This window comes from Talpa europaea (genome assembly GCF_964194135.1).
Source record: "Talpa europaea genome assembly, chromosome: 10".
In the NCBI taxonomy this organism is placed as follows: domain Eukaryota; kingdom Metazoa; phylum Chordata; class Mammalia; order Eulipotyphla; family Talpidae; genus Talpa; species Talpa europaea.
In genome coordinates, this window is record NC_140077.1 from 69,635,378 (window position 1) to 69,705,934 (window position 70,557).

General features: G+C 52.5%; 2 protein-coding genes across 2 annotated transcripts; one reads left to right on the forward strand and one right to left on the reverse strand.

Annotated features, from left to right (window-relative positions):
• Nucleotides 1–10,134: 10,134 nt before the first annotated feature.
• Nucleotides 10,135–11,249, forward strand: RD3 (RD3 regulator of GUCY2D; the record flags this gene model as incomplete). The annotated part of the gene is made up of 2 exons (XM_084245293.1): nt 10,135–10,430; nt 10,961–11,249. 2 exons carry the CDS (start codon nt 10,135–10,137, stop codon nt 11,247–11,249), a joined length of 585 nt encoding a protein of 194 aa, XP_084101419.1.
• Nucleotides 11,250–22,144: 10,895 nt separating this feature from the next.
• TRAF5 (TNF receptor associated factor 5) lies at nt 22,145–37,436 on the reverse strand (the record flags this gene model as incomplete). The annotated part of the gene is made up of 10 exons (XM_084245986.1): nt 22,145–22,722; nt 23,321–23,489; nt 24,959–25,099; nt 27,114–27,206; nt 29,996–30,070; nt 30,346–30,423; nt 31,077–31,241; nt 33,646–33,747; nt 35,980–36,037; nt 37,219–37,436. The coding sequence occupies 10 exons, from the start codon at nt 37,434–37,436 to the stop codon at nt 22,145–22,147; spliced, it is 1,677 nt and encodes a 558-aa protein (XP_084102112.1).
• Between the last annotated feature and the right edge of the window lie 33,121 nt (nt 37,437–70,557).

Below are 70,557 nucleotides of genomic sequence, written 5' to 3' on the forward strand. Positions count from 1 at the left end.
TATGGCTTCCATGCCAGGCTGGGCTGGAGAGAGTGGGACTCTGCCCCATGCGGGATGTGCCAGGGTGTGAGCTCTTCCTCCAGAAAGCCACCCCAAGTGAGGGGTGCACTGGTTCAGGGCCTGGCTTGGGTGTGGATGGGGCCTTCAGATGCCAGGGCCACCCTGGGGGGGACAGGGCCCCAGGAGGAGCCATGTCAGGCCCCTTAGGAGTCCTTGGTCGCTTTGGGGCATGTCCTACCAGACCTGGAAGCAGCCTTCTCCAAGAAGCCCTTGTTCATTTTAGGGATAAGTGGCATTTCCAGATCACAGCCTGGCTCTCGGCACCCATTTTGCATGTCATTTGATCTTATGTTGCATTTTTAAAATATTTAAGTGTTTTGTCAGCTTCGCCATTGCATGAGTCACACAGGCATCTTCTGGAAGACAGTGGATTATAAACAAGCATAATTTGATGGCATCAAATTTCAGGACCCCGAGATGTGGGGGAGCCATCCTGGGGCACTCGTGTCCCTGTGGCCAGTGGCAGGATGCCGGGTGTCCCGGCTGAGCCCAGAGTGCCCATCTCAGGACCTGTGCAGGGTGAGGAGGCATCTGGGCAGGTGGCTGGTTGTCATGTTTACAGCTCGGTGGCCCTGGGGACAGCGGGCTCTCTGTGTGCCTCCGTGACATCTGGCTTCCAAACAAACAGGCGGGGGTCCCCAGGGCCTGGGAGTGCTGGGTTGACCTGTGTGCCTGCCCATCACACAGGGCACCAAGGGTGACATGAGGGTGAGGGCACCCACAGAGGCAGGTCTGTGGACGGAGCAGTTTGGTCTCAGGGTTGGGGTGCAGGGTGAGGCGTGCCCAATGTGAGTCCATTTCTCAGCAGTCTTGGGGACTGCCGACCCTGCAGCCACGGCCGGGCCAGGTGACAGCTTGGCCTGGCCTTCGGGGCCTGTCACTTGGTGCCACAACTTTTTCCAACTGCTCCCTTGAACTCGGGTTTCTCCCCAGCAGAGTGGCGACCGTGAGCCCCATTGGGAGCCTGCTGGGAGCCAGACAGGCTGCGGCATCCAGGCTGGGGCCGCTTTGTGGTGAGACCAGCCCCTTTTCCTGTCATGGTGTCAAGAAGAGAGACCCTCTGCCCCGAGTCTCTGTGCAGGGTGTGAGCACAGGCACTTCCAGGGGTCCATGTGTGTGTGCATGTGTGTGCATGTGTGAACATGTATGTGCATGTACGTGTATGCATGTGTGCATTGTGTGTGTGCGTGTCTGTGTGTGCATGTACATGTGTGTGTGTGCATGTGTGTGTGTGCTGAGATGCCCCCAGCTCTGAGGTGATGAGCAGGGACAATATGGGGTGCCCAAAGTCCCTGCTGTTTTGCCTCAGCATGTGGAACCTGGACTTTCACAAGCAAACCAGAGCTGGGTGACAGTCACCCCCAAATCCAGGGAGGACCATGAGGGTGAGCCCAGCTTCTCCCTGTGCCCCTCACCAGGCGGGTCTCCAAGTTCATGGCTTCTCCAGACCCGTGCACCTGTCATTATGGCTGTGAGGTGTGTCTGGTGTCTGCGGGCCTTTGGGGTGCATGCCCATGTGCCTGTCTTGTGCGGTTGCCCCTGATATGGCAGTAGGCAGGACCACGGTTTGGGAGAAAGCGCATGGGTGGTCTGGCTAATAACTCCTCGCCTTCGGGCACATGGTCCCCCCATCCATAGCAGGCAGGGACAGGCTTCAGGCCTGCCCTGGCATCTGGGCCCTCAGGTGAGCAGGGTGGGGCGGAGGCAAGGGAGCCCAGCAGGGCTGCTCTGCAGGGTGGCTCTGATCCTGCAGACCCTCATCTCTGCCCACAGCCCGGCCCTCCGCTGGAGCTGGGGTCCTGTGAGCACAGATGGAAACCTCTCCATTTCTGCGCTGGCACCCAGGACACTCTGGGGGAGCCGGAGTGGCGGGCCTTCAGGGAGGGTGGAGGCAGTGCGGGAAAAGCGAGCACTTGGGGTTCCTGGGTGCATGGGAAGTCTGTCAGAGAACATGGGGTGCGGAGCTGCCGAAGGAACTGCGCTCAGCTCCTCAGCTGCAGCAACCACCCACCCCGGTGGGGAGGATGCAGGGACCAGCCGTCCTGTCCCTGAACTTTTCTCCTCACAAACAGCAGGCAATAGGGACGGGGACCCTCCAACCCCATCTTCTCTTTGCCCCCAGCCCTCAGGCAGACGCTGCCAGCTGCAGGCCCCCAGACCCACAGGCTCCCAGACCCCCAGGCCCCCCACCCATAGGTCGCCAGGCCCCCAGACTCAGACCCCAAGACTCACAGGTCCCCAGACCCCCAGGTCCCCAGGCTCCCAGGCCCCCAGGCTCCCAGGCCCCCATGCCCCTAGATCCCAATGCCCCTAAACCCCCATGACCCCAGACCCACAGGCCCCCAGGACCCTAGGGCCCCAGGACCCCAGGCCCTCAGACCATCAGGCCTCCAGGCCCCTAAGCCCCCAGACCCACAGTCCCCAGGCCCTAGACCCCCAGGTCCTTAAACCCGCAGAGCCCCAGAGCCTCAGGCCCCCAGACTCCCAAGCCTCCAGGTCCCCAGGCCCCCACACCCCCAGGCCGGCCGTGGCCATGCCACCTCCCTGTTGCTGGGGACTCTCAGCATCATTGCACTTGACCTCTTGGTGGCATTTGCCACCACAGACCACCCCTTTGTTCTCTGAATCAGAGCGGGGTGCTAACAGCGGAGACATGGATGCCTGGGTTTGGGAGGTGATCCAGCAAGTGGAGAGGAGAAGGGGGGACCAGGCTCAGGTGTAACCAGGGTCACTGCCGATGCCCAGGACACGGCCCCTGGGGAGTCCTGGGACTTGGAGCAGCGTAACTTCAGATGGTCCACAGGATAAACAGAGGTCCTGGGGGCGTGATGGGGTCCTGAGGCCCCGCTTCACCCCACCACCCTTCCTCAGTCTCAGGGAGAGCTGACCCTGCTCAGGGCCCGCTGACCTCCATGTCAGAGCCCTGGGGAGACCATCAGGCCAGGAGACTCCCTTCTCCCCCGATCCCTGAGCTTGGGCCTTGGCAGGAAGCATCGGAGGAGCCCGTGGGCCTTGCCTCTTCCCAGCCTGTGCCGTGCCTGCTCTCCCCTCTTCTGGGCCTGTGGGATCTGGATTTGCCCATCTGGGCTCCAGTTGCCCTCTGTCCAGACCCTGAGCACCCAGATCTGTCTTGAGCCAAACCTGCTCACCCCTTCCAGGAGCTGTGATGGCCCCTCGCCCCCACACAGCCAGCGCCACGCCATCCACCCTGCCCTGATATCCCAACCCCACCCGCCCGGCATCCCAGTTAGACTCCCAGGCAAGCGCCCCCTCTCCATCCCCTCCCCATCCAGGCCTGTCCCTGCCACTGGGGCTGTGGCCAGTTCTCTGGGTGCCTGCCAGCCCCCACGGGAACTGCCCTCATGTCCTATTAAGAGCCACACGCCACGTTCGAGTCCACTGGGGAAACTGGTTTCACCCACATGGTCTGACCTGCCCCTGCCTGTTCCCCCAACACCCTGCTCTAGTCCTCAGACCCGGCACCCTCTCCATGTCCGAGCACTCAGCCACCTCAGCAGCCTCTACCACCAAAGCAGAGGAGACCACCTCCCTCCCTGGGCAGGTGGCCTGGAGTGGGAGTTGGCCCTGCTAATGAAGCAGACAAATGAGCAGTCTCACAAACTCCAGCCTCTTTGAGCTATGGGATCCAGAGAGCAGGGGGGGCAGGAGGGTCCCTCTCCTGACCACAGACATTCTTGGAAAATGCAGGGGCAGCCATGTGCAGGAGCAGCTGTGTGCAGGGAACAGCCGTGTGAGCAAGGGGCAGCTGTGTGTGCAGGGGACAGCTGTGTGTGGGGGGGACAGCCGTGTGTGGGGGCAGCAGTGTGCAATAGGGCAGCCGTGTGCAGGGGGTGCAGCTGTGTGCATGGGGGCAGCCATGTGCAGGGGGCAACCCTATGCAGGGGGCTGACGTGTGCATCGGGGCAGCCATGTGCGGGGGCAGCCGTGTGCAGGGGGCAGCCATGTGTGCAGTAGGACAGCCGTGTGCAGGGGGGACAGCTGTGTGCATGGGGGCAGGCATGTGCAGGTGGCAGCCGTGTGCAGGGACAGGTGTGTACAGGGGCAGCTGTGTGTGCTGGGGGCAGCTGCGTATGCAGGAGACATTCGAGAAGCTGGGTTCTCACCTGAAGGTTGAGGTCTGATGTATAATGTTCTTGCCACTCAGTGCCATTAAGACCTTTGGGTGACTCAGAACATGGGCCTCAGGATGGCACTGACGTGTGTGTGTGTGTGTGTGTTGAGGGTGACTCAAGTATGGCAGTGGGAACGTGGTGAATTTCTTCCTTTGGACAGTGGTCAGCACAAGGCCAGGCTGCACTGCGGGAAGGTAGACACGCCTCTGCAGCCCACCTGTCCTGTTTCCCGCTCTCCTGCAAGGCCCAGCTGCTCCTGCCCCACCCTCAGGGCTCACCAGGAGTCCTGGGAGCCAAGAGAGCAGGGCCCCAGCCCAGCCCTCCTCCCGGCCCGCACAGCTGCTGCCTGGGACACAGTGCTGCTTGACAGGCTGCTGGTTCACTACTTGCGGCGACTTCCTTAGAGGGGGCGACCCCACCCACCGTGGATGCGTTTGGGGTATATGCCCTGGGGGCGTGTCAGGACGGTGATAGAGGTGGGGGCTCTGGCATGAACCCCCACTTCCTTGATCCGGGCGCTCTTGGCCTTGCCTGGCCCTGGATGGAGCCCACGGGGGGTGGCCGGTCAGAGGTCAGCTCCCTAAATGTGGGGGTCTCCATCCCTTTGGGACCAACCACTGCGACTTTCAAGAGAAGCCTCTGACTGCTCTTGAGCCCCCCCCCACCCCCCCGCTTGGAGGGGGACCAACAGCCACAGACGAGCAGGGCAGGCCCAGTAACGGAGCCAGCACGGAATGGGCCAGGTGGGGAACAGGGCTCGGGCATCTGGGCTGGAGAGGGCAAGGCCTGGACGGGCACATGGGGTGCTGGGGGCGGGAAGGGGGCTCTCCTCCAGCCCTCACGACCAGTGACCCCTTCCTGATCTGCTCCCCAGCCCAGCTCCCCCAGAGGCATAACAGAGCACAGGCCAGGAGGACAGGCCCCCCCCTCAGCCCTCTGGGCCTTCCTCCCCTGCTGAGTTTGTGGGGGACAGCCCAGAGGGGCATCTGGCCAAGGGCTGGTGAGGGAAACAGGCCCTGCGCCCCAGCCAGCGTTGCCCCATAGGGCGGGGAGCGCCATCTGGACCAGATCAGCTCAGGTGGAAGAGGCTTAGGTGAGTCTCCAGGGCAACAGAGCACAGCTCCCTTCCAGCCTCTGGGGGACTCGGGGCCCCGGGGAGCCCTGCCCTGGCCAGCGCTGAGCTGTTTGCTCTAGGCACACTTCTCAGAGACAGACAAACAGACGCCAGGACAGCTGAGGCAGCTGCGCCAGAGGAGGAACAGAAGTGGTCCTCTGGGCGAGATGGTCCCTCAGTCCTGCTGCCGACACGTTACTTGGCCCTGAAAAGATTCAAGCACCTGCTCCCGGCCTGGAGACAGAAGCAGGACCTCATGTGCACCCCTCTTACCTCAGGTGGCCAGGTAAGAGGGTCATCTTCCCAGGAAACAGTGGCTCCCCACCTGCACCCTGAGAGCAGGGTGCCTAGTGTGAGGCCACAGCTAGGGGCGGCAGGCAGGGACAGTGGAGGCAGTGGGCGAGTGATGGCTGGGGAGCCTGAGGTCACCTGCCCCAGGGCTGGGGACTCTGCAGAGTGCCGGGCCACCTGGGCCTGCTTTGTGACTCGGGGCCAGGGCCTTGGTCCCTGAGGAGCATCGAGCCTCTCTGGGCGGCCCAACCCAGTTTGTCTCTCCTTTCATGGGAACACATAGCAGGGGGAGCAGGACCCCAGGTCAGAGAGGGGAAGGCACAGGGCCACCACTGGGACACATGTGCAGAGCCCAGGACAGGCAGGGGATGCGGGTCTGGGCCCAGGCCTTGGAGGTGTCTGGGTCCCCGCTCGCCCCAGGCCTCTGGTCTGGATGAGCAGCAGGGGTGGGGGAAGGGTGGAGCTGGGGAGGGACATAGGAACCGCCTGGGGGGCCAGGGGGCCTTCTGGGGAACCAGCCCCTCTCACTGTGGTCAGTCCGACCCCCATACCTACCCCTCCTGGTCTCTCTTCTACCTGGGAATGAAGCCTGGCATTCATTCATCCATCCATTTGTTCATTCACTCATTCAGGAAGCACTTCTCTGGCACCTACTTCATGCCAGCAGCTTCTGCCAAAAGCTCTCGCCTCCCTGTGCTCACAGCCAGGTGAGGGGAGAGAAAAAGCCGAAGCAGAAAACCGGTTTGTTGCAAAGGCTGGGACGGAGCGGCCAGGGGGCTGGATGTGGGCAGGCCTGTGGCCACCCCCTCAGCGGGGCACAGGCTGCAGAGGTGACCGTGAGTTCTGGAGAGCTGAGCTGGTGTTGGTCAGGTGGATGGGGATCCCCAGGTGAGGCCAAGTCACACCAGGTTCGATGAATTTTTTTCCATGATGACAAAGACAAAGAAGGCCCATCTAGGGGCTGCGGTGCTGGCTGGGCTGGAGGGGGCACTGCTCTCTGTACCCCTATGAGGCATCTCCCCCATGCCAGGTGCCTCCCTGCCTGCCCTGAAGCTGCAGGTGCTCTGGGACAGGGATGCATAGACCCGCCCCGGGGCATCAGCCTTCCCTGCCCTGCCAGTCACCCCAGTTCTGCTGTTAGAGCCTCAACAGAGAGGGGACTGGGAGGGGGTCCCCAAGACAGCTCCTGGCTGGGACTGAGATGTCCCTTCCTTCCTGGGAGGCTGGGTGCTAGCAGGAACAGATGGACCCTCCCCCTATCTGCAGGATCAGGGCCCTGCCCCCCAGTGCCCCCTGGCTCTCCTGCTGCTGGGACAGCCCCCCCCCCCATCCCTGACCTCCTGCAGCCGGACTCCGCGGTGCGGTTGTTCTAGCTTCTCTAACGAGTCACAGTGGGGGGTGGTGTCCACCGGGATCCCCAGCTTGGTGCTGACCCTGGGGATGCTCACAAATAGGCTGCAGGGAGGCCCTGAGAGGTGGGTGAGAGGAGGGCAGAGGGAGCACAGGGGATGGGTGAGGACAGACCAGTGGTGACATGAGGGCACAGGGGGGCCCGGCTGGGTGTTTCCATGGAGACTGGCAGTGGGGACTCCTTCCCCTGATCTCCCCACTCCTCCCCAAAGCTTTCTTGCCCGGGGCCCTCAGCTGTCCCAAAAGCCAGGCTGCGGCAAAGTCAGGAGCAGACTTGGGGTCCAGGCAGCATCAAACCAGGGGCTGCTTCACTTTGGGGGCCGCAGGCTGCTCAGGGGCCTGTGAGGCCCCTGGGTCTGTTCTCAGCAAAACGTCTCCAAATGCAGTGAGTCCCTCTCGTGGGAGCAGGAGCCTGCGTCTGTGTGGCCGCCACTGGGTCTTGTTCACAGGACGGTCTGCCGCGGGCCTCCATGTGCCTCCCCTGGCACGAAAATCATAAAGCCGAGTGCAGCCCTCTGGAACCCCGGGTCCACAGTGGACACAAGTGTCCAAGGATGATTTGAGAACAGCACTTGTGTGGGAAGCTGCCTGGAGCTCACCAGAGTTGCAGGGGCGGGATCGAGGGGTTGGGGGCGGGATCCGGGGTTGGTCTGCCTGCACAGCCGATGGAGACAGGACCTTCCAGGTCAAGTTCATGGAAATATAGACTCGCTAGAGCTGGCCCAGCTCTGGGTCGCCCCCTGGGCTCCAGGGAAGAAACCCGGCACCGCAAGCAGCGGCAGGCCCAGACCCAGACAAAGCCACTTTCTCCTTAGCTTGTGGGGTGCACAAGCATCTCACCCCATCTTACACTTGGGGACACTGAGGCTTGAAGGATACAGCTTCTCTGGTGCCTGGGGCAGAAGGGGAGGACCCATAGCTGCTTCCTCTGTCAGACGGAGCAAGGGGACAGGGGCACAGCCTGGAGTCCCTGCATTGGCAGTACAGGGGTGCCCTCCACGCAGGGCTGGCCCAGGGCTGCCCAGACTGTGTCCCTTTCCTGCACGTGGTGTGGGGAGGCCTCCAGGGCTCTGGTCCTGGCTCCCAGGCCCCCAGCCTCGGTCCGTCTGGGAGCGCAGGAAGACTAATACAGGTGTGGCGGAGAGGGAGAAAGACGTCCGTGGTGGGTGGGGTGACAGGAAGGCGAGCTTTGACTTGGGGTCCCCGCTTTCAAGTGATGACTGTGACCGAACAGGCAGACAGTGCAGCCAAGCAAGGCGGTAAAGAAAGTGACCTTGAAGGCTTCCCTGGATTTGTGTCTATGGGGGTCTATAGGCCCCCACCTGTCTTGCCCCCCCTATACCTGGGGCCTCGGCTGTGTTGGCGCCCAGGTCTGTGGAGGTGTTTATAGTCCAGGTGACTATCACGGGGACACCCGCCATTTGTTGTCATGACTTGCTTTGCTGGTGGTGACCATTTTGCAGGCTTTGCCGTGTGTGTGTGTGTGTGTGTGCACGCGCACATGTGTGTGTGACATTTCTGAACAGCTCGTGTGACGTGGTGGCAGGAATACTCCGTGCCACCCCCTCTGGGCCACTTGTCCATGACCCGTGACGGTAACACTGTCTCCACCCTCAGCTCGTGGGCAGGATCCCCAGGTGTCCTACTTTTTCGCAGATGAGAATTCAGTCATGATCACACACTGCAGGTCGAGGCAGGTGTTATTGACTAACTGGGGAGCAGAGACACTCGGTGGTAAGCTTCCAGAGTCCCCCCAGCCCTGGTGTGAGCAGGAGGGTAGACCCCAGGGGTTCACCCAGCCACGGGGTCAATCCAAAGCTAAACCTTCCGGCCGTCTTTGTGAGACGGCACCTGTAGGGGCCCCTCCCCAGGCCAGCAGCTCTGGTGCCCTGGGATAAGCCTCTACGGCGCTCTGTGCCACTCTCCTTCACAGTAAGACGTTAATCAGGCCTGCTGCAGGCCCCAAGAGAAGGGCGGGTCAGAGCCTGAAATAGCTGCTGCAGGAGCCAGTTTCTGTCAGAGCCTGTAGTCTGGGGGGGTGATGGGGAGCGGTGGAGAGGGGTGAGAAAACCCAGAGCTCCCTCTTGCCCCTCAGTCACTGCCACTTAGGCCAGAGAGCTCAGACATCCAAGAACTCAGGTGGGAATCCTTCCCGCCCCCGCCCCAAGCCCTGCCCTCTGACTTGGGGGGAACACCTGTCTCGGATGATGACTCAGGCCCAGACTACATGCATCAGGCCTACTCTGCTTGCTTCTGTCTCGCCCACCTTAGCAAGGAGGCTGGCATCAAGCCTCATCCACCATCCATCCACCCACCAGTCCGTCCATCCGTCCATCCACTCATGAAGCCATCCATTCATCCCCCTAGTCAGTCATCAAACTGTGTAGAGCAGGACCCTTGGTGGAAGTAAGACAATGAGTTGGGGTCCCTGCTCTTGACCCGATGCTCCTTGTACACATCTCTCCATGTACCCTGGCTAAGTCACCCACCCGCGACATCATCCCCATCAGTCCCTGTGCCTGAGCCTGCTCTCGCCATCAGCCACTCTCACCCACACCCCTCTCCTTATCTGGAGGCCTCCCACTCATGCCCCACCAGCGCTGGCTCTGGTGTGGCACACTGTCCTGTCTCTGCTCAATGCACTCTCCCAGCTGTGCTCCTCCGCAGATGTGAGCAAAGTGCTGGCTTAATGCTTCTGAGCGAATGAATGGATGGGGGTGGTGTCTTTTGCAGGATGGTGTCAATCCTGCTTCCCACAGCAAGTGCCCCGCCATTTAGAAACTTGGTGTGCTTTCCTGTTAAGTCAGCATGGGCTTTTAGTGTGACTACAGGTATAGTCACACAGAGTATTTCCTACAATGCTGGCGTCAGAGGATCCAGGAGGCAGTTTCTTGGGGCTCAGGCATTTGAATACATCTCGGCTGCACTGACCAAGAGCACCTCTCATGGGGACCTGGCTCCTGGTGCAACCCAAGTTTGCACACAACTGTTCTCTCTCGTCTTGCAGCACCAGAGATGAGTGCTCAGAGAGGCTGAGTCGCTTCCCGGAGCCACCCAGCAGTGCGGGAGGAACGCCTCTCACCTCCCCTCCTCTCATACGGAGAACCACAGGTCCCCACGCCACCCATGTCCCTCACCCCGTGGTTCCGCTGGAACGAGGCCCTGCCCCGGCTGTCGTCCCGGAGTCCGGCTGAGATGGTGCTGGAGACGCTGATGATGGAGCTGGCGGGGCAGATGCGGGAGGTGGAGCGGCAGCAGCGGGCGCGCACCCACGCGGTCAGGAAGGTCCGCACCGGGGCGGACTATAGCTGGCTGGCCAGCGCGCCCCGGCCCAGCTATGACCTGAGCCCCGGCGAGCGGCTACAACTGGAAGACGTCTGTGCCAAGATCCACCCCTCCTACTGCGGGCCTGCCATCCTCAGGTAACCACCTGCACGAGCCATGTCGGCTGTGGGCCCAGGAGGGGTGGTGATGATGGGGGCCCCAGGCCCCAGGACTCGAGCCAGCAGGCCTGGGTGACCCATGAGCACCAGGAAAGCAGGGCAGGGGATCTGAAAGAGGCCAAGAGCAGGCTAGCCAGGGTTATTGGGGATGGTGGCCGCAGTCGGGGGTCACGGCACAGACATCCTCCAGTTGCAGCCGCTTCCTGGGCTCAGGTGCTCCCAGGGAACTCCGGGGGCCGGCGCAGGCCAGGGGCACCTGAGCTCTGACGGGGAGCATCTGGGAGCTTCCTGCTGACCTTGTGTGGGTGCTATTACCCCAGATGTTAACACGGCAGCTCCTTCTTCAGAAGTGGCGGGTCTGGATTCGAACTGGAGCAGCAGGGAGGGGTGGTTGCTGGCTCCTTGGGGGTGGGGGCTGGGGCTTTCCGGGTGGGGCTGGGAGGCCAGGGCAGCCCCAGGTCTCCCCCCTCCCCTGCGGAGCCCCTGCTGAGCCCAGCCCCTGCGCCCAGGTTCCGGCAGCTGCTGGCTGAGCGGGAGCCTGAGGTGCAGGAGGTGGCGCGGCTCTTCCGCTCCGTGCTGCAGGAGGTGCTGGAGCTCATGCGGCAGGAGGAGGAGGCCCTCAAGCTAACAAGCCAGTGGCCCCGGGCTGGGCCCGCGCTGGCCGCCTTTCGACCCCGCGCCCGCATCGCGCCCTTCGCCAGCGACATCCCCACCATCTCAGAGGATGTGGAGCGGGTGGCGCCGCCGCCCCCGCGCACCTGGAGTATGCCCGAGTTCCGGGCACCCCACCAGGACTGACGGGCAGGGCCAGCACGGGAGAGCATGACAGGCGGGGCCTCCTGCCCATTCTAGGCCCTCCACCCCCCCTCCGCTGGCCACTGTCCAGAACCAAGGCCCAGGCTGCCCTGGCCCCCAGCTGCCACTTGGCTGGAGCAGCCCTGTCCCCGCAGGGACCAGGGTATGAGCACACAAACCAGCCCCAGCTTCCAGTCCCACTCTGTCAGGATGCGGGAGAGCTGACCAGCCTTGCGGCCAAGACCTGCCTTCTCCCCCAACTGCAGGCTGTCCAATCACCCCTCCCTGGATGCAAGAGGGATGGTTGGGGCGTCCACTCTGCTGGGGACTGGCTGGTCTCACCACTGTGAGTAGGTTGCAGCCTCACGAGTGGGCAAATCTGAAGGCGCCTCAGATGAAGGGGCCTCGGAGTGCCTAGTCCTGGAGGAGCAAGTGGGGAAACTGAGGCTCAGGCCACCTCTGTCTTCCTCACAACCAGATCCCGTGGGCTTGCTCCTACACAGTCTCCGACCTGAGTCCTCGAGTCCTGGGCCTTGCAGGGACAAAGGTCATTCTCCTCCTGCCTGCCAGTGATGACCCGCCCCTCCCTGGGCACTGGATGGGGTCTGAGGTGGTCATCTTGGGGAGTGGGCAGTCCCCAGCAGCTCCTTCCTGAGGTGATGCAAGCCCTGGGCTGTGTGCTCTGGAGAGCCCAGGCCATCCCACCCCAGGTTCCTCCCGCATCTTTCAAACCTCCAACTGGCCTGGAGACACCTGAGTGAATTCAAACCTCCAGCTGTGAATTCAAACCTCCAACTGGCCTGGATGCACCTGAGTTTGACCTAGAAGCGCCTCCCCGTAGGCCCACTGTCGCTCCACGCCGGGCAGTGGGCATGGAATATCCGATGTGGGGGTCATGGGACAAGTGGGAAGGCCAGACAGCCCCGCACTGGGAGGCAGTGGTGGGGGTGGGGGCAGGAGGGGAGTGTCTGCCCCCGGAGCACACAGAGCTGCAGTGGGTCCACACGCTTTCCTATAAAACCCTGGGGGGACAGGCCAAGAGGGGACAGCCACGTGGCCCCTGACCAAGCTCGCTGGAAAACAGTTCAATGATCCAGTTATTTTCATTAGAATCCGGTCAGGGACGGTGGCACTGCACCAGGCCCCACTGAAGAGGGACTGGCTATAGTTAGACTCAAATAACAACGTGCCCTTAAACAGCTTCTTTATTTTATTTGAAGTCATAAAAAGCTCATTCAAGGTTTCCAAGCTTGTAATGTAGGCCCAGCCCATCTTCCCTTTATGGTGACATCTGCGGGGCCCACACTTGCATTTTATTGGCTCACGTGGATTTTTGTCAAAGCCATGAGGACCAGCACCGGTGAGCTTGGAAACAGGCAGAAGAGGCGCTTGGTAAGTGCACGCTTGGCCCGGTAGAAGGCGAGGTGAAAGGGCAAAGGGTCCCCAGATGTGAGCTTTCCGAGCACTCTGGCTGGGGGTCTCCAGGGATGGGGCTGTGGGGCTGACCTGGTGGGGGCCTCAGAGAAGCCTGTTTAAGAGTGTCTGCTGTTTACCACACCCCCCCCCCCCCCCCCGCCGCACCTACCTAGTCATCCAAAAGGGAAAGACTCTGAGGACTCAGCCACGTGTTTTTTACTGAGTCTGAGAACCAGCAGCCAGGAAAACCCTCCCTGCCCACCTCCCTCGGGACAGAAAGAGCCCACCCACCTCACACTCCAGAGGTCCTAATATGGGGATCCCAAAGAGGCCAGAAGATGCTCTCCTAGAGTCAGATCCTTCCAGGGAGCAATGACATCTGCCTCAATTTCTAGTTTTAAAACAGCAATAACAGTAAATAAAAGAGCAAAACTGTTGGAGAATCTCCTGGCAACAGTGTGATCTCTGTTGAGGGCCTGGCGGGGGTGGGGGACTTGAGGGGTGAGCAGATCTAGGCCTTAGGGGGACCATCCTTTCTGCACAGAGCCCAGCACCCCTGGGGGCTGGACCTCGCCTTATTCATTCTCTATTTTACTTTGTGGTTGTTTTTGTTTGTCTTTCCTTATTATTGTGAGCATTTCCAAACATGCAGAAAAGTAGAGAAAGAAGTATAAGCAGGCCCATCGCCAAGGTCTAACAGTCATTAACAGTTAGCCGTATCTGCTTTGTCCTACTTTTTGTGTGAAATGTTTGAAGAGAAATCCAGACACTAGGGATACTTTAGGGTATGGGAGCAATGCCTTTTCCTGTGGATTGCACCACCCACAGCTCTCCCAGCAGTGACCTTGCCTATCCCCTCAGGCCTGGCCCCTCTCCAGATTCCTGACTTCTTTCAACGAAGGACTTTTGCAGGTTCTTTCCTTGAGTGAGGATCAACCCAGCCCGGCTCACTGGCAAGGAAGCTGCGCCTTGTTTTATACCTGATCATATTTCCTAAACACACAATGCTTAGGAGCAGTGGTGTCAACATTTAATAAATGACGACATGTAAATAATAATAATTCTGCCAATCAGCCTGAACACACTCATTCCTCAAATCCTGATCATGTACATCTGATTAGATTCTTCCACAGCAACCAATGGTCTCTAACAACTTGAAAAGCGGTGAGAAAAATTGGACTTTTCACTTGATGAAAATCCTCATTCATGTGGAGAAATTTTAGTTTGGGAAATGCTTGCAAGCAGCAAACTAAAACGATCTACCCTCATCTTGCCGTGTGGAAACACAACATTAAAATTTATCAAAATAACTCAGGGACAATTTTGAGAATCCCATTAGTAGGTAATGAAAAAGTTCATCTATTTTTGATGTCACCAAATACCACACAGTGATATTTCAGCCTGTTTTAACATGCATATGGCTTCCCAACAAAACACCATGTTATTTAAAAATTTATTCACTGACAAATCATTTTTGGACAGTTATTTTAAATTAATTTAACACCTTGCATCATTTGTTAAATGGGGAAATTATCATCTGTTGCTTTTTATGAGTATTATTACATATTGAATGAAATTGGCATTATTATGTTACAGGACAGAGAGGGGGCACCCCAGAACCCCCAAACTTGCCCACTCTAAATGGGTTCTGCCATCCACCACATCAAGACAAAACATACTCTAATGCGTAAGACCTATAATGGAAAGGAACTTTAATACAATTAGTGTGTTATACAGAAAAGAGGAAGAATAAAGTTCCCAAATTAAGCACCCAAAGTCACCCCTCCCCTTGTGGGTAAATGTCCAGCCCAACAGGGGTGGCCCAAAGCAGGCCTCTGAGGCCCAAAAACCTGCCGCATGTGTAAAGCACCTCCTGGTGAGGACCCACAGGAAAGGGGCAGAAACAGCCAGACAAGGAGGGAAAAACAAAACCAAAATCAAGATCAATGCTGCCATTGTCACCTCCCCATGGGTCTCACCCATGTCTATTCCAACCTGTCCAGGGCCAGGAAGCAGGTGCAGCTTCATCTCCTGTCTCTGCCCCCTGCACCTCCTCCAGGTCTCCTCCTGCTCCCCATCCTCTCCCTTCCTTCCCCAGGGTCCTCTCCAGCTTCTCCTCTCCCTGCTCTGCTCCATCCTGCCTTGTGTAGGGCAGGGAGCCTGGCACCTCCCATTTTCCTGGGGACCCCCCTGTTATAATTATATTCAGTGAGGGGCTCATCCAAAAATGAAAACATGGACTGCAAATCATGACTACCGTATTCGAGTCAAAAATGGGGCTTCCCTGGTGGCGGAAGGGGTTAAGCACCGCAATGTAAAACTATCCACAGCCTCTGCATCAGGAGTTCAAGCCCCAGCCAGGAAACTGACCCACATGGTACAACAGACCTCTCCTGTCTTGCCCACTGCTCCCCTCTGCTCCCCTTCGTCAGTCTGCATGTTCTGTTCCCTACTCTGTCTCTTGGGAATCCTCTTACCCCTGCACATCTGGCTTGTACCCTAGTTCTTGTATGCATAAATAAATAAATCTTTTAAAAAAAAATAAGAAAATGATTCGTGGAAGTCTGTGAGGCAGGCAAGAGCACCTGCCTACCCGAGACCAGCGTCGAGAGGGTCCAGCCCTGGCAATTCAGCGGCTGAATGCGCTCTCTCACCTGAGCAGGGTCCCTGCCAGAAACAGCCTCCGGGAGAGAAAAGGAGGAGGGGTGTGGAGGGGTGGGGGGGTGGAGTTGGTGGTTGTGGGGATGAGTTACCCCAGGCCTGTGTGGCCGGAGGGCTGTGTCGCGGCCTGGCAGCCTGCCCACCACACTGATCATGAGGCCCCGCGATGGACAGAGCTCCAGGTCCAGCCCAACGACCATCTCAAGGTACCGGAGGGAGAAGGCCCAGAGCACGCGCGCAGGTGACTAGGACGCACTGCGCATGCCCGGGAGCGCCGCCCCAGCTCCAGCTTGGAGGTCGCTCCCTACCCTCGAATATCACTCGGTGCTCCCCTGGAGGAGCCGCGCAGGTCTCCTTTTTCCCGCTGCGCCTTCATGCCCAGGTCTGATAAAGCCTTGCTTGGTTCACTGCACCCCTTGTTCTCTGGTAAATTATTCTCCAGAGGGCAGAGGACCTGCTCTGTGCGGTGGGAGTTTATAGGCCACAGGTTGGGGTTCGGCGGGACTGAAAGTCCCCAAGCTCTAATCAGGATTAGGTCACTGGCAGCAGCTTCTAGAAGTGATTACGTTAAATAACAGAGACCTTTACCTCCCTCCTCAGGCAAGTCCAAGGGTCCTGGGGCACAGCCTTAAAAGTCCCATATTTGTTCTTTGGAAATCGGAAGAGCTGAATATTCAGACGCCTTTCCTCTTACTGCTGTAACCTCATCTTAGTCCTTAAGAACCTCCAACATCACAGCGAGGTCAGTCACTCCCTCTGCTCTTGCTTCAGGGCCATGTCGAAGGCTCTAGCGGGAGGTCTCTGGTGGAGAATGCCAGGAGGTTCAGGGATCCAAGCTCTGCTGCCCCGTTCGCCTCTGGCAGTGACACGGGAGCACAGGGGGGTGCAGGGCAGGTGGGAAGACACAGCCTCGCAGCTGCTCGGGTCTCCGGATGAAGCCGCCCCCCACCCCACCCACTGCTCCACGACAGTCATTTCCTTTGCAGCTCCTCGTTTTCTGAAAAGTCTGCCTGCCTTTTCCCAGGGAGGGACGCTGCTGCCTCGGGCAGATTATACTGTGAGGACTTTGGGGTGCAAGGCTGGAAATTCTGGGTGGTGGGTCTTACACATAGTTCCCCTTCCTGTTCCTCCTGGTCAGACGCACGATTATGTGCCTCCCCCACCTGGGTGTGTGGGGAAGTTAAAATAGGACCAAATGCAGTGCATCCACAGAGGGACACGGCGGCGTCACTGCTGACGGCTAGCTGGGGTGGTCTTCCCTGGGTGCCTAGCATGTGGGTGCACGAGGGGCTCAGCACTCCTCCTCCCAGGGTGCAGCCCGGAGCTTGAATCACTGCACGGTGATTTGGTGAGACAGTGGGTCTCCAGCAGGCTCGTCTGCACATCAGATCATGGGGGAGTTTGCACCCTGAGGTGAGATGGGGCCCAGGGGTGTTGTTTTAAAACCTGCAGTGTCTCCCCTGTGTGGTCAAGTGTGGGTCCACTAGACTTAAGTGGCCCGTTCGGCCACCACTTTTTGTAACCTGCGGTTCTGCGCTCCTGTACAAGGTCAGAACTGCCCAGTCATTCAGTCAGAGCCAAACCTCACAACATGCCTTTCTTTTTTAAAAAAAATTATTTATTTATGCATACAAGAGCTGGGTTGTAGGCCATAGGTGCGGGGGTGAGAGGATTCACCAGAGACAGAGTGGGGAGCAGAACAGGCGGATCTACTGAAATCCACTGCTGAGGGGAGCAGGACCTGCTCTTTGGGGTGGGAGTTTATAGGCCAAGGTTGGGGCTCGGAGAGGTTTGCTGTGACGTGGGGGGTCAGCTCCCTGGCCGGGGATGGAACTCGTGCTGCAGTGGCTGCGGATAGCTTCATAGTGCTGTGTCTTAACCCCTTGCACCACCAAGGAAGCTCCACAAGTTGCCTTTCAAATCAACCAAGAGCAGGAAGCTGGATCACCCAGGGAAGGGCATGACTAGGAATGCCCAAGGGCTGAGGACTGATGCATAAATGTACTCCTGACTCATACATCAAGAGGTATGACCGGGAACACCTGGGGAGACACAGGGGGAGAGCCCCAGAAGCTGATCAGTGGAATGCCTTGTTAAGATTGGATCCATGGCAGGGGTCTGGGGGCTGGTTCCAATGACAATACTTGGTCGTCAAGCAGATAAGGATTATCTGGTCAGCAGACTCATGCCCCCCCGAAGCCCTAGATGACAAAACCACATTCTTTAGTGTCACCCATCTTCTTCTCCTTGTCCTCCTACTCCACGTGACTGATGCTGGATGATTGTCAGTAAAAAGGCCAGGATCTTACTTGTTCAGCAGTGTCCTGCCCTGTGCAGCCAGCTCCACACCATCCATTTAGCTGTGCGGTGTTGCTGACGCAGCAGTCAAGGCCTCTGCCTGTGATGCTCGCTCCGGGTGCTCAGCTCGGGATGTTCCTTGGTGTCCTCTGAGTCTGCCTGACCCAGTCTGGCCCAGACAACCTTATCTCTAAGCAGAATGAAACTGGGAGCTATGACAATGTTGTGCCAGCTTCTGGGGGGTGACATCATCCCAGGGCATTGGTCACAGAGAAGCCTACTATCTCCGCTGGGGGGTTCCTCATGCAGTAGGAAACGAGGAGGGTCTCCAGTAAAGACCAGAAACACCATTCTCAGTAGCTGGGAAAGCAGTGAGCATAGTGGTTCTCAGCTATTTCTCATGAACCTGCAAGAACACGACTGCACAGGATGACAACGACCAGCGTCTAGTGTACAAACGACTCATGAGGCACCATGTGTGTGTTGGGGGGGTGCGCGTGCATGTGTGTGGGGTGTGCATGTGAGGGGCTGAGCATATGTGTGGTTATGTGTGTGCATGTCTGTGGGGTGTGCATATGGGTGGGCACATGTTTGTATGCATGTCTGTGTGGTGTGCATATCTGTGAGCATGCATGTGTGTGGTTATGTGTGCACATGTCTGTGGGTGTGCATGCATGTGGGCATGTGTGTGGTGTATATGTGGGTATGCGTGCATGTGCATGTGTGCACACACATGTGTGGGCATGCATTCGGGGGCGATGGGCCAAGGACACACAACTTGGAAAGGATGGTCTCTTCAATGAACGGTGCTGAGGAAACTGGACCCCCCACATGCCGAAGAACGGAACTGGACTCATCTTCCACAAAACACAAAAATCAGCTCAACATGGATTAAAAACTTTAATGTAAGGCCTGGAACCTTAAAAGTCTTACCAGAAAGCATATGATAAGATCCTTGACATTGTGCTGATGATGACTTTTTGGATTTGACACAAAAAGCTCATGCGCTGTGGGAACATAGATAGGTGTCACCATTATGGAAAAGGGTCTGGGGGGTCCCCAAGAAATCACAAAACTATCATGTGCTCCCATAATCCCACTGCCAGAGAGAGACCTCAGCCAACACAAGAGCATGCATCCATGCTCGTGGCTGCATTATTCGCAATGGCCAAGAAATGGACAACTACACGTGTGCATACACATGCACTCACATACACAGAATATCTGCCTGTCTATTATTTTTTTAAGATTTATTTTATTTATTTATGCATACAAGAGCTGGGGTGCAGGTCTGAGGTATGAGGGGTGAGAGGATTCACCAGAGACAGAGTGGGGAGCAGAACAGATGGATCCACTGAAATCCACGGCTGAGGGGAGCCGCAGGGAGATGGGAGAGGTCTGCTGAGCCATGGGGGTCAGCTCCCTGGCCAGGGATCGAACTCAGGCCACAGCAGTGACAGCCTGAGACTCAACTGCTAGACCCCCAGGGAAGCCCCAAAGGTTTTGTCTCATTGTTCCACATCCAGAACGAATCTGAGGGACATGTGTACAGGCTTTCCTCCCCCCAGTACTTAGGTGCTCCTGGGTGATATTACCACCAAGTCCCTTCCTGTGCACCCATCAAAGCTCCCTGCCCAGCCCCGAATTCTCATGGAGGATTAAGACCGGTGTCTCTGCCCTGTGTCCTGTGTGTTAGGGGGAAAGGATGTCCTGAGCAAGCTCCACACAGGTTTTGTGAACTCCACCCCTAACTCATCAAGACACTGGGAACTACAAATCCCATGATAACCAAAAGGAGGGTTGCGAGGACCTGAGGGTGGAGTTAAGCAGCCATATTTTTGTTTGGATATTTAACCAGCCTTGTGAGCTGGGGTGGCTCTCTTGGCCTCACGGTGCTTGGCTTTTTGCCAGCTCTCAGCGGGTCATTGAGATTCCAAGTCAGCAGAATGGGTAGGATGCATTCATGAATTAATATCCCTCTTTTTCTCCCTGAGTTGTTCATTTCTTCATTTCCCCTTCTCTTGTAAATAAACCTTTTATTAACCTTTTGTGTGTGTCTGCAGTTTAGCATGTGGGTGAGGACCCACAGTCATGCAACCTGTTTCATATTGGGGTTGTCCTGTAACATAACCAGCCAGTTCCTGAGAGAAAAGAGTGGTGGTGTGAAAGGGTCTGGGCCTGCCTGCTCACCTTCCCTGCATGTGCACCTGGCCGCAGCTGGCCCCCGCTTCTCAGAAACCACCAGATTGGAGTTCAGGGGTCAGACTTAAGACCTGTCAATATGCACTAACATGCACTCCGCCTCCCACTGCTCTAATCCTACAAGTACTTGTCTCAGGACTTTAACTCCTCTCCATGCCTAGTACATGGTATTCTTTTCATCGGGGACCAGAATCAGACCAAGATGGAAACAACAATTTAAGTCTTTTTTGACAGAGAATAAAAGTAACCATTCATATCATAAAGAGGAAAAATAGTTTACCTGGACACGCTTCTGTAAAACAAAATTCTCAGCTCTTCCACTGTGAGAAAGGAGTGTCTTTACTCTAGAATATCCTGTTGTGATCAGATCCCAGGATGAACTCTGAACTCAGAAACAAACCAGGATGTGCTTTATACTTTTTAGGCAGAGAAGCCAGTTAAAATACAAAATCAATATTTTGATAAATGTGTTTCACAATAGCCACTTAAAACTAGTTACAAAAGTATTATCTTTGGGGCCTCCCTGATGGTGCAGGGGTTAGTCTCAGTGATATCAAGCTATTATCTGCCACTGTGGCATGAGTTCAATCCCCAGCTGGCCAGGGAGCTGACTGGCAGGGTGCAGCAGACCTCTCCTATCTCCCCACTGCTCCCCTTAGCAGTGGATTTCAGTTGATCCACCTGTTTTGCTCCCCACTCCGTTTCTGGGGAGTCCTCTCATGCCCCACCTCTGTCCTACACCCCAGTTCTTGTATGTAGAAATAAATAAATAAATCTTTTTTTTTTTTTAAAGTATCATCTCCCAGGAGTGCAAGGGGGACTTTGGACTTGATTGAAGATACTCGCAGAACCGTGTGGCTCCAGCTGCGTGTCGGAGGCACTTCCTGAGCACGTTAGGGTGGGCTGGGGTGCACTGCCCGGAACCCACCACCACTGGGATGGGGTTCTCAGTGCTTTTCTACTGGAACTGCTTCCTTCGAATGTTCCCCTTGGGGGAATCCCTGCAGTATGAGACTCTGGCTCCCTGATAATTTTGCAGAAGTGACTAGTGTGAATGGTGCTTTTCCTGTGGGGTTACTGTGTGGGAACTGCAGGACGCAGGGCAGCAACCTGGGGAGCCCACCCAGGCCCTCATCCCTGTGTGCTGAGGGAGCTGTGACCAGGGACCAGAGTGCGGGCGGTGACTCAGGCCCAGGAGCACGGCTGCTGTTTTAAGCTCAGGCTTATCAAGAGGAGGGACTCGTCTCGACTTGTATGAACACCTGCAGCCCAAAGAGACACATGTGTGAACATGGTCATTTCTGGTTTTCAAGAAGTGCCCAAACTCCAACAAGATGTGTCACGAGTTCACAGAAATGGCCATGTTCGCACCAGGAATGGACCGGCCGTCAGGACAGTGAGGCCAGCGACCAGTTTGGGATGGGGGGGCGCTTCTGATGCTAGTGGGCAGCTGTGGGGTAGGGCTGGGCTTTAACTACCTTTTGTGCATTTATGGCACGTTCTCCATCCCATACCAAACCCCACCTCTCCTCACAGCAATCTGCTCTTACCACTGTTCCATTAACCCGCCGACACTTAGGTGCCTGACGCTGGACCTTATGAAGCCGCTACTTCTGACCTCAGAAGAACCTTTCACGTTGTTGCACCTAAAGCCTTGGCTGTGGCTGGGGCCTCCTCCACATCGTCCCAGCAGCCCTTCCTGCTTCACGCAGGAGGGAGGGTGACCATGTCCACCCCGGCCCTATTTCCACGGGCCCTGCCACCCCGAGCTTGCCACTGCTGGTGAACCCTGTCAAAAACAGCTGGAGGTTTAGTCACTTCCATGAATTTAGTATTTAACCAAATAAGTCTGGTCCAAATGCACAGATGGTCTTTGTAACCACTCCCCCCCATCTACCCGCTGGCACAGCTGCCCTCCAAGATGGTTTTGCTGGCGTAGACCCAGGTCTGGAATCAACAGGGCAGAGAATAAAATAGCAAAGTACTCTGAATGGGGAATCCAGCAGGGTGGCCTGGGTCACTCACTCACCTGGCACCATGCCCGAGCCTCAGGCTCAGCGCCCGCCAGGCCCTGCTTCCAAGAATCATACCATCTTCAAAAGGCTCAAAAATATAAATAAGGAGAAGGGAGTTTAAGTGTTTATGGTGTCACACTGGGACCGAGCAGAGTGTGGAAAGCGGCGAGCACTTCAGGTGTATAGTGACTTCAGACACCTGTGGGCAAAGAACCCAAGGCCAGTGATCTGTGGCCAGTCACCCCATGACAGCTGGGCCTCCTCCGCAGCCTGGGTCCCAGTGCCCTGTTACTGCCCAGAAATAGCCTAGAGGTCCTCCAGGTCATTCAAGTCCACAGCCACCTTCAGGAACAGGGTGTCCTCTCTGATGTAGATGTTCTTGGCGCTCTCCAGCGTGGCATGGGCCACAAAGCGGGGACAGCCGGAGGCAATGTTCATCTCCCCGTCCGGTCTTTTGAAGCTGCTGCTGTTGGGGTCAGCCTTGAACATCTCCGTGATGTGGTTCTTCTTGCCGCTCTGGTCCAGAAGCATGAGTGTCACCCGCTGCCGGAAGGGCCACTGCAGCAGTGAGTCGAACTCGCCACGCATCACCACAAAGTAGAGCGACAGGTGCGTACCCTTGCCCGCGCCGTCCCCATTCAGGTAGGCCCGGGCGCACAGCCGGTAGCCGCAGCGGCTGGTGTAGAAGGGCTGGCTGAAGATGGATACCGTGTGCCCGTCCACCGCCTCCCGCTTCTTGGCCGCGTAATCTGTGACCTTCCAGATGAGCTTGCCGCTGTAGCAGGCACCCTCCAGCAGCCGGAACCGCTCCTCATTCTTGTTTAGCTGTGCCTTGTGGATGTTAATGTGGGCATCATGCTTGTGGGTCTCTCCTTCCAAAACCACTGTGGAGGGAAAAAGATGCGTGGCCCCCCACTGCCTGCAGAAGCCACCCGATCGGACTCTGGCTCTCTGGGGGCACCAACAGTGCTCAGACACCCTAGAGGTGAGCTGAGTCAATGCCCCCAGAGGGCCACTTGCATTAAAACTGACTCAGGGAGTCCAGGCTCACGCCTGGGACAGAGGAGCAAACTGCAGTGCCTCTGGCTGGAGCTCACGTGAATCTAGCAGATGGGCCAGCTGGCACGCTCATTTAATTTCTTTTCTAAATTTAACTTAAATGGCAGGATCACCGCCTGATGACATTATGTAAGTTTCAGGGGTGTGTCCTGGAGCAGACCTTTTAAACTGCTCCTGCTTTTATATACTGTTTCTACTTAGAACTGACCACATCTCTCCCTTCGCTTTCTCATTGTTTTCCACTCTCCTGAGAGCCGTCATCCCTGTTCTTGATCTACTTGCCAATTCCCACCTCGCAGCCATTTTTGCCCTCGTTGCCAAAATGTCCTTTCTGACGAACACCAGGCTGAAGCACTGTTTGCCTGCACAGCTCTTCCCTCCCCCTGCCAGGGCCACGGGCCTCCCAGGTCAGCAGGGGAGTACCTAGTTTGTGGCCATTGGTTTCCAGCAGGGCCACTTTGTGCTCCAATGCGTCAACCGCTTCCCTCAGAGACCTCAGGTCGTGTTTAGTTGGCTGCTGGTTGACCGTCTGTGACAGCTGGCGCATTTGAGCCTCCAGCCACACTGACCTGTCCATGTGGTTGGCCAGCACCTGTCAATACAAAGTGATCGTAATGTCAGAAACATTAGTGGAGAGTTCAGTAACATTGACTGTTGACATTAGATTTTTTTTCGACTCATACATTTCACATTTAACCAATCAATGAAAGGAAAGTGGGTCTCCCCAGTGGCGCAGCGGTTGAGCGCTGGGTTGCGCTGGGTTGAGAAGCTGCCCGCGGCCTCTGCAGCACCGGTTCAATCCCCGGCTGCTCCCTGGCCACCGGAGGAGGGTCCCACATGGCGCACAGACCTCTCCTGCCGCCTGCTGCTCCCCTCAGCAGTGTACTTCGGTCCTTCTGCCTGCTCTGCTCCCCGCTCTGGCTCTGGCTCTGGCTCTGGTGAATTCTCTCACCCTCCCGCGCTTCTGACTGTACCCAGTGCTTGTATAAATAAACAAACAAATAAATAAATAACTCTTAAAAAAAAAAGAAAAGAAATTAAAAAAAAAATGAGAGGAAAGTGACACTGTCCAGAAGGAGACTCTGTGGGAGGAGGAGCTGCCTGGGTTCTCCCCACCCTCCAGCTCCTGCTCCAAATCCCTGAGGCCCTTTTCTTGTTCCTACACCCCCTGTTTCTCTGCAGTCAGTTTTCTTTTCTTATTTTTTAAATTTTTTATGAATACAAGAACTGGGGTACAGGCCAGAGGTATGGGGGAGTGAGAGAATTCACCAGAGACAGAGTGGGGAGCAGAACAGGAAGATCCACTGAGATCCACTGCTGAGGGGAGCAGCGGGGACACAGGAGAGGTTTGCTGCATCCTGTGCGTAGCTCCCTGGCAGGGATTGAACTCGTGCTGCAGTGACTGTGGACAGCTTCAGAGGTTGCGTCTTAACCCCTGCGCCACCAGGGAGGCCCCTGCAGCAGGTTCCTACCCCTACCTCTACCTCATGTCATTGCTCCCCTTATACAACCTTCTCTTCTCAGGAGCCTTTCTCCACAAGGAAGTGGGGAACATGCTGGAAACAGGCCCACCTGCTCTGGCCTGAGCAGCACAGCTGCTACAGAGGGGCCCAGAGGGGAGGCCTGGACGCAGCTCGTTCTCCTCAGATGGAAGAGATTAGAGAAGATGACAGCTATATTTCTCCCCCTTCTTGCCCTCAAGTGCCTTTACTCTGGTCACTGTATTAGAAAAAGGCGGGAACGAGATGGTAAGATATGATGGGTCTCCTTTGTATACACACAGAGGCCTGTATACTCACATACACATAGGGTTGCACATGAACACACACATGAACAATGTACATGCACATGTGCGCACACACTACACACACAGAAAATGAAGCACCGGAGACAAATGTTGACAATGAGTGTGTCTGGATGGAGAATACACAGACGTTCTTTGCAATTTCTTATTCCTACAGTTTTTCTGTACATTAAAAATTGCATCCATTTAACAGGTGAAAAGAAAACCTCATGTCAGTTGCAAGCTAAACTTGGCCTTAACAGGAAGGCCACTCTCACCTGTGCGCTGGAGAGGTAGCTTCCGTTTCTGCCAAATAATGATGCAAACTGCTTGAATTCCTTTGCAAATTTCTGTACCGTTTCTTCCAGCTGCTGTATTTTGCTTTCTTTCTGCTCCAGGCTCTTATGTAAATCTGAAATCTAATAACAGGAATGTGGATGAGGTTATTCAGGTACTTACACACAAGTTAAGTAAAACAGTGCAGACACAGTTCTAGGAAAATACTTGCCTGCAAGAAAGTGTTTCTAGGAGATACATGAATATACATTTCTAGAAAAATATTTACAGGATGACTCCTATATCAATATAGGTAATTGGGGCAAAATGAGATCCACAGATTTCTTATCAACCTTCTTCCTCCCTGACCTCTTGGTTCGCGAAACAACTGTGCTTCGCTGGTCTGGACTTACTGAGGCTCTCTGCACTCAGGGGCTCGGACCAATGGCCAAGCAGGAGAGGCTCCATGCAGAGAAGCAGCAGAAATAGCTGACGTGCACCAAATGTCTATCACCCCCTGTATTCATTAGCCCTTTTAATCCTCAGAGAACCCCATGAGTTGCTTCAAATATCAGCTCCATTTCACAGATGAAAAAAAACAGAGGCCAAGAGTTAGCTGTAACAAGTGAGAGACGATGTGTGCTACCTTTAGAATTGTCATCTGCTTGCGAGAGAAAACAAAGAGCCCAAGAGTGATCTCAGACAACTCTTGTCATTCTCACAGCCATTCAACCAGCAATGCTTGGCATCATAGATGCCAACAAACACCTGTTACAGTGTCTTCTCATCTCATCTCACCTCTTCCAGGCTTCCTTATTTCCTACCCAGGCTGCTACAACAGCGTCCTGTGTGTCCTACATAGTGCTCCCACCTAGCCCCCTACATGCACCAGAAAGGGAGCTCCACAGGGTCTGGGGTCCACTGCAAAGCCAGAATTTGACCTGGTGCCTGGTACCAGGAGGAGCTTGATAAATGTTTGTTGAATGAGTGGATGGGTGGACGGAGGGAGGGAAGAAATGAGAGAGGACTTGCTGGCTGGTTGGATGGATGGAGTGATGGGGTGAGGGATGGATGGATGGATGGATGAATGGGTGGGTGGGTAGATGGATGGATGGATGGATGAGTAAGTGGATGTATGTATGGACGGGTGGATGGATAGTTGGGTGGATGGATGGATGGAGGATGGGTGAATGGATAGGTAAGTAGATGTATGTATGGACGGGTGGGTGGATGGATGGGCAGATGGAATGATGGATGGATGGATGGATGGATGGATGGATGGATGGATGGATGGAGAGAGGGATGAATGGATGGGTGGATGAGGCAACTGATACAGAATACTTTCCAGGCAGCATGATCTGTACCAAAAATCCATTTAGTCGTGCTTTCTAAATTTCACCAAGATCTGACCCTGGACCTCACCCACCTACTGTAGCTAGAAATCAGACATAATCAAATAATCTGCAGCGGTAAAATTCAGCTCTCTCTGCACATGAAGAGGCCTTGGTGCGTCCGGCCTCTGAGATAATTTACCAATATAGTTAACTTTTGGTGATGGTTACTCACAGAGTCAGCATTTATTGAGGTCCGCTGACTACCCCAGGGTGTTCACATCATTTTATGCGACAGTCGCAGCTCAGTGAATCAGAATGTAGGTCTGCACTTACCTGGCTGCAAAGCTCCCCAAAGGCAGAAGTAAAAGCTTATTACAAAATATATAATCCCTCAGGTCTAGAGCAGATAGTCCACTATCTGCTGCTGATTTAATTTAAAATGTACCAGGTGCCAGGTAGGAACCCAAAGGCACGGGCAGGCTGCAGAGAGGTTGTAGGGCACACCTCAGAAACACGCTGGACTAGGAATCAGGGGCCATGGTCTTGCGATTGAATTCTGCCACTTATAAGTGAAAATCTGGTGATTTCTTTGAGCCTGGACCCTTCATTTGGTGACTGGACAGGTTGGCCCAAAGACCTCCAGGCACTTTGTAATTTTAATGTTCTATAACCCTGGGTGGGGAGTGGGGGGTGGTCTGGCTGGTTGCTCAGCAGAAAAAAACTACCTCCAGTCGACTTAGAAATAGGAGAATATACAACACCGAGCATGGCAAAGCCTAGCCGTCCTGCCCCACCCTTTGCAACTGAGCCCTTGAATAGTTACCTGCTCTTCTAACTGGAGGTTCTTGTCCAAAACCAGAATCATGTGGTCCCGGAGGGCTGAGTGCTCGTGTTCCCGTAGGTTCCCCCGCTTGTCCTTCCATGTGGAGAGAACAGTAAAGCAAAGGTGTTGGTGGGGCGGGTGGCGGGTGGGGGGGCAGGGGGGAGAGGTGTCTGTGAACTGAACCTTGACTGTGCTGCTGACCTTTCACACAAGCACCTGGCTCGGGGCGGGTGGCAGCAAAGGTGATCCCTCTGCTTCCTCATCCCAGCTTTAGGACTCTCCCACTAGCCAAGGAGACTGCTCCTAAACACAGAGACCAGGAATCGGACCTCGATTCAAAGTCTCAGAGTTGATGACGATTTCCTTCCTTGCCTGAGAGCAGAAGACTGTGGGTCAAGTGCATGATCAGCTTCTCTCAGCTCTTCTCTTCGAGTCCCATCTCCCCCTGGGGCCTCTGCAGGTCAGGCTTCACCCCTGCGAATCCCCCCGCTTCCACACACAATGCTGCCTCCACCACGGTCCTGCTGTCCCCACAGAGCAGGTAACCTCGTTGTCATCTCCACCCACGCAAATGCTCTGCCCTCAGGTGACATATGTGCAAGAACAAAATGGCTACTTCCTCCCTGATTATTAAAGTATTCCATTGCAAACTGCCTCATTCCTGGTAAAAGCAAATGTTGGGTGTTTGGAGTATCTGTGGGCTCTACCTTTGCCATTAGGTCCCCTTGTGTTTAGGGCTGGGCCCTCCTGCAGAAAGCAGCCCCTGCACCCCTGCTCTGGTACTGAGGTAAGTTCCAGAATGCAACCCAATTGCAATTTTGGGCCTAACTGTAAAAAGAATCCCTTTCAGGGCTGAAAGGAGATCTGGATTTGTGCACTAATGAGATAAAGCCAAGAACACTGCTGGTTTGATACGTGGCAAAGGTATGTAGTCCTCCTGGATTTTATTTTAAAGTCTCCTCATAATACACATTTTCCAAATAGTCTTTTAAGTAAGTTGTTTGATTATGCCAAACAACATAGTGAGAAGCAGAAGGAAAGTAAAAATTCCTAGTCTGGTTCATTAGTCAGCAAAGCTACGTGCACATTTTTAACACCATGAGACTAGACTATATTTAATTTAAAAATACACCCTTTTCATTCTTCTGATCAGATGCATAGTATTTCAAAATATGAATACATAATTATATAGTTGGAACTTTAGTGATGGACTTATAGGTTGTTTTTAGTTTGGTGGTTTTAGTTTTAGGGTTTTTTTTTTTTTTGCTAAATAAACATTTAGCAAAATGTGTGTGTGTGTGTGTGTGAAAGAGAGCTGCACACTCATGAGAGGATATCTTTGAGATAAATTCCCAGTGGCAGAATTGCAAGGTCAATGTGTGGGTTCACTTTTAATTTTCATAAATATAACAAAACTATCCTCAAAAAAAAGTTGGGTGTTATAAATTGTTTAAATCTTTGTCAACTTAATGGTAAAATGATTTCTTGTTATAATTTACACTTATTTCAGGTGAGACTGAGCATCTTTTCTTGCATCTACCAGCCAGCCAAATTTCCCTGATGTGGCCATATGCTCATTTACTTATTTTTCCATTAAGTTTCTATTTTTCTATTAAGTACCTTTTTGTCTGATCACTATATTTACCTCCAGTTTTCAGTTTGCCATTTTGACTTTACGTGCAACACTTTTTTAAAAATCCTATCAATTTTTTAGAAGTTTTAAATATTTGTGGTTAAACTTATCAAAATTATGGCTTCTGGCTCGGTGTTAGTCATCTAAGGAAGGCCTTCTTTCTTTCAAGGATAAAAAGAAAATTCCATTGTCTTCTCTTCTAATATCTTTATGTTTTTTTTTTTAAATCAGGTCTTTTGGAGTGATTTTAGATTTATAGAAAATAAACGGTAACACAAAGTAATAATACCAAATAATGAAAATATATAATGAAATATGTAATGCCTAATAATAGCAATACAGAATAACCAGAGTATGATAGATATATTTTGAAGTCTAAAACTTTGATTCATCTGCAATCTATTTGAAAACAGTGTGGGTCAATCTTTCTAGTTTACTTCATACATTAAATTAATACTTTTAAAGATATATAAAGGGTAAAATACATTTCAAACCATGATGTCATACCACTTGAGTTTCAAATACGTGGTGACAGGTGAGAGCACCCGAATCATCAGAGGAGCCACTGGTTTGGGTGCGGCCCAAACCTGGGAGAGGCAGCAGGGCAGTCTGAGATCATTACCTGATGTTCCCTTTGTGTCACCTCAGCCAGGCTGGGGCCCAGGTGCTTGTCTACACCAGATGTTGCTGTGAAGGTCTCTGTGCATGTGACCAACATCTACAGTCTGTTGGCATGAGTAAGCACCCCCCTCCCATCACTTGATGGTCTTAAGAGCAAAGCCTAAGGTCTCCTGAAGAAGCAGTACTTTTCAAGACTGCAGCCCAGAAGCTCCACCCGCTGTCCAGGGGCCCCTTGCCCTGCACATTGCACATTTGCTGCAGTTGAGTGAGCCAACTCCTTGAAATAAATACTCTCTCCTCTGTCTCTCTCATTGAGATGGATGGATAGATGAACGGACGTACAGATATAGAGAGGTGGAGAGATGGACAGGGATAAGTGGAGACAGATTGATGATGGATGACAGACAGATGGACGACGGATGGATGGCTAGACCCCTAGCTCTCCTATTGGTTCTGCAGCTCTGAGGAACCCGGACTAAGATAACTAAGAACCCGGACTAAGAAAACTAAGACTAAGAACTAAAGTTCTCCAACTTGAGCATCCTTCGAATCCCGAGAGGAATCAAGCACAGCGATGCTCCCAAGTGACGGGCACAGCGGATGTGGGGACAGATCCCGGAGTCCCTACCTTCACAGGGCAGCCGTAGCTCCTGAAAGGGCAGTCCTGCTCCGCCTCAGGACACACAGCCAGGTGCTGCTCCACCTGCAGACAGGAATTCCTCAGCGCGCCTCGGGCTGCGGGCGCCGCTGCGGCAGGACAGGGGGCTTGGGAGGCGGTGGGACCCAAGGGGAGCCGCCAAGGCGGGGCGCGCAGGGGGGCGCTCCCGGAGGCTGGCGAGGGCCGGACACAGGGCGCACAGCATCCAGGGCGCAGCCGGGCAGCGTGCCCTGCCTACAATGGGGTTCCACGACACACACACCCCAGGAATACGGAGCTCTACTCACAGAAACTCTACGGAGAGGGCTATTTCCAGTTACCTCGGTTCTCGGAATAACCTGCAGACACTTGTTGGGACAGGACACCGGGTACTCCGGACACAGGTTCTCCTCATGACTCTGCGACAGAGCAGGTGGTGAGCCAGAGCCCCGCCCCGCGCGCTCGCCCCGCCCCGCGCTCTTGCCCCGCCCCCGCGCGCTCCCAGCGCCCCGCGCTCCCCTCCCTGCCTCCCGCGCGGCCTCCAGAGCCGCCCCCCCCCCGTCCCGCCCCCTTCCCACCCCACCTCCCCAGAGTTCACACCGAGGCCTGGGGTGCGCGTGTTCTGTGGCTCCCCCTCCGGGAAGCATGGCCTGCTTCCAAAAAGGGTAGTCGAGGGCTGCTTGCGTGGGATAAATGGATTCAGGCCAATCTTCTCATTATCCCAGGAGCAGGTAAGAGGCAGCGGCCCCTGAAGCTGCCGCTCTGGCCGCCCTGGCGCGGGTCAGGGGAGGCCCTTCCAGGGTCACCGGGTCCTTCCCCTTCGCCGTCCGGCACCCAGAGGCTGTGCGGTCCCGCGGACCCCCGCGCACCCGCACGCAGAGGGGCTCAGACGATAGGTCGGGTCCTAGCCACAAAAAGGTTTTTCATGTTTTACAGGACTTCTCTCCGTGAAGTTATTGCCTGTTTCTGTAGAAGAATCTGTCCAGTGACTGCTGGGGCTTCCCGTGACTCACGTGGCCTCGCAGGCCAAATTGAGCATCCCAGGAAGGTTGAGTTTCTGTTGGCTTTTTACCTGGAGATTGATGACAGTCACATCCTTTTTGCAGTAGAGGCATTTTTCCTCTCGGTACTGGCAGTGTGCACTCAGATGCTCTGTCAGATCCTTCCGAAGCACTGGCTCCCGGCAGCTGTCATTAGGACACGGCACAGCTTGAAATGAGCACTGCTGGAGATGCTCCTGAAACAGACACAGGCCTTGACCAGCCCCTGGGAAGGTGGAGTACCGCTAAGGGTGCTCAGACACCCTCAGCGGTGCTCTTGTAACAGAGACAGGACTTGGGCCTCCCCGGTGGCGCAGCGGTTGAGCGCTGGGTTGCGAAGCTGCCCGCAGCCTCTGCAGTGCCAGTTCGATCCCCGGCTGCTCCCCGGCCACCGGAGGAGAGTCCCGCATGGCGCGCAGACCTCTCCTGCTGCCCGCTGCTCCCCTCAGCAGTTGCTTCGGTCCTTCTGCCTGCTCTGCTCCCCGCTCTGGCTCTGGTGAATTCTCTCACCCTCCCGCGCTTCTGACTGTACCCAGTGCATGTATAAATAAATAAATAAATCTTTAAAAAAACAAAAACAAAAACAAAAAACAAAACAGACAGGACTTGACCAGCCGCCGGGAGGGCAGGAGCACCACCGAGGGTGCTCCTGTAACAGATACCGGGAAGGCGAAACAATGCTGAGGGTGCTCTTGTAACAGACACAGGCAGGCCTTGACCGGCTGCGGGGAGGGCAGAACACCGCTAAGGGTGCTCCTGTAACAGACACAGGCCTTGACAGGCCGCCAGGAGGGCGGAGCACTGCTGAGGGTGTTCCTGCAATAGACACATGGCCAGGAGGGACTGCTGGGAGGGCAGGCGTGCAAGCCAGCTGTGCACAGGAGTCAGCAGGTCAGGGGATGATGGGTAAAGGAGGGGTCAGCCCGATTTGCTTTAGATTATCTATTGCCAGCTTACATTCTCATCTTTGTTCTTAACAATTTCCCTTAGGCTTGCCACTTATTCTACCAGTTCTTCAAGGAGATTTTTTATTTCTTTTGGTCACCCTCTAACTCTGCCCCCAGCACTGAAGTATCACCCCTGCACAGCAGGAGACAGAAGCCCGGCGTCTGAGTTAAGAGAGGAGAGGGCAAATCCTAACTAGAGGAATAAAGGAAGGGAGAGGACCACAGGAAGAAAAGGGACGGAGAGGAATGTTCCAGAAGTAGTAAAGAAAAGGAGTGGCAGGAGACTCAGGATCACAGGCCCAGAGAAGCTGAGAAAGGCCAACCTATAGAGCTAGGGAATGGTCTCACCAGAACACGAGCAGGTGACAGGACAGTGACTGTCTCATCACAGATCTGCTACACAGCCTGACTGAATAAAGCCTGTGGGTCACTGCACAAAGCTGTGCTGCTGACAGTCAGCCCTGTTGGCCAAACCTGGACCAGTATTTGCTTTTGTGAATAAAGTTTTACTGGCAAACAGCCACAACAATGTGTTCACTTCTGGTGGGGCAGCCATAGCAGAGCCTGAAGGGGTTGCTGCCTGGCTCTTGAAGAAGAGTTTGCTGCCCCTTCTCTGAAGGAAAGAGGGGTGTCTCTGTGGGGTGTAGAGCAACACCAGGACGAGTTTCCTCCAGCTCCACTAGAGAAAACACGTGCTACTGCCCCTCACTCACCACAAGAGTCTCGACTCACGAGATCCTCCACCTGTGCAGCCCCCCTCCTGGCCAGGGGACAGAGAATGAGGGTAAATCACAGAAATGGGTGAGCCAAACAGCCTCCATTGTGCAGAAACTGGGGGGTGGTCACTATGCTGGTTGGGGGGTCTGTGAGCCCCAACCCCCTGTCCAGGCTTAGCGGCCCTTCTAAGGTGGCGAGGGCAGCATGAGGAAGACACAAGCAGCTCCATGAGCCTCAGATGACACCCCTGGGTGAAGGAGGAAATTGTTCCCACTCACAGATGCTCCACGCCTGGGGGAGGGGTTGGAGGCAGATGGAGAAAGACTGAATCACCTGAAATGTTTCCACAAATGTCAGGAGGCACAAAGCTGCTCCAGGCAATTCCCTGGAAGTTGGGGGTGACTGAGCCTTGCCTAGGTGTTCCACTGGCAGAGAGAGCAGGGCAGCTTCCAGAAAAAGGAGCAGGGCTGCCCTAGGCCCTGTTCTTGGCACCTCACACCAGTGTCTCACCTTTTAACTACTGATACATCCCTGAGCTCTGCTGACACCTGTCCACCATCTGCCGGGAGACACATCCCAGCACCTGCAAATGCCTTTGGCAAGAACCCCTCGCAGGTGTCCTTCTGCAGTCCCACCCTTGGGACCCCAGGCCCTCCACGCTGCCCCCAAATAACATGTCCTAGTGGGAGGAGGTCCCCTCACCACTTAGATCCTTGGTATGCCCCCCCGCACCCCCCCTCCCCCAAGGAACCTTCTAGCTCACACACACATCGCGCAGGGCACAGCACTACCTCGCCTGTCCTGCCAAGTGGGAATTTCTAAGGGCAGCTCAGTGAATTCCCCGGTGCTCTCAGCTCAGGAACTGTCACATAAAGCTGATCATGCCACATCGCCAAACTGATGACAGAGGGGACTGTGGTTAGTAAGAAACACCAACCTGGTATCGTCCCAGAATGACCTTGGTGCTGCACCCAGGCACGTTCCTGCAGTACACGTAGAGGTTGAGCACCTCCCTCCTGCAGCAGTTGTCTCTGAACACCTGAAAGACACACGAGAGGACTTGCCCGTGCTCAACTTCAGAACAAAGCGCAGGAAGCTATTATTAATTTGGTCTTCAGGTTAATCTCAGAAGAGGGGTGGAAACTTCCAGATGGGGGTTGGCATGGAAATATGAGACTCACCACCGCACTAGAGAGACAGACACCGCTCACAGCCACCAAGCACACAACGCCTGCTGACTTCAGGCCAGCGCAGGAGCTGCAGCTATGAAAATCTCATGGTGGACTTGACCTCACCTCCTCAAAGGTCAGGAGGTGGGGCTGTGGAGGAGGGTGATGCCTTTGGCTTCCTGTCCCAGGGTGAACGTTTATATTAGTTACCCAGCGGTGTCACCAAAGCTGCACTGACAGCTACTCAGCACTAGCTGGGGTTGGCAAACTTTCCCCACAGTCAGATGGCAAATATTTTTGGTTTTTCAGGCCACACTGCCCCCATTTCCGCCATTTCCAATACCCAAATGTCAGGGAGCACTGTGTTCCAATGAAATGTTGGTTATGCACCCTGACATCTGAATTTCATATAATTCTCATATCATTAAACATTCTACTTTGGAGTTTTAATAGATATTTATCTTCAAATAGTTTAAGAGTCACGAGGAGTTGCAAAAGTAGCAGAATTTCTGCTTGCCTTCTTTTGAATTTTTTCAATGATTTAAAAATATAAAAACCAGGCTTAGCTCCCAGGCCATTCAGAAGCAGGAGGCAGGCTGGATTTCTGCCATGATTGAAGTATGCTCACACCTGGCCTTACGGGTCAGGCAGACACAGTATAGCACTGTCTTCTGCCACATGTTTATAAAACACCCCACAAGAGCAGAGAGCAGGTATGTGTGCATCAGAGGAGGTGCTGGGGGCCTTCCTGGAGGAGGTGAGATTGGGCAGCCCACGACAGAAATTTAAAGGGAGAAAACTGGGTTTAAATGGAAGTTATAAGGAAGAAAACCTTCCTGGCCATGGATTAGGTAATGATTTCTTAGATACAACACTAAAGAAACAAATGATTGAGACAAACAAAAAATAAATAAGATTTCATCAAAATGCAACTTTTGTGCTTCAAAGGACACAATCAAGAAAGCAAGAAGACAAACCACAGAACGGCAGAAAAATTGTGCCAATTGTGTATCTGGTAAGAGATTTCACCTAGACTATGTAAAAGATAATTGCAACACATCAAGGAGAGACAAACACTCCGCTTTAAGCATGGACAAAGGGACAGAACAGGCATTTCCACAAATAGCCGTTGTGTACGTGGCAAGGCGCCTAATGTCGTTGGCTACTAGAGAAATGCAGATCAAAACCAGGAGACCCACTTCACACCCGTGGGGAAGGCTATGCTCTGAATGATGGGCAAGAACACTCTCAGGCAAGGATCTGGAGCAACGGAACTCCCGTGCTATGTGCTGGGAGAACGTAAACTGAGCGGCTGCCAAGGAGCAGTCTGGCAGAGCCCCAGACGGGGAAGCACAGAGCTACCTATGACTCAGCAATTCTGTGCCAAGGTATAGAGCCAAGCGCAGGGAAGACCAAGTCACATCCGCCTGCAGCCCCAAAGTAGAAACCACCCAAAAGCCCATCCGTGAATAAATGGGTAAACATAGCGCGGCTGAGCAAGGAGGTTTGGGGCGGCGTGCTACAACAGGGAGGGGCCTGAGAAGGAGCAGGCACAAGAAGCCACAGGTTGTCTGACTCCAGTTCTACGAAATATCCAGAACAGGCAAATCCACAGAAACAGAAACTAGGTTCGTGGTTGCTAAGGGCTGGAAGAAGGACTGAGGCGTTATGACCCATCAACACCACCCACATCTTGGGTGGTCACAATGTTCTGGGATTTGGTAGTAGTTATGGCCACATGATTCAGTGGCGGCAGCCTCAGAAGGCGGGTGCTGAGGGATGTGCATTCTAGCTCAGTAAAGTGGTTCTTAACCCTAATGCTAATCAAAGGAGCATTAGAGATTAACCAGAGTAGAAAGAATTCCTTGAAACTGGGCATCTCATTCCCAGCAGCTCAGTGGAATTGGAGTGGAGGACGCAGGGAAGGAGGAAGCTGAGGAAACCAGACCAGATCAATAAAGACGTGAAATGGCCTCTCTGACCTGACCCCAAGACAAAGGATTACACTCCAAGGGGACCCCTCCTGCTCCAACCCCAGGTCCAGTCAGGACACTGCTTTCCCACCCCCACAAGGAGCTGAACCAAAGTGGTACTTTTCTTACCTCCTGAGACTTGATAACCTCCTTGTCTACGGGGCAGAGGGCTACAGTGTTTAATTCTCTGCAGAGAGAAGTAAAACAGAGGCAGGGTGAAGTCTTGACCTCAACGCTGCTTCTAAGAGCAACGCAGCACTCGGTCACACTCAACCCCTTGAATTCCCCAACCAGACCATCCTTGCCTTTGCTCGTGCTGTTCCTTCCTCACAGAGGCCCCTCCCCCCCCCACACCCAATTTTCAGCACCTACCCAGCCTGCCTAAAAATCTCCCATTCAGGGCCTCCGTGGTGGCGCAAAGGCTTATGCACTGCACTATGAAGCTGTCCGCAGCCTCTGCAGCACAAGTTCACTCCCGGCCGGCCAGGGAGAAACCCACATGGTGCAGCAGACCTCTCCTGTCTCGCCCGCTGCTTCCCCTCAGCAGTGTATTTCAGTGGATCTGCCTGTTCTACTCCCCACCCTGTCTCTGGTGAATCCTCTCACCCCCCGCATCTCTGGCCTGTACCCCAGCTCTTGTATGCATAAATAAATAAATCTTTTTTAAAAAATCTCCCATTCATCCTCCAGGGTGCAAGTCAAAGAGCAGGTCCCCCAGGAAGAGCTGAATGCCCCTGGCAGGACCTTGCTCAAGAGCTGTGCCACACCCTGTCTTCATCACTGGACTGGAAGGTTCTAGAGGGCAGAGAGTGGGCCCTGCTCCACGATGGGACCTCTAGCTCTTCATACAGGAGAGCTTCGTTTAGTAAGGGGTGTGGAACACACAGCAACACGTGGGCAAACCCACAAAGGGATGTGAATGTATTAAAAGAACACTTAGCCCTCTCCCCCAGGCCTGGCAGGTGCGACTTCCTTACTGGCCCTCAGTAAGACCCCACACTCTTCTGGCATCCCCCCTAGAATGCATCACCTCAGATTTACAGCTGCCCATGTGGACACAAGGGACGTCACCCTGGCAGGGAGCCCTGTCTGGATGCTGTCACACCCCCTTCTCCTCTAGGCAAAAATGGGGTGACTGTAGCCAAGACCCCTATGGAAAACAGGTCCTGCCAGCCTGGAATGTGCTTCTGGGTTTGCCCTTGCAAGCAAAACAGGTGTCTTGGTATGGTAAGAAAAGGTGATGATGACGATGAGAATGGCCCAGGCGCTCACAGAAGGAACCGGGAGCGACCCTGCCACCCCGGGTTCTGTGGTCCCAGGCGCCCAGCAGCCCCTCGGCGTGGTGTGGGCGGGGGGAGCTGGCCCCACCTGAGCGCCAGGATGCAGCGCTGGCAGAAGCGGTGGCCGCAGCCTGTCTGGTGCGGGTTGTGCAGGACAGCACGGCAGCGCGCGCACTTGTAGCGCTCCTGCAGCACCTCCACGAAGTGGTACTCCGCCTCGGGCTCGAAGTCCAAGGACAGGGAATTGCCTGAGTTCTGGCGTGTGAAGCCACAGGTGCTGCCTCCGCGAGCCTCGGCGGAAGCCATCCTGGGGGCAGGAAAAGAGAAGGTTCCTAATTTGACAATGTCGGGTGATGACTTTAAACACCCCCAGGACCTGGGGCTCCCAAGTGGGGAGATGTGTTTGGGCCTCCCAGGAGGCTGGGCCAGAAACGTCCGGAGACTTCGGCCCTCAGTCCAGCAACCTTCCACAGAAGTCTGGGTCACCCTGTTGGTTTGGCCACACGCTGGGACCAAAAAAATCACCATGTGTTGGGCCTCCCTGGTGGTGCAGGGGTTAAGTCAGTGCTAGCAAACTATCCCCAGCCAGGGAGGTGACCCATAGGGTGCAGCAGACCTCTCCTGTCTCCCCGCTGTTCCCCTCAGCAGTGTATTTCAGTAGATCCATCTGTTCTGGTCCCCACTCTGTCTCTGGCGAATCCTCTTACCTCTACCCCTCTGGTACCCCTCTGGCCTGCACCCTGGTTCTTCTATGCAAAAATGAATAAATCTTAAAAAAAAAAAAATCACCAGGTGTTAACTGCATCCTAGGCAAACTCTTGTTGGGGATTTTCCATCTGCTCTTTTGAGAGAACTAAAATGAATGTCTTCAACATTTTTCAGAAGTAAGACCCTTGTCCGCCGGGACGTTTCTACGATATACACCTGTGTCACCACCACCTGTGAGCAGCATCTTGACCTGAACTAAATAAGAGCCCAGAGTCCATTCTCCATGCTAGAGCTAGTTAGGGTGATAGTCTCAAAGCCCAAATATGATTGAAGGTTATCTCCCCTCATGCTTCAGTGGTTCCCCTGGCTCTGAGAGAAAAGTCGAGAAAGCCAGGCAGGCAACAGGCCTGTACCTTCCCAGCCAGGAGAATCTGGACTGCCCTCCCCTTGCTTTCTGCACTTGGCCACATGACCTTCCTCCTGTCCTACTAATACATCACGCTGCCTCCTGTCACAGGGCCTTTGCACAAGCCGTCACCTCTGGAGTGCCCCTGCCAGTGCTTTCCACTTAGTTAACTCACACTCGTGCCTCAGTTTTCATTCCAAGCACCTTAGGTAAGCTTTCGCTCCTGTTCTCAGAGCACGATGCCTGTTCACCAATCTGTGTAACTTGCAAGGCTTCCAGGGAGCGGCTAAATCATAAGATGGGGGAGACTTTTCACTGTGTAATCCTTTTGAAGCTTTGAACATGGATGCATTGCCTCTTCAAAAATAGATAAGCATACAAAACAAAAACTAAGCCTCCCCTGCTAGATCCATCACAGAACCAGGCTCCTTTCGTTCAGAGCAATACTTGATGAAAATGGACACATGTTTGTGGGATTATCGGGTTTGTATCCATGCCACCCAGTGGTGCACAGACAGCACATGCTCTTGCTCAGCGTGGCCTGCCGGTCCCTAGCCCTGAGGCGGGTGTGGAAAGTAACTCAGCTATTTGTGGAATTGATATCACTGATGGGCTTTTTGAAAAACCCTCAGCTGGGCAGCTGTAACTCATGTTGGCCTCTGCTTCTTGACCCCCAATGTCCTCCTGCCTTTGAAAATTTGATGAAAACTCTTGACCTCCCTATAAAATGGCACATGATGTCTGGGGCTCTAAGGACTCCCATACCCACCTGAGGCGCCGGGCTAGGAGCAGCGCTGTCTCCCAACAGGATGCTGCTACTTTTACAGCGTGTCTGGCAGACACTGAAGGACAGAGGCTGTCAGGGGGGTTCCTGGGGGTGGCCTCCTGTCCACAGACAGGGTACATGAAGGTGGCCCGTCAGCCTCGCTTGCTCTGACTCTTGGGAGCACCTCATGAGTTGTTGTACTTGATGGGGTCAACTGGGCCTGAGGCAGCTCCAAGGTCTGACATCGGAGGGGAGATTGGTGTCCCCTTCATGGCTCAGCTCTGCTCCTGTCAGCCACTGGCCTCTCTTCAGCCAGGTGCTCAGAGCCTGATGCTGGAGCCGAGAAAGCAACTAGCCTCTGTCACAAGTGAAGCTTTCTGAGAAGCCCAGTAGCCTAGAGATGTTTTTTATCTTGAGGTTTGAAACCAAAGCCACCCCGCCTTTTCCTCTCTGCATGTGCTTCCTGCACTCTTCAAGGGCAGAGCTGAGCCATACAAGCTGTGACAGTTCCCCTTTTTTTAACGTGGTTCACGCTTGAGATTTAACACAAGTTTTAATTATAAAGGTGAAGAGGCAGAGCTCGTGATCTCCACATGCGACCCTAAAATCCAAAACTCTCTTCTGTCTCAGAGAAGCGAAAGAACCAAGTCCAGGCCCTTACCCGCCTATTGTTCTCTAGTCTGCCAGGGATTGAAAATTCTCTCCCTAGACCAGGCTCCTATCTGTGTCACACAGTATCTAAATTTGGAGTCTCAGAGACATACCACAGAGCAACAAGCTTATTCAACCCCAGAAAGGCAGTGGGAAGCATAAAATTCTCTTCAGATTTCTCTGAGACATTCTATCCTCTTTCCTAACACAAGAATCTATAGCACTCATCTGTGTGTCTGTCCCTCTTTCTTTATAACAGCAATCCTCACACTTTTGGTCTCAGAACTGCCCACACTGTCCATGCTTAACATTTGAGGACTAAAGATCCACAATAGCCGACACAATATTGAAGAAGTGGGGAAAAATTGGAGGAGTGACACTATTCAAATTCAAGGCTTACTATAAACCTACAGTAATCAAGACAGAGTGTTGGTATACTGAAAGAACAGAAAAATAGACCAATGGAACAGAATAGAGAACCCAGAAATAGATCCACACAAATACAGTCAACATGCTCTTTGACAAACATGCAAAGGGCAATATGGTGGTGCAGAGAGTCTGTTCAAGAAATGGTCCTGGAACAACTGAACACATATATGGGGGGAAAAAGCATGTAGACACAAGACTGGTACTCTTTACAAAAATTAATTCAAAGTGGACCATGGGTTTCAATGTAATATGCAAAACTATTAAACTCTAACAAAGTAATAGGAAAATCTAGATGAGATTGAGTTTGGTGATAATGTCTTAGATATAATACCAAAGGCACAATCCATGAAAGGAACAATTTATTAGACTTTATTGAATTTATTAGACTTGAAAATTTTCTGCTTGATGAAAGACACTGTCCAGAGCCCACATCCCCCCTCCCCATCTCCTGACGTAGATAGAACCCAAATTCTAAGCCACCTTGAGGAATTACTACCTTTCCCTGGGTTCTTTCATGAAACATGGGGTATATATATCAACAAACTTGTTTGTTTTTCTCTTGTTAACCTTTTTTTACAGAGTCTCAGCTAAGAACTCAAGAGAGGGTAGCAGGGAAATTATTTTTCCTGCCCTAGACAATGTAGGTTCATCAATGATAACAAATGTACCACTGTGGTTGGGGAGGGGGTGTGGATAATGGGAAAGGTTGTGGAGGGGGCAGGGGGTACCTGGGAAATTTTTCTGCCTTCCTCTCAATTTTCCTGTGAACCTAAAATCACTCTAAAAATAGTCTATTTTAAAAAATTGAGGACCCTGGGCTTATGAGGGTTCTGGACATTGATATTTACCATATCTGAGATTAAAATTGAGCAATTAAAAGTGTTCGTTATTAATTCACTTTAATAATAAGGCAATTAGAGGTTAACATAAATAGTGTTTTTAAGAAATATAACCATTCTCCAAAACAAAATCTGTGGGAGAAGGGGCACTGTTGACATTCTTGTAGGTCTCTGCCTCAGGAGAGGACCTGCACTCAGTCTTTGCTACATCAGTCACATAGCTTCTGGAAAGTAACAGCAAGCACTCATGGAAGGGGAGAGTAAAAATGGTGAATGCAATCTTAGTATCCTCGTGAAGATAATTTTGCCTGTTGATCACTTGAAGGTGCCCAGGGGAACCCCAGGCAGTGGTATAGGGGTAAATGTTTATAATCTGCTCTCCTAGGGAAAAAGCTCTGATATGCAAAATTTCACAGTTTCTGCATCTGAACTTTGCTGAACTCATTAAGCGCCATCAGGAAGGACAGGTTCCAGCACCCCAGGGCCCCTGATGACCACTTGGGGACCCCTGCTCCCTCAGGCCTCTGGGTGGACTGCCCCTTGTCAGTCTTTTCCACAGCAGTGCCACTATGAGGGTGGCCCTCACAGACATCCCCTTTGCTCTGTTGCTCAACAACAACAGAGGCCTGACGGCAGGGTGCCCTCCCCCCACCATGTAGGCCTTGCCTTGTGTTCTGCTGACCTCATTCACTCTCACTGGGCTGTTGTCTTAGCCAGCATTTGTTTTCAAGAAAATGAGTTTTTCATCTCTTTGTGCATTTGAAAATCTAAGCCCTTGTCTGCAGCTAGATGATCTGGACTGGGTATCAGGGAGGTGCTCGTGCACAGAAGCCAGCCGTGAAGCCCCCAGAGCAGGTCTGCCTCCTTCCTCTGAAGCCTCTTCAGATCTCTGCCCTGCTCCAAAAATGGAACCAAGCCACACTGCTCCTGCCATGAGAGTGCCCCAATAATGGAACTAAAAGGACTGACATTTCTTTGCCTAAGAAACACATGTCTCTAATTAATTCACATTTCCAGCTGTGTGCTCGCACCCCACGCAGTATTAGTAGCAATGAGTAAGGCTTCCTTTTTATTAAAATCATCCCCTTGGGGTATAATAGCTTACACAACAGGAACAGCAAAGACTTTGGTTCTGCAAATCAGGAAAACAAAATCAAAATTACTGAGAGTGGTTGTGTATCTCCTCCCTGAAGTCACCAGCCTTGTCTGCACCATCCACGTGTGTACACACAGGGTGTCAGTGACTCAAGAAAGATCAATCCCACCCGCACCCTCCCCAGAGCCTCTTCCTGCCTCCTCACTTCCATGCTGGCCCTTCATAAATCCATGCATCTTTCCCTGAGACTTTTCTGGAATGCCCCGGGAAACCTGTGGCTGCCATGATTAAAATCCTCTGCCTCTATATTTCCTTGGATCTATTAGGGGGGACACATTATAAATAGTCAAATATTCTGAAGCAGCATGAATATCACTCTCAGTAACAAGAAAAAGTACACAAATTAGGCAGGACACAGCCTCGGGTTTAACAACTGGAGGTGGGTGCTTGGGGGCTCCTCTCTGCTTGCCCAGCCCCAGGTCTAGAACACACGGGAGGGCTTTAATACTGCCCTGGGCCTTGCAGCTTGCAGACATGCACCCAGGAGCTGTCTCGAGTGACAAGCGACAAGTGCCCCAAAGAGCCCCAAACAGGGATTTAAACAGAACCGTGGCGCCCAGATGGGGGAAGCCAGCATTTCCTGGGGTATCTGTGCACACTTCACAGGGAAGAAAGCACCTTGGCTGGTCTTGCAGAAGAGGGAGGCATTTTCTAGATGAAAGCGTAGCATTCCCCAGGGGCAGCTGGAGGCTCTGGGCGGTTACAATGACCCAGTGAGGGTCATTGGGACCCAGCAGCACTGACCCTTGGCTCTCACGACCACCCTCATCTGGCTGCGGCCCAAGCCAAGCTTCCAGCCACGAGGGCTGCCCCCCAACTCTGACCCCCTCTCTGGGCTTTCCCTGAGAGCACGGCCCCACAGGAGGCCGGGGTCCCGGGGCCCCCTGTCCAGGGCTTCCCCAGCTCCTGTCACCACCAAATGCCGATCCCTGCGACCTCACTCCCCAGAGCCACTGCACCAGGTTCTGAAAGCACCAGCCCCTCCCCTGTGCCTCAGCCCAGGCCGGACCTACCCTGGGCCCTGAGACGCATGGACAGACATGACAGTGGCAGGTGGGGGCCGGGGATCTCGGGGCCACACCAGGTTCCACCTGGAACACGTGGTGGCAGACTGCGGGAAGGGAGAGGACGGAGGGGAGCCAAGGCCTCGGGAGGGCACCTCCGCCTTGGGGTGCTTTGGGGAAGAGGGGGTGCTCTGGGGACACCTAAGCCCCCTCCTGGGTGAATTTTGGACCCAGCGAGGCATGCATCCTGCCTTCGGTGGCTATTCCGAGCCTGGGAGGTTTTACCCTGAGGGCCATCGTTGGGAGGCGGCTCCTGCCATGGTGGCTGCACGCTCTGCAGAGACTAGGCCTGGGGTGAGCAGCCCCCAGAGACAGCGGGGACGAGGGAGCCAGAGAGGGTTTGCAGCGGCCTTGCCCTCGCGCCCCAGGGCCAGCAGCACAGAGCTCCCTGCTGGGCGCCTGAGGGCACACTGCTGACTGTGCCAGGACTGCAGCGCACCCCCCACCCCCGCAGGCGAGCGCATGGCAGGACCGGCTCCCCCAACATCCTGAGCCCCGGAAGAGGGGCAGTGAGTTTCCAGCCAGCCAGAGGTGGCCCCCTCAGGAGCACCACCTGGTCTAGCCGGGGAGCTTCCCGGGGGGGGGGGGGGGGGGGGGGGCGGCCCAGCCCCCTCGTCCTGGGCCCGCGGGGCGGAGGCCAGCCGGCCAGGGGCTGGTGGGCTGGAAGGCGGATGCCCGCAATTTTATACTTGGGCCTGGTCGGTGTTTGTTTGTTTGTTTGTCTAAGTGATGATTGGACCATTTTAGGACCAATCAGTTCACTTGGCGCCGAATAATTATGAATGAGCCAGTAAACACGAGGGGCTCATTATCCCCGCCTCATTGGCCCACGCTCGCCCACGCTCGCCCACGCCCGGCTGGAAAGAGGCTGCGCCCCGTCCTCCCCTCAGCCCCGAGTAGCCGCTCTGGGGGCGGCGGGCTGGGTCTCCGGCTCGGCTCCGCTTCTCTGAAGGCTCCTTCCCGCGCCCAGCCGCGACGGGCAAGGGCGGTCCTGCCGCGCTCGCGTGCCGAGGGCCGGGTGCCAACTGCGTTGGCAGAAGCCACCGCGTTCAGGCGGTCGGCAGAGGCCCCGCCGTGCGGGACGGTGAGGACCTGGGAGCGGCCGCCTCAGGGCTCCTTTGGGGGGTGCTGAGCGCGCCAAGGCCTCGGCGTCCCTGCAGGGAGGGGAGCGTGTGGTCAGCGGGGAGACGGCCCGGAAGCCCAGGGTGAGGGGACGCGCGGGGCAAGCTGGAAGGGCCGCTGGTCCGTGGCTGCCTCTGCCCCGTGCGCTGCCCTGACGGGAGGGGCGGCCTGGCCGGCAGCTGCTGCGCCCTCGCTCCCTGCGGCGACGCTCACGGACGTGCAGGAGGACAGAGTCCAGGCCCTTGAGCCCGCGGGAGGAGACGCTGCAGGGTTGTGGGAGGAGAGCGCGCGGCAGGAGAGGCCACGGGGTGCGCAGGAGGAGAAGCCGTGGGGTCCGTGGAGAGGGCTCCTTCTCAGCTTGGGTCATTGAAGAGGGTTTTTGGGGACCGGACCAGGAGGGAGGAGGGTGTAACTTGACTTCCTATGAGGAGCAGCTTCAGGAAACCTCTGGGACCTCATTTTCCAGGGAGCCCAGCAAAGCTCCCTGATGAGTAGGGGGCTGCAGGGTGACCGCCCCCCCTACCCCCGTGGGCCGCTGCCTGGGGCAGAGGGCGGGGCTGCACCGTTGAGCACCCCCACCCTCCAGGGCACCTGCTGCAGGGGTGGCACTGTCTGGGCTGGACCAGAGAAGTAGAAGCAGGTGCTCCTGCCACAAGCTTCCTCAGAAAGCTGCTCTCCTGCAGGCCTCCCTTAGCTTCCCGCTGGCCATTCAGGGCCAGGAGTGGGTAGGGACCCACTCCTCCAGCCCCCCAGGAGATGAGCTCACTGCCCCCCTACATGAGGCCGGAAGCTGAGGACGGTGGGAGGTGGGTGGGAAGGGCGGCTGGCTCAGGGAAGACTCTGGGGGCCTCTGGCTGGGGGCTGTGGCTCCTCCTGCCAGGGGCTGCGCACAGGCACCCCTGACAGCGGCAGTGACCTCGGGGCATCATGATGATAATTATGTTGGCACGACATGACATACGGGCTTTGTGGGGACCCCGGGTCAAGCACAGACCCACTACAAGGGTGACACTGAAGGGAACCAGTGGGGCACTGAGATAGGGAAACTGGGTGGCCGCTGATGAGCAAAGGGCCTCATGGAGGAGGTGACACCTGAGCAGTTGGGTCTGACAGTCCAGGCAGAGGGGACGGGGCAGAGGGCAGCTTGGGAAAGTGCCATGTGCCTAAAGAACAGAAAGCCCGTTGTTGGATGAGCGAGCAGAGCAGGTGGCGCTGCTGGTGGGGGGGGGGCTGTCCTCACAGCAGGCCTCAGGGAGCAGTGAGGACAGTGTCTACTTGGCCCAAATCCTGAATAATAATGGACATAATGATGAGTGGGGGCAGGGGGAGCGGGCAGGGACCAGGCTCACCTGAAGGAGGTGCTGGGCAGCTAAGGCACTGACTGTAGGGGAGCAAAAATCTGCCCCCCCAAATATGTCCTTGGCAAAAGGTTGCTTTTATGGGAGGGACTCTGAGAGCGGGAGGAGGCTGCCTCCCCTAAGAGTTCATTCACAAGCGGGATGGGCAGGGTCCAGGGAGGCACATGAACCCCTCAGAACTGTCAGCAACCCCCACCTTCCCCGCCACTCCCTCTGTCCCTCGGCAGGATCTGGTTCTTCCTTCCAGAAACTCCTGCTCCTGGGCCCTTGGGACACCACACTTTTGGGTTTTCCTCCCTAGGGTGGCCATACCTCTGGGAGGCTCCTGCAGGGCTCCCCTGAGCAGGGTCTTGCCTCATCTGAAAGACTCTGATACCCAGCAGGCAGTCCTTGCAAACACAAGTAGGGATCCCCACCTCACCACAGCACGGATGCCATCTCCAACTCTAGTCTCCCCCTTCTTCCTTCCTGGACACCCCGTTTTCTCACACAGACCAGGGGACAGAACACACACTCGGGAAGTGATGGGGAGTCCAGTGGCCCTGTGAACAGAGGCCCATCTCCATGGCCTAGGAAAGAGGAGACTCCTGGGAGCCCCAGGCAGGTGACAGGGATACGCCACAAAGGACACGAAACTCTCGCTGGACTTGCTGGTGAATTGCGAGCAAAGGCCAAGGCCATCCCAGTCACGCTCCCTCTCCCTGCGAATGCTTGGGCACAGCTGCTGCTGGCGTGGGTTCACGGCCCCACTGCTGACCTAGACGTGTGATGTACGGCCACCCGCCAAGGGCCCCCACGCAGGGACAGTGGCCGGGACACCAGGGCATGGTGTCAGGCAGGCAGACAGGGTCTGGACACCGAAAAAGAGAGTGGGGCAGAGCCGCGGGTGTGCGGCTGCTGCGCGTGTGTGACACATGGCTGAGAAAACAACTGCAGACCTTAGAGATCTGCGCTAAGTGTGCTACGGTCCCCTGAGTCTTCCCAAGTCGTGATCTCCTTGCTGGCAGAGGGTCTTGTTGAACAAAGCAGCAGAGCAGGAGGGCCGCCTGCACACACCACCCCACGCTGGTCCACCTTTCCAAAACACAAGTCAGGGATGTCCCGTCTCCACCCATCTCAGGAAGAAGCCAGTGTCCCAAAAGACCAGGCCGCGTGTCCCGTGCTCAGCCCCCGAAAGCCCATGTCCACGCTCACCACACTCTCCCTTGGCAAGGAGACTCTGCCTGTTGCCCCCACCTCGTATGCTCTGGGCTCTGACACCTGAAAGCTGCCCCTACACCCCAGGAGAGGCCTTCGCTGACTAGCCTGTGTGGACATGTCCGCTGCCTTCTCTCCACAATCCTGCTCCCCAACTAGCTATTTGCATCCTCATTGTCTCCCCAGGGACAGTAGTGTTGTGAGGACAGAGCAGTTTCTTTTGTTTACTGAGGGGCCATGCTCACAAGGTCGTCCTGACCTCTACAAACCAGCAGTGGCTGAGGGCCAGGGGCATGTGCTAGGGGTGCATGAGGATACCAGGCCAGGAGGGAAAGGATGCTGAGTTGTAAAGCAGAGAGGCAGCAGTTGACCCAGTGAATGCGTGTGGGCCTCACCTTGAGCCTCACCAGGTGGTGCAGCCCTGCAGTCCCCTGTCTGGAGACATTGGCTGCACCGGCCAGCACGCACACTGCTGTTTCCAGTGGCTAAACCACAGACCTTGACTGGCCCCACCCTACCCGCTTCACTTCCGACTCAGGAAAAAACAGACTTCAGACCAGAACAGCCTGTATTTCCTGCCAGCAGCCCAAGTCTCCTGCTCAGCTGGCTCTGCCACCCTCCCGGGGTGGCCGCTGACCTTGGGGTCTTTGATGTGGACATCACCCACCTAGCAGCCATACCCAGTTGGTCCTGAGGGCCCAATTGTGCCTCACAATCACATTCCACCAGCCTGCCCCCTACGATGAACTCTCAACTCAAGCCATCTCCTGGCACAAGCTGATGCCCCTCATAACTGGCCCCAGCCGACCCAGAGGGGAGACGGAATGACTCCACATCAGCTCAGCTGTCACTCTAGAGTGACTGCTAGAAATGCAAGAAATGCAATTCCCCTTTTGCAAATGAGGGAGGAAATGGAGTTTGAGGGGTTTAAAGGGTCCCCCTGCTTACAGTATGTGGCCACTGAGCTGGAACCCTCATGCAGGTGGCGTCCTCAGCAGCATGACTGTGGCCAGGCGCAGGCAAGTCAGGAGCGGAAGCTGTGCAGAGGGGAATGGCTGCTCAGGGAGGCCTGCTGCCAGGGCGCGATCACGGGCAGCTCCCCGACTGCTGAGCTGCCCTGCTGGGCCTGCATGCATTAGCTGCCTGTGGGGCTGAGCCCATCCTTCTGGAAGCCTGGAACATGCTGCATACTGGTGCCCACAAGGCCAGTCCTCAGTACAAACACAGGGCTCCATGTCCCCAGTGGGCACCCCTGATGGCTATTTTACACGTGCTCCAAGTCAGCATGGGCACCATCCAGCTCCTGGGCGGGGCCTCAGGGGCACCTCTGGGAGCTGTATTCCCCCCACTTCCACCAGGTGCATCTTCACCTGGTGGATTTTGCTTTCTCTGTAATAAATCGCAGCGGGGTGACCATCTGCAGTGTCCTCCTGGCAAACCACCAAGCCTGGGCCTGGTCTTGGGGACCCTCCAACACAAAGGCCTTCCCACCAAGAGATGAAGCTTTGGATGGGAGAGAGGCACACATGGAGAAGGAGGTGCTCAGACAGGAGGATGAGGTGGAGAAGGGTCCCGGAGCAGAGCCACGTGAGGACACCTGCCCTGCCGTCGAGGCGCAAGAACCAGGTGGGGAAGTCAGGGTAGAGTGAGGTATGTCGGCAGCTGCCCCACGTAGTCATGCACTGGACTCAGTGGATCCAGGAAGCAGCCCGTGTCTGCGTGTCCACAGTGACACACAGCCTGGACACTCCAAGGAGACAGAGCCTCAAATAAACCACCTCAATATCAGGGTGGCTGCTGAGCCCATGATCTTCTTCCCCCGTGAGGCTACTGCTCATGCCTTCCCTCACCCTTCTGCCCAGCCCTCTCCTGCTGCCCGAGCCCCTCCCTCCATTTCTACCCCCCACCAGAGTGCTTGACCCTTCTGCCTCCACGTGGTTTGATCCTAGGGGGTGCACAGGGCATCTCCCAGTCTGCAAGACAGGGATTTCCTCCTCAGAATCCTCGCCTCACACACAAGGCCAGAAGAAGAACTTGTGGTACCCACTGAGCTTCCACATACCTACCTGCCTCCACCCTGCAGCACCCAGGGACCCTCTAAGGCCTGACTCAGCTCGGTCCAGGGGCAGATGAGGGGGCTGACAAAGCAGGCTGACCTCACTCCCCTCAGCTGACCCCTGGTGTCCCCGCTGCCAGCTCTAGGGGTTAGGCCTGTGTATGGCTTCCCAGACCCCCTCTCTCCCTTCCGCTGGGTCATGTGGCCTCACTGCCTGCACCGCCCTTCCTCCGAGGCTGCACCTGCTCTGCCCTCGATCCTTCCAAAGACCAGAATCCTCAGAATTTCAAAACAACAAGAGCAGAGACCTGAGCCAAGAACAGCCTCCTGGAGCAAAGCCAAGTCCCACTGCATCAGTGCCTGCCCACAAGGCCCTGCTGCACACGAGGCCCTGCTGCCCATGAGGCCACACTGCCCAGGAGGCCCTGCTGCCCATGAGGCCCAGCTGCCCACAAGGCTCTGCTGCCCTTGAGGTCCTGCTGCTCAGGAGGCCCTGCTGCCCATAAGGCCACGCTGCCCATGAGGCCACGCTGCCCACGAGGCCACGCTGCATAGCAGCAGAGACCAGGGCTTCAAGGTTTAAACCATGTCGTGACATATGTCATGTGCTCAGTGTCTCCTAGTCATGAGTGCCTAGTTACAAAAAGTCCTTTAGATTAAAAAGAAAAAGGAAGCCTGGCTTCCTACCTCTGAGACCAGCCCCAGCTGCCTGCCGCCTCCCACCGCTGCCTCCCCTGCCCCATCCACTTCCTTGGCTTCCCGGGGCTGCCTGGTCTGGACGCCCAGAGGGGCAGGCACAGGACTAAGTGAGGGTCTTCACTGCACACCACAGGTCAGTCCATAGTGTGTGTTTAGTTTTCACATGAGCGCCCTCCGCCTACATGCACATTCACGTGTCCCCAGAGACCCCAGACCCCTGTGGCTACGGAACATGTAAGAGGAAAACCAGCTTCCCGGTCCTCCCGAAGCTCGGCTCTGTGAACAGTGTGGCTCATTTGGTCCTTCCAGGCCCCCAAGTGGGTGACACCACCTTGTTCCTTTATGGGGGGGGTAGGGAAGGCGTAGGCACTCCAGTGCCTAAGGCTCCCACCCGTGTATCACAGCCCAGCTTGGCGGCCTGGCCTTCCCAAAGCTGTGCTAGCTCCAGGCACCACGGGGCGCAGAGGTCTCAGCAGCCTGCACAACAGCGCCCTCTGCTTCTTGGGCCAGAGAAAAGGCCTGGCAGACACCAACAGGGTGGATGCAGCCCTGGGGCAGACAGTGAGGCCTCTGGGGCGGGACAGCCTGAGGGAGCAGAGATCTGGCAGGGTTGGGGAGTATGGAGGGAGGAGTGGCTCTGGGGCTCTGGAAACATCATGGTCAAGACTCTGCCTGTCCCGAGAATCCAGCTGTCCAGGAAGGGAGCAGTGAGGGGCTCCCCTTCAGTTTGGGCTGCCCCCAGGCCCCACAGCAGCGCTGCAGAGCGGGGGGAGGGCCAGAGCCAGAAGCTCGAGGTCAAGGGAGGGTTGGTGAGCAGGAGGGCACGGTGCCCTCCAGGAACCAGCGACAGCTGCATGGCAGACTGGCGACCGAAGATTAGGAGGCTGGGACTGCCAAAGGCATCACAGCCACTTGCCAGGTGCCCGGAGCCGAGCCAGAGTGGCTACTCTTTCCAGAAGACTGTCCCAGAATAGACCTGAGTGTGGAGGGAGGGGAATAGGTGGGATAGAGGTCAGAGGATGGGGGTACACTGGTGGGGACCCATCCCAGGGAGGGAAGTGGAAGGGGTGCAGGTGGACAAGGTTAGCTCCCACATCAGGCGAGCACCTTCTCTTCTGTTCATTTCATGCATGTGAAGGCCGTGGGTGGCATTTAATGTTATACAGTTTCGTGTGTAAGACCTAATGATCCAGCTCTGTTCACACCCCTCCCCACATGCCCCCGCTCACACGCAGAGGACGGGCGGGGCCAGAGGCAAGGTGCAGCACGCGAGATGGGTGCAGGGCTATAGCGACACGTCTAGAAATACAGCTGGGGCTGCCACCTGCCCCTGGAAGCTACAGTTAACATCACGGTGCTTCAAGGAGTGACATCTGAAGGGAGACAGGCTAAGTGCATCCTGAAAGTCACACCAGGGGCGCTGTTTCCTGGAGAGACAAAAGGCCGTGGGGGAGGTCAGGGTGTTGGTGAGAAGACGGAGCATTGGGTCTGTGAAAGTGCATGAGGAGTGCCCTGCTGTGCACCCCGGAACTTCCCTCTAACATGGGCCACCTGCAGGCACACCTGGCCTATTCTCCACTGCGTGTGTCCTCCCTGCTTGGAGGCGCCACACACGTGCTCAGCTCCATCTGGGCTCTGTCTCAGCAGGCTGATGAGCATTTTCACTTTTATTTCCTCCTGGCCCTCCAGAGTCTTCATCAAAAGATGCAGCTGGCGGGACCATGGGGGTCACTGCTACCCACCCCTCTGGTGAGAATTTCCTCTGGGCAAGGCAGCAAGCTCCCCAGGGCACAGCGGGGGGACCAGCCCCCAGAGCCTCCAGTCCTGGGGATGGGTTCCCTAGGCAGCACATTCCCCCAGTCCCCCCCCCCCCCACACCCATCTCTTGCAGCTCTGCAGGGGTGGGTCCCCAGAGGAGCATCAGCAAAAGGCACAACCTGACAGCAGAGCTCTCTAGGTGTGCCCCTGGCCTGTCAGTGCCCGTAGACCCCAGCAGATGAGGCACCGCAGGCTTTGAAGGCATGTCTGGCCCCAGGACGCCTCCGCCCAGAACCCCAGCTTCCTGTAACTGAAACGCGCTGAGAATGCTCAGGAGTGGGGCCAGCAAGCTCCATCACTTCTAAGCCGCAGCTGCACTGGCCCCCAGAAGGGACGCCCCCGCCTGCCCTTCCCTGGGGAGGCCATAGGGAGATGGTGAGGAGCTGGCTCTGCATGGAGCTGTGGGTGGTAAGCGAGGCCTGGGGCAGCCCAGTCTCTCTCCAGCCCCTGGCTGGAAAGTCATGTGCACTCTGGCCACTCATGTCCAGCAGCTGTGTCCAAAGGTGACACTCCTCTCCCAAGGCTCCCCTAGGAGGCCTGACTCTGTGTATCCAGCAGCCCCATGCTTGCGGTGCTTCCTGGGAGTGGGCCCCTGTCCTCTTCCACATCCGTGCCGCCACCTGCCACCCATCAAGAGGCACCCCGACATCCTGTTAGATGGAAACAGCCCCTCCCACCCGCACCACACAGACCTCAGCCCCGGAGGACCAGCAAGTCCCACCAGCCCCTGGGCAGGTCTCCAGAGAACAGCTCTGTCTGGGCCAGGGAGCAAGCCCTGCATGAGGCGAGCCCACGCACTCCAGACTCAAGGCAGAACCCAACAGGAGTGAACAGCAGCCGCTGACTTCCCTGCCCATCTCACATGGGCTCCAGCAGTTTGTCATTCCTCCCACCGGAGCCCAGTTGGGGATAGGAGCACTTAGCTAGGAGCATTTGGATGAGGTTTTCACTCAAACCCTCACTCTGCTAACACCCTGTCTGGGGTTGAGGGGGCACAGGGGCCGCCTGAATTTCAGAGGTCCCAGCAGAGGCTCTCCTGGCCTAAAGTCCTGCCACAGCCCCCAGAACTGTTCCGTCCCCAGAAGTCCCCCAACCAATTTCTTTGCAAACTTTTTGTCTTTCATTCTTTTTTTTTTTAAAGATTTATTTATTTATACAAGAGCTGGGGTACAGATAGAGGCGTGGGAGGGTGAGAGGAATCACCAGAGACAGAGCAGGAAGCAGAACAGGCAGATAGACCAAAAGCACTGCTGAGGGGAGCAGCAGGTGAGACAGGAGAGGTCTGCCGCACCATGTGGTTATCTCCCTGGCTGGCCGGGAATCGAACGGGTGCTGCAGAGGCTGAGGACAGATTCACAGTGCTGCACTCACCTGCTGTGCCACCGGGGAGGCCTGTTAATATGCAGCCCTGGGGGTGCAGGGGTTAAAGACAGCACTATCAAGCTATCCCAGCCACTGCAGCGAGAGTTCAATCCCTGGCCAGGAAGCTACCCACAGGGCACAGCAGACCTCTCCTGTCTCCCTGCTGCTCCCTCAGCAGTGGATCTGCCCATCCTGCTCCCCACTCTCTCTAGTGAATCCTTTCACCCTCCCACCTCTGGCTAGCAGCAACGGCGCAGCAAATATTTATGGTACTAAATTGGTACTGGACACGGGTCAGCGCCCGGGGCTGCCGGGGCCGGAGTGGGGTGCGGGGCTGGCCCGCCGGGTCTCCCCGACCTCAGGCTGGCGGCCAAGTGCAGCCAGGCAGCCGCAGCCAGACACTGAGTTCCGATGAAAGTAAATGTGAAATCGCCAAATATGGAAACTCTGCAGGAGGAGGACGAACCAGCTCAAAGTCGGGGGAGCAGCGCAGCGGGACAGCGGCGAGCGCGGGCGGGAATTCACGGAAAACTCTCAGAACTGCCAAGACCTCGGGCCAGGCACGAGGGGCAACAACCGGGCGCCGACGCCCAGATTCCACGGATTGTCCGGGGGGCCCGGCGGCTCCCTTCACCTCTCTGCGCCCTGCTCTTCTTAGGGACCCCTTGGAGCTCCCCCGGTGCGTGTTGCTTTTCTGAAGGAGCCGCGCGCGCGCCTGCGGCTCCTGGGGTGCCCATCCATTGCCAGTCCGAGCGGAGTTCCCGCGCGCTCCAGGAGAAGCCCTGCAGAAGCGGAGGGGGCTCCGGCGCGTGCAGGGTCCGCACCAGGGCTCGCGCCGGAAAGGCTCCCACGGCTTGCACACCCCGACCTGCACCTGCCCTCCAGCCCACCAGCGCCTCTGGCGCAGCCGCCGGCTCCAGGGGGCTCCAGCCTGGGGTCGCGTCCCCGCCGCACACCCCTCGGTCGAGAAGGAGCTGCCGGCACCCCGCACCCACTCCCCGAGCAGAGCCCGCCTGCCGCCACCTCCCGGCCCCGGGCCGTGCCCTGCCTCTTGCTCAGGGTAGCGCAGTCCGCGCCCACCCCACGCCTCCCCCGGACTCGCCCGAGTTGAGGGGTGGCGGACCCTCCGGGGCCCCGCAGTCTGACTCGGGGAGCGGGGAGGCGGCTGCCGGGCTCCTGCGCCGCGCGCGCTTTCGCTTTCAAAAAGTGTGACAAGCGGACAGAGCACCTCGCTCCCCTCAGTCCTGCCAGCAGCCCTGGGGCTCGAACCTGGGGCGCGGATCTGCCCGAACTCACGTGCGGCTCCGCGCTGGGCTCTGCGGGCGGGTCAGCAGGCGCGCTCCTCCCGGAGGCCCGGAGCCCGGAGCCGGAGAAGGGAGCGGGGCGGGGCCGGGGAGCGGGGCGGGCCCCGGGAGCGGGGGCGGGGGCGGGGCCGGGGCGGGCTAGACTGTACCCCAGCCCTGAGATTACCGCCCGAGAGGAAGGAGCAGCGTGCGGGGCGGGGCGGGTGCGGAGGCGTGAGAATTAAATGAGGTGACAACGTGCTCCCTGAATCCGGCTGGAGTAACCCTTCTCTCATTGCTTTCCTCTTCTCCCTTCTCTTCCCCCGCACCCCGTTCCCACCCCACCCTTCCAGCACACTGGGGGAGGCTCGTTTTGCAAAGGTGTATCTGCTTTCCTTTTCAGTGTCTGCGCAGGTGGGTGTGCTCAGTGGCTGCGATCGCCGCCTCACCCTCTCCTCCCTGTCAAGCAGTCAGTTTGTCCCAAGAACAATGTCCAAACTTTAAATTGGCGGAATCTCTTGCTGGGAGAGTGCGCCTTTAGTGCTGGGAAGTAGAGGCCTGTCACGCCGGAGCTAGAAAGCTAAGGGGAGGGTAGAGGAGTTTTAGGTGGGTGTTAGCTGGAGCTCAGAGACACTTTCTGTTCCCCTTGGTGAACACACAATCCCAGGCAGGGCCTCTGGAAGGCCAGAGAAGGCCCAGTGCAATGCAGACCCGTGGCCCCTTTCTTCACCCCCTTGAAGATGGACAGGAAGGTCAGGGCATAAAACCTGAAATGCTCCGGGATGATAGCTGAGGTGATTCAGTCTTATTCTACACCAGGTCCTGCGCTCAGTGCTCTATCCTGAGGAACCCATTTACTCACCAACCCTATTTTATAGATGAGAAAAACCCATCTTCTGGAAAATTCACCAAAATTGCAAAGTTCTTTGGGAGCGGTGGACTTGGCCTGGGAAGTGTGGTTCTGGTACCATTAGCCACTGCACCTCCCTACCCCTCCTGTACACTTCAGGGAGGCAGAGTTTATTAGCTTCAGTGTTCTGAAAATATCGGCAATGTTACAGACACAATCCAGCCTTCCAACTAAATTCATCTAAAAAAATAAAAACAAGATTTGACCATAACAGAGGTTTTACACGGAAGAAACGGGCTACCCGGGCACCTGTTTAGCCCTTAGATGCTCCCCCCCCCCCCCCCCCCCGACCTCAGCAAGCCAAGGCTTTCAGCATTTCAATTGCTGGGTGACTGGCAAAGGTGTGCGGGGTCGCTGCCTTCCTGGGGTGGCGAGCTGGTGCCGAGGCAGGGGAGGGCGCCACCTGCTGGGGTGGCACACTGTGCCTTGTCTCCTCCGGCTTCGCCGCCGGCTAAGATGAATCAGTGCCCTGGGCGGTTAGGACACGGTAAAGTCAGAACTTCCATCACCTAGAGAGCAGTGAGAGCACACAGGGAGGGAAAATTCTCTCCTCTGGGCTCAGATCGCACGTCTAACTTCCGCTGCAAGTCACACTGGAAAGTTTCTGCCTGTGGTGGAACCACAGCAGGCCGCCGCTGCTCCTGGGCTGGCGTACACCTCCAGGTTCTGAGCCCGCCAGCTCATCACCCAGGGGGCGTCGCTGTGGGGGCAGCGAGGAATAAATGCTTGTGGGTTTCCTGATTTTAATTTCTCAACCGGGGAGATGTGGCCCCTTTGCTTCCATCGATCTCCCTTTCCTATCACCTTCCTGCCAGCATGCTGAGCTCCACAGCAGGAGGCCGGGAGCCAGTAGGGCTCAGGACCGAGATTCTTTGCTAGAGACCGTTTCCAAAGGCGCATCCTGCATCTGGAGGGACCACAGCTCGGCTTGCTGAGGGACATCCTGGTTACCTCTGAGTTTGGGCTGTTAGGGATGAAGCTGCTCTGAACACTCCCAGTGGCCATGATGTGGACATCCATGAGCCTGTGTGGCCTCCCTGCACGTGCCCCAGAGAGCCCAGGAGAAATTTGCTCTTTTTGTTCTGCTTGCTTTACTTTATTCTTACCTACCGTGTGCACCTTCAGTACCAATTTGAAAAAACCAGACTCCCGCTGCACTGGGGCGTGTTGCCTGTATTTGGCCTGGGGTCACCCCTTCCCTTCTCTGTTCACGGCTTGATTGTCTAGTAGTCAACCTTTGTGTTGGAAAAAATGAGATTTTTATTCTCTGAAAGTCTGGCCAACTGTAGGCCTGGCTGACTGTTGACAGTTCCTTTAGTAAGAGCCCCTCATAGGCAGCCCCCAGCCCTGCTGGGGGAAACCTGGTGGGGTGGGTGTTGATGCTACCTAGTGACTGTAAGGCACTGACAGGCAGTATTAAGGTTATTATTCAGCCTTAGGAACCCTAAGTAAGATTAAGTGTTTGATGGATACAATTGGGTGAGATTTTGCAACAAGGAAGGCCAGTTCTCTGGTGCCTGCTGGTAGGGAGAGTTGAAACAATGTCCTGGGTGATGCTTGTTATGCACAGCCTTCCTTTCACTGAAACCAGGATGGAAACCTGAAGAAGCAGAGGTGTGAGCTCAGGAAGGTCTGGCATCTGGAAGAACTGACACATTGGACTTTGTCTTTGCCACACCCAGAGTCCCTGACCTGGCTCCAAGGGCGTCTGGCTCAGCTGCCCACTCTGTAGCCGTCCCACCATTTCACGTTCTTTCACTCCATACGTTCCCTTTTAAAACCCATTTTACTGTTACGCTTTCAACATCATAAAATTCACCCAATCCACGAATTATATAAATGCACAGTCATGCAAACTTAGCCACGGGATCTTAGAGCAAATCCCTGCGCACTTGTAGTTGAAGCGCTCGCTCCTAGCTCTGGCCTCGAGCAAGACTGAGTCTGCTTTCTGTTTCCATAGTATCGTACGTTCTGGAAAATTCACAAAAATAATAATAACATGTGGTCATTTGTGTCAACTAGCGTGATGTTTTTGAGAGTCAACACTTTGTGGTGCATCAGCACGTTGAGGTTCTAGGCCACCTCTGCGCATGGCATTTTGTTGACTCATGTATCAGGACAGACATCTGGATTATTTCCAGTTTGGGGATATGATAGAGAACGCTGCCACGCACATCTGAGTACAAGTTTTTGGGTAGACATAGAGTTTTATTTCTCTTTAAGCACTTGTATAGGAGTAAACTGACTGGATGGTATTGTACATTTAATCTATTAGAAATTGCCAGTTTTCCAAAGTGACTGTATCCCTACATTAACAGTTGATATGGTCGGTCTTTATTTTATTTATTTATTTATTTATTTATTTATTTATTTATTTATTTATTTGCATAGAAGAACTGGGGTGTAGGCCCGAGGTGCAGGGGACGAGAAGATTTCCCAGAGATGAGTGGGGAGCAGAACAGAACAGGTAGATCTCCTGAAATCCACTGCTGAGTGGAGCTGCAGGAAGACAGGAGAGGTCTGCTGCACCATGTGGGTCAGCTCCCTGGCTGGGGATCAAACTCAGGCCGTAGCAGTGATAGCGCTGAGATTCAACCCCTAGGTCCCCAGGGAGGCCTAATATGGTCAGTCTTTAAGCCAATCTAGAGGGCATTAGAGGGAGTGGGATGCTACTGGTGTTTGGGGATAGAGACTCAGAATTTTACTATACATCCTACAATGTACAACAAAGAATTATCTTACCCCAAATATCAACAGCTGAAATAAGCTTGCAGCCCTGGCATGAGCACCATGGGGACTGGTGTGCCACCTTCTCTCGATGTGGCTCAACTTGGTTGTTAACATTTCGTTGAGGATGTTTGCTTTGTTCATTAGGGTATTAGTGTGAAATTTTTTTGTGCTGTCTCCATTTGGCTTTGAATCAGAGCAGGAGTACTCGTGTGGAATGAATAAGGAGGGTTCTTTCATCCTGTATTTTTTTTAAGATTTATTTATTTATGTGTACAAGAACTGGGGTACAGACCAGAGGTGCGGGGGGTGAGAGGATCCACCACAGACAGAGTGGGGAGCAGAACAGGCAGACTAACTGAAAGCACTGCTGAGGGGAGCCTCCGGGGAGACAGGAGAGGTCTGCTGAGACCTGTGGGCAGCTCCCTGGCCTCACAGTGCTGTGCTTCACCCCTTTCGTGCCAAGGGGGCCCTCCTCCTGTATTTTCTCAAAGAGTTTGTGTAGGTTTGAGTAAGGGTTTGATAGAATTCACCTGCAAAGCTATTATGTAGGGAGAGTTTAAGTTACGTATTCAACTTCTTTGACTTAGGTTTTCTATTTTTCAGATGTCTTTGGTAAGAATTTGTCCTTTCCATAAACATTTCCAAGTATGTTGCCATGAAGAGTTTGCAATATTCCTTCACCAATTCTTTTGGTTTCTGAAGGTTATATAGTGATGGTCCAATTCCAGTCTAGATTTGATCATCTTTTCAAGAATCAGCTACTGATTTCAGGTTTTTTTCTCTTTTCCTTTTTCAGGGTTTTTTCTCTATTCCTTTTTCAGGGTTTTTTCTCTATTCCTTTTTTTGTTTTCTATTTCATTTATTTAAACTACAATCTTTATTTCCTTCCCTCTTTCGGTTGGGTTTACTCTTTTCTTTTTAGTTCTTAAGTTTAAGAAGAAAGCTTAGGGTGTTCATTTTAGGTGTTTCTTATCTAAATGTTTAAAGCTGTAATTTTCCTTCTAAACTCTGCTTTGCTGCATCGGATAGATTTTTTTAAATACTGTTCCTCTTACAGTCTGTTTGAGATATTTTCTTATTTCTCTTGTAATTTATACCTTACTAGAAATGTGTTAATTTCCAAATATCTGGGAATTTTCCAGTTTTCCTTCTGTTGTGGGTCCCTAATTCCGTTGTGCACAGCAGCATACTCTGGAGGATTTGAATCCTTTTCTACTTATTAAAACACACTTATGGCTCAGAATATGGAAGTATTCTTGGAATACTTGGAATACTTCAAGACTCTCTTAGAAGTATTTCATGTGTCCACAAAAAGGGTCATTCTGCGACTGGGGGGCATGATATATTAGTTTCAATTAGGTGAGGTGTCGGTGAATCCTTGGGCAAGTTAGGGATAATTAGGCAGCCTCAAGGACAGTGCAGGGACTTCAGCAGAGTTAAGGAAGGCTCCAGAGATAAGGACAACAAATTCCAAAGGGGACAATCAAACACCCCAGGACATATGACATTAGGGACTTACTTTATGACCTTAGGGTCAACAAGACATTCCAAATAGAGGACAATGAAGAAAAAAAGATAAAGGCTGGGACCCAGGGACTTAGTTCTGGGCACAGAGACATTTAGGCAGTGAGTGAGACCACCAAGAACCAACCAATCACAAAGAGACAGGTGGAGCTTTAGAATAATTAGGGAAAGAAGGCCTATGTTCCCTGAGACACAATTCCACTTCTGCTTCCTTGCCCCTCCCTGGCCTGGTTTCATGGCCTGGGAGTCCCACTTTATTTCTGTTCCTTTTCTCCTCAATAAACCTTTTCTTTCTCTAAAACAAATCTGCCTCTTCTTCTCGTTTGCTTGCCTGAGCGTCAGCAAAGTTCCTGCTGTGGCTTCGTGAGACACCAACCCGTAGTGGTCTAGTGGCTGGGACTCAGTGCTGCCCCTGCAACCTGGGATAGTTCCTGGCTGGGAGACTAGGCCTGAAAACCTACAATTCTGGTATCATTGAATCTCATATTCTTACTTATTTTTGGTTTTCAAGTTCTATCAATAATTGAGAGATAGGTGTTGAAATCACTGACTTTAATGATGGATTTGCTATTTCTTTCCCAACACCATTTATTGAACAAACTTTCTTTGCCCCAGTGCATATTCTTTCCTCCTTTGTCAAAGATGAGTTGACCATAAATCTGTGGGTTTATTTCTGGATTTTCTATTCAGTTCCATTGGTTTGTGTGTCTGTTGTTGTTCCAATGCCATGCAGTTTTGATGATTATGGCTTTGTAGTATAGTTTGAAGTCTGGGAGAGTGATGCCTCCATTCCCTTCCTTTTTTTTTCAGGAGATCTTTGGCTATTTGGGGTTTTTGGTGCTTCCATATGAATTTCATCAATAATTGTTCTATTTCTTTGAAGAATGTCTGAAATTTTTATTGGAATAGCATTGAATCTGTAAATTGCTTTTGGTAGGATGGCCATTTTAATAATGTTAATTCTTCCAATCTATGAGCAGGGGATGTCTTTCCATTTCTTCGTGTCTTCTTCTATTCCTTTTTTCTTTCCCCCCCCCACTGGTAATGTTTTTTTTTTTTAATAATAAATTTTATTTTTATATTCCCCATACAATTGCAACCCCCCCATTCTGACCCCAATCCCTCCCCCCACCCCCCACCCCCCAAAAAGTTTCTCTGGTTCATAGTTTTTTGTTGATTTTGATTTTCACTTTCTTATAGTTATTCATTTTCCTGGTCCCTTATTTAAGTTTTCTAGATTCCTGCTATGAGTGAGACCATCTGGTATTTTTCTTTTTCTTTTTGGCTTATTTCGCTGAGCATGATCCCTTCCAGCGCCATCCATGTTGCTGCAAATTGCATGTGTTTATCTTTTTTGAATGCTGAGTAATATTCCATGGTGTATATGTACCACATCTTCTTGATCCACTCATCTATTTTTGGGCATTTGGGCTGTTTCCAAAGCTTAGCTATTGTAAACAGTGCTGCTATAAACATAGGGGTGCAGGTGTTCTTTGGAATTGATGTTTCTGTGTCCTTTGGGTAAATACCTCAGAGTGGAATTGCTGGATCATATGGAAGCTCTATGTTTAGTAGGTCCAGAAATCTCCACACAGCTCTCCATAGTGGTTGGACCAGTTTGCACTCCCACCAACAGTGAAGGAGAGTTCCTTTTTCTCCACACCCTCGCCATCACTTGTTGTTGCTAGTTTTTTTAATATGTGCCATTCTCACTGGTGTAAGATGGTATCTCATGGTAGTTTTGATTTGCATTTCCCTGATTACAAGTGATGTTGAACATTTTTTCATATGCCTGTTGGCCATTTGCCTTTCCTCTTCAGAGAAGTTTCTTTTTAGCTCTTCTGCCCATTTTTGGACTGGATTATTTTCTTTGTTGTTGTTGAGTCTCATCAGCTCTTTGCAGATTTTTGTGATCAGTCCTTTATCATTAGTGTAGGGTGCAAAAATGTTCTCCCAGTTGGTGGGGTTTCTCTTTGTTTTTGTTATTGTCTCTTTTGCTGTGCAGAAGCTCTTTAATTTGATGTAGTCCCAGCTGTTTATCTTTGCCTTCACTATCACTGCTTTGGGTGATGTGTCTGTAAAGATGTCTTTGATGTGCAAATCACGTAGTGTTTCGCCTGTATTTCCTTCTATGTATTTTATGGTTTCAGGTCTTATGTCTAGTTCTTTAATCCATTTTGAGTTGATTTTTGTGTATGGTGTGAGGTAGTGGTCAAGCTTCATTCTTTTGCATGTAGTGACCCAGTTTTCCCAGCACCATTTATTGAACAAACTTTCTTTGCTCCAATGCATAGTCTTTGCTCCTTTGTCAAAGATTAGTTGACCATAAATCTGTGGGTTTATTTCTGGATTTTCTATTCAATTCCATTGGTCTGTATGTCTGTTCTTGTTCCAATACCATGCAGTTTTGATGATTATGGCTTTGTAGTATAGTTTGAAGTCTGGGAGTGTGATGCCTCCATTCCCTTCCTTTTTTTTTCAAGAGAGCTTTGGCTATTCGGGGTTTTTTGTGATTCCATATGAATTTCATCAATAATTGGTCTATTTCTTTGAAGAATGACATTGAAATTTTGATTGGAATAGCGTTAAATCTGTATATTGCTTTTGGTAGGATGGCCATTTTAATAATGTTTATTCTTCCAATCCATGAGCAGGGGATGTCTTTCCATTTCTTTGTGTCTTCTTCTATTTCTTTTAACAGTGTTTTATAGTTTTCTTTGTATAGGTCCTTTACCTCTTTTGTTAGATTTATTCCCAAATATTTGATTTTTTTTGTTTCAATAATAAAAGGGATTTTTTTTTTATTTCTTCTTCTTCAGATTTATTGTTTGTGTATAGGAAGGCTACTGACTTTTGCATGTTGATTTTGTATCCTGCCACTTTACTGAACTGATTGATTAGTTGAATTAGTTTTTCTGTGGAATTTTTGGGGTTCTCTATGTATATTATCATATCATCTGCAAATAGTGATAGTTTGACTTCTTTTCCTATTTGGATTCCTTGTATATCTTTCTCTTGTCTCATTGCCCTGGCTAGGACTTCCAGTATTATATTGAAAAGCAGTGGTGAGAGTGGACATCCTTGTCTTGTTCCAGATCTTAGTGGAATTGCTTTCAGCTTTTCACCATTGAGAATGATACTGGCTGTTGGCTTGTCATAGATGGCCTTTATGATGTTGAGGTATGTTCCTTGTATCCCAAGAATTTCAAGGGCCTTTATCATAAATGGGTGTTGCACTTTGTCGAAAGCTTTCTCAGCATCTATTGATATTATCATATGGTTTTTATATTTCTTTTTGTTGATGTATTGGATAATATTGATTGATTTTCGGATGTTGAACCATCCTTGTGTCCCTGGAATGAATCCTACTTGGTTGTGGTGAATCATCTTCTGGATACATTGTTGGATTCTGATAGCTAAAATTTTATTGAGGATTTTTGCATCAGTGTTCATTAGGGAGATTGGCCTGTAGTTTTCCTTTTTTGTGTTGTCCTTGTTCGGTTTTGGTATTAGTATAATGTTGGCTTCATAGAACGTGTTTGGTATTGTTCCTTCCTTCTCAATTTTTTGGAAGAGTTTGTGAAGGATAGGCACTAATTCGTCTCTGAATGTTTGGTAGAATTCATTTGTAAATCCATCAGGTCCTGGGCTTTTGTTTTTGGGGAGGTTTTTGATTACCATTTCAATTTCGCTGCTTGTAATTGGTCTGTTTAGGTGTTCTATTTCTTCTTTATCTAGCTTTGGGTGATTGTAGAGTTGTAGGAATTTGTCCATCTCCTCTAGATTGTTGAACTTGTTTCCATACAACTGTTCATAGTAGTTACTGATTATTCTTTTGATTTCTGCTGTGTCCGTTGTGATTTCTCCTCTTTCATTTGTGATCCTGTTTATTTGTGTTTTCTCCCTTTTTTCCTTTGTGAGCCTGGCTAGGGGTTTGTCTATTTTATTGATTTTTTCAAAGAACCAGCTCTTGGTTTCATTGATCTTTTGGATTGTTTTTTTAGTTTCAATTTCATTTATTTCTGCTTTGGTGTTTGTTATTTCTTTTCTTCTACTGGTTTTGGGGTTTTTTTGTTGTTCTTTTTCTAGATCTTTGAGCTTCGAGATTAGGCTGTTTCTTTGAGTTCTTTCTTGTTTCTTGATGTGAGCTTCTATAGCTATATATTTTCCTCTTATTACTGCTTTTGCTGCATCCCATACGTTTAGGATATTGTTGTCCTCCTTGTCATTCAATTCAAAGAATTTTTTAATTTCTTCTTTGATCTCCTCATTAATCCAGTGGTCTTTCAGTAGTGTGGTTTTTAATCTCCATGAGGTAGGAAAGTTCCTCGCCTTCTTTTTATGGTTTATTTCTAGTTTGATGCCTTCATGGTCAGAAAAGATGGTTGGTATGATTTCAATCTTTGTGTATCTGTTGATGTTTGTCTTGTGCCCCAGTATGTGATCGATCCTGGAGAATGATCCGTGTGCACTTGAGAAAAATGTGTACTCTGTTTTTTTGGGGTTTAGTGTTCTATAGATGTCTGTTAAGACCAATTGCTCTAGGTCCTTATTTAGGGCTTTAGTTTCTTTACTTATTTTTTGTCTTGTTGATCTATCCATTGTTGATAGTGGTGTGTTGAAGTCTCCCACTACGTATGTGTTTTCTCTGATGTCTGTTTTCAGAGAGGATAACAGTTGTCTGATATATTTTGGTGCTCCTTCGTTTGGTGAGTATATGTTAATGAGTGTTATTTCTTCTTGAAGTATTGTCCCCTTGATCATAATGTAGTGACCATTGGGGTCTCTTTATTTTTTTGAGTTTGAAGTCTGTTTTATCTGATATAAGTATAGCTGTTCCTGCTTTCTTTTTTGGTCCATTTGCTTGTAGGATTGTTTTCCATCCTTTAACTTTGAGCCTATTTTTATCTTTTGTAGCTAAATGTGTTTCCTGGAGACAGCAAAAGGTTGGCTTTTGTTTCTTAATCCAGGCTGCAACTCTGTGTCTTTTTATTGAAGAGTTTAGTCCATTTACATTTAGAGTTAATATTGATGTGTTAGCATCTGTATTTGCCATTGTGTTTGTCTTTCCTTTGATTTTATTTATTTATTCTTTTAATAACTTTTTTTTTTTTTTGGCCTTCTTTCGTTGTTATTCGTCCCTCTGAGGTTCTGGCTTTAGGATTCCTTGTAGTATTTTTTGGAGTGGGGGTTTAGTCGTAATGAAATTCCAGAGTTTCTGTTTGTCTGGGAAGGTCCTTATTCTTTCTTCAAAGAGGAAAGAAGAGCTTTGCGGGATAGAGTATTCTTGGTTGGCATCTGTTTTCTTGGAGTCTGTTGACTATGTCCCTCCACTCTCTCCTTGCCCGTAGTGTTTCTTCAGAGAAGTCTGATGTCAGCCTGATTGGTTTTCCTTTGAATGTTATCTGTTTCTTCCCTCTTGTCAGTTTCATTATTTTTTCCTTGTCCTGGATTCTTGGGAGCTTTACTATTATGTGTCTTGCTGTATTTTTCCTTTCGTCGTGGAAGTTTGGTGTTCTTCTTGCTTCTTGTATATCAATTTTCAGCTCCTTCTTCGCGTTTGGGAAGTTCTCTTCTATTATCTCCTGGAATATTTTCTCTGTTCCTACATCTCTCTCCTCTCCTTCTGGAATTCCTATAACTCTTATATTTCCTTTCCTCATGGAGTCAGATAGTTCCCGAAGTCTTTCTTCGTTCTTTTTCCTTTGTACTTCTCTTTCCTTTTCTGTTTTGGTTCTTTTTATTTCTGTGTCTTCAAGAGTACTTATTCGTTCTTCCATTTCATCTATTCTGCTTTCATTGCTTTTCCCAGAGTTCTTTAGTTCCTCCCTTAATTCTTTGATCTCCTGCGTTTCTTTTGCTTCCCTCTTTAGGGACTCAATTTCCTTTTTCAGATCATTGTTTTCCTTTATGAGTTCTGTCATTTTTTTAATCATGGCACTTTTAAATTCTCTTTCTGGAAGGCTCAGAAGTTCTTCCAAGTTACTGTCGTTGCAATCTGGGGGGTGGTTTTCTTTTTGTGGTGTGCTTTTTTCCCGAGGAGTTGTTAGGTTGAGTGTGGTTCTTCTACTCCCTACTGTCTGTTTTCTAATTTGTCGTATGCATTGGGACACTGTGTTGCTCGGACTGGCCTGCATCTTGGGTGAATTTTTCCGCTCCCCTCTGGCTCCTCCAGGAGCCATCTCTGGCTCTGAGGGAGCTTTCTGCTGGTTTCAGGCAGTCTTTACTGGAGAAATGTCCCTGTTCTAAAATGGCGACGCGGGACTCAGTCCCTGCGCATCCGGTCTCAGGCACACTCTTCTGCGCACCCTGTCTGCCCCGGCCGTGGGTGCCTGTTCCCTCTGTGGGCTCAGACTGCTGGTCAGAAGGGGCCTGGCGTGGGCTATCTTCCCAGCTGGCCACTGTCTCCTCCAGGAGCCTTCTGCCCTTTTCAAGCAGTCTTAAGAAATTTCCCTGTTCTATGGGGTGTTCTGGTCACTAGGTGGCGCCAGCGATCTCTCCTATTGTCCTTGGGGGTTGTTTTTCGACCCTCCCCACCCCTTGGGACAGGGAACAGAGTGGGAATGGTAGGGTAAACATCAACGGCTTTGGGGTGCTGTGTCTGCCTTGTGCCCCACCGTCGTGGAGAACCCACGCCCCGAAATTCGTGCCCCGGGTCTCAGTTCAAAGCCCTCAGGTCCAGGACGCGGGCTGTAGCCCAGTTCAGTGGCGCGGGAATGGCGCCTTTTGCACCCGCTCCCGTGCCTGGGCGCCTGGTTCCTGCTCACTCAGTGAGGGCCTCCACGCAACTCCCTGCAAGCCTAGGTCGCAGGCGCAGGGACCTGGGCAGCCGCGATCCGGATCTGCGTTTGCTTTTCAAGCCTGCCAAGCGCGCCACTTTTCCGCACAAGCTTACCGGCAGGCCCGGGGCTGAGTGCAGGTCTCCTCCGGTGGTCTTTGTTCTTTTCTAATGGCGTCCGGAGCCGTTCGCTCACCGCCGCGGCGAATCCTGCAGGGTTCTCCACAGCTCCCGTTCACGGGGTGTGGTGGCTGCAATAGTTCCTTTCCACTCCCAGTCCCGCCTGATGCGTAGTTTGTTCTTGTTGGTCCTTTCAGTTTGTTGTTTTCCTCCTCTCTGCTGGTCGGAGAGTACCGACTCTGTGGGTTGGGGAGGGGAGCAGGGTTCTGCGCTTTCCTCCCTTCTGGTCCTCTTTTATGGCAACTTTCTTCTTCGGGTAGTTTGCTGGAGTCATCTGTTTATCTGCCTTGTCCCAGTTCTCACCGGGACCTGCCGCTTTTCCTCCCTATTAACTTTTTTTAATGGGAGATCTTACTCGCAGCGTCTCCTCGCCGCCATGTTGCTCCGCCCTCCCATTGGTAATCCTTCTATTTCTTTTAACAGTGTTTTATAGTTTTCTTTGTATAGGTCCTTTACCTCTTTTGTTAGGTTTATTCGTAAGTATTTGATTGTTTTTGTTTCAATAGTAAAAGGGATTTTTTTTTTTATTTCTTCTTCTTCAGATTTATTGTTTGTATATAGGAAGGCTACTGATTTTTGCATGTTGATTTTGTATCCTGCCACTTTACTAAACTGATTGATTAGTTGAATTAGTTTTTCTGTGGGGTTTTGGGGGTTCTCTATGTATATTATCACATCATCTGCAAATAGTTTAACTTTAAATTATCAAACATCTTCTGATAGTTTAATTTCTTCCTTCCCTATTTGGATTCCTTGTATGTCTTTCTCTTGTCTTATTGCTCTGGCTAGGACTTCCAGTATTATATTGAAAAGCAGTGGTGAGAGTGGACATCCTTGTCTTATTCCAGATCTTAATGGAAATGCTTTCAGCTTTTCACCATTGAGAATGATACTGGCTGTTGGCTTGTCATATATGGCCCTTATGATGTTGAGGTATGTTCCTTGTATCCCAAGAATTTCAAGGGCCTTTATCATAAATGGGTGTTGCACTTTGTTGAAAGCTTTCTCAGCATCTATTGATATTATCATATGGTTTTTATATTTCTTTTTGTTGATGTATTGGATAATATTGATTGATTTTCGGATGTTGAACCATCCTTGTGTCCCTGGAATGAATCCTACTTGGTTGTGGTGAATCATCTTATGGATACGTTGTTGGATTCTGATAGCTAAAATTTTATTGAGGATTTTTGCATCCGTGTTCATTAGCGAGATTGGCCTGTAGTTTTCCTTGTTTGTGTTGTCCTTGTTCGGTTTTGGTATTAGTGTAATGTTGGCTTCATAGAACGTGTTTGGCATTATCCCTTCCTTCTCAATTTATTTATTGGTTTGTTTGTTTGTTTGTTTGTTTGTTTATACAAGCACTGGGTATAGTCAGAAGCATGGGAGAGTGAGAGAATTCACCAGAGCCAGAGCGGGGAGCAGAGCAGGCAGAAGGACCGAAGTACACTGCTGAGGGGTGCAGCAGGAGGCAGGAGAGGTCTGCGTGCCATGTGGGACCCTCCTCCGGTGGCCAGGGAGCAGCCGGGGATTGAACCGGGACTGCAGAGGCTGCAGGCAGCTTCGCAACCCAGTGCTCAACCACTGTGCCACCAGGGAGGCCCCCTTCTCAATATTTTGAAAGAGTTTGTGAAGGATAGGCAGGCACTAATTCATTTCTGAATGTCTGGTAGAATTCATTTGTAAATTCATCAGGTCCTGGGCTTTTGTTTTTGGGGAGGTTTTTGATTACCATTTCAATATCTCTGCTTGTAATTGGTCTGTTTAGGTGTTCCATTTCTTCTTTATCTAGCTTTGGGTGATTGTAGAGTTGTAGGAATTTGTCCATCTCTTCTAGATTGTTGAACTTGTTTCCATATAACTGTTCATAGTAGTTTCTGATTATTCTTTTGATTTCTGCTGTGTCTGTTGTGATTTCTCCTCTTTCATTTGTGATCCTATTTATTTTTGCTTTCTCCCATTTTTCCTTTGTGAGCCTGGCTAGAGTTTTGTCTACTTTATTTATTTTTTTGAAGAACTAGCTTTTGGTTTCATTGATCTTTTGGATTGCTTTTTTAGTTTAAATTTCATTTATTTCTGCTTTGATTTTTATTATTTCTTTTCTTCTGCTGTTTTTTTTTTGTTGTTGTTGTTGTTGTTATTTTTCTAGTTCTTTGAGCTTTGAAATTAGGTTGTTTCTTCGAGATCTTTCTTGTTTCTTGATGTGAACCTCTATTGCTATATATTTCCCTTTTATTACTGCTTTTGCTGCGTCCCATGTGGTTAGGAAATTGGTGTTCTCCTTGTCATTCAACTCAAAGTATTTTTAATTTCTTCTTTGATCTCCTCATTAGTCCAGTGGTCTTCCAGTAGTGTGGGTTTCAATCTCCATGAGGTAGGAGAGTTCCTTGCCTTCTTTTTATGGTTTATTTCTAGTTTGATGCCTTCATTATCAGAAAAGATGCTTCGTATGATTTCAATCTTGGTGTATCTGTTGATGTTTTGTCTTGTGTCCCAGTATGTGATCGATCCTGGAGAATGATCTGTGTGCACTTGAGAAAAATGTGTACTCCGATTTTTTGGGGTTTAGTGTTCTATAGATGTCTGTTAAGCCCATGAGCTCTATATCATTATTTAGAGCTTTAGTGTCTTTACTTATTTTTTGTCTTGTTGATCTATCCATTGTTGATAGTGGTGTGTTGCAGTCTCCTAGTACGTATGTTTTCTCTGATGTCTGTTTTCAGAGATGATAATAATTGTCTGATATATTTTGGTGCTCCTTCATTTGGTGAGTATATGTTAATGAGTGTTATTTCTTCTTGAAGTATTGTCTCCTTGATCATAATGTAGTGACTGTTAGGGTCTCTTTTCACCTTTTTGAGTTTGAAATCTGTTTTATCTGATAATAAGTATAGCTGTTCCTGCCTTCTTTTTTGGTCCATTTGCTTGTAGGATTGTTTTCCATCTTTTAACTTTGAGCCTATATTTATCTTTTGTAGTTAAATGTGTTTCCTGGAGACAGCAAAAGGTTGAGTTTTGTTTTCTTAATCCAGCCTGCGACTCTGTGTCTTTTTATTGAAGAGTTTAGTCCATTAACATTTAGAGTTAATATTGATGTGTTAGCATCTCTAATTGCCATTATGTTTGGCTTTCCTCTGATTTTATTTATTTATTCCTTTAATAACTTTTTTTTTTGCCTTCTTTCATTGTTATTCATCCCTCTGTTGGTTCTGGCTTTAGGACTCCTTGTAGTGTTTTTTGGAGTGGGGGTTTATTTGTAATGAAATTCCAGAGTTTCTGTTTGTCTGGGAAGGTCCTTTTTCTTTCTTCATAGAAGGAAATCTTTGCAGGATAGAGTATTCTTGGTTGGCATTTGTTGTTGGAGTCTGTTGACTATGTCCCTCCACTCTCTCCTTGCCCGTAGTGTTTCTTCAGAGAAGTCTGATGTCAGTCTGATGGGTTTTCCTTTGAATGTTATCTGTTTCTTCCCTCTTGTCAGCTTCATTATTTTTTCCTTGCTTTGGATTCTTGGGAGCTTTACTATTATGTGTCTTGCTGTATTTTTCCTTCAGTCATGGAAGTTTGGTATTCTTCTTGCTTCTTGTATGTCTATTTTCAGCTCCTTCACGTTTGGGAAGTTCTCTTCAATTATTTCCTTGAATATTTTCTCTGTTCCTAGGTCTCTCTTCTCTCCTTCTGGGATTCCTATAACTCTTATATTTCCTTTCCTCATGGAGTCAGATAGTTCCCAAAGTCTTTCTTCGTTCTTTTTCCTTCGTACTTCTCTTTCCCTTTCTGTTTTGGTTCTTTTTATTTCTGTGTCTTCAAGAGTACTTATTCGTTCTTCCATTTCATCTATTCTACTTTCACTGCTTTTCCCAGAGTTCCCAGCTCCTCCATTAATTCTTTGATCTCCTGCATTTCTTTTACTTCCCTCTTTAGGGACTCAATTTTATTCTTCTGATTGTTCATTATTTTTCCCATATCGTTTTTTACTTCCTTCAATTTTTTAATCATGGCAATTTTAAATTCTCTTTCTGGAAGCCTCAGAAGTTCTTCCAAGTCACTGTCATTGCAATCTGATGGGTGGTTTTCTTTTGGTGGTGGGTCTTTTTCTTGAGGAGTTGCTAGGTTGCATGTAGTTTTTCTTCTCCCTGCTGCCTGTTTTCTAATTTGCCCTATGCGTTGGGACACTGTGTCGCTGGTACTAGCCAGCATCTTTTTGGTGTGCTCTTTCTGGGATTTCAGAAACTGGTGGTCCAAATGAGTCAAATACTGTTATGCCAGAAGTCCAGTGATGCAGTGGTACTTTGAGTATGTTAATGGTAGCTGTCACATAATATCTCCTCCTTCTGTGTTTGTTTAATTTCAAAGGTGTGTCTTGAAGTCCCACAGACTTCCCTGGAGGTGGG